Genomic DNA, 72,089 nt, shown 5'->3' with positions numbered 1-72,089 from the left:
CCTTGATATAAATTGTCGCTGCGTTAATTAGGAATTGCTTGCCTGTGGCTGTTAGCAGCACACGTGAGCATTCGATCGGCGGAAAGCATGCGGCACGCGCACCTATAGCTGGCCTATATGGTGACATGTGCCGTGGGAGATGCGCACTCTGTTGTTTGGCACATACGTGCGCCTCGATTTGTTGCAATGGGTGCGCGTGTGCCGCTGTACGTGACTAGGGATTAGCTAAAGAGTGAACACTAAACAACGAAAAGATGCGAATGCACCATCATGTCGATCATGTGCTAGTTAGTTTCATCCCTTTTTAAGTATAAGCTTTTTTAAATATTTCATTAATACGGATGTATATAGATATATTTTAATGAATAGATTCAATCATTTTGTTTCTTATGTAATCCGTAATGAAATCTCTAAAAAGACTTATATTTAGAAACGAAGGGAGTAGAAAATAGTCTCCTCGTAACTCGTATGAAGATTCGACAAGATGTGAATGCACCATCATGTCGATCATGTGCTAGTTAGCTTCATATTCTATTTGTATTCAAATACTTGTAGTTGGAAAGAACTAATAGTCTCCTTATAACTGATATGGAGATTGAAATGCATTCTTTATGATACATCTAGATAAGTTTCCAGGTCCACATGAATTCAGGACGGAATTTTAAGCCAACTTCAATCGTTGGTCTCAAATGAACATCTCTTTTGTACGGATTTTGTTTATTTAAAGCGGTAGAACGGATATCCATGCCCTGTTTGAACAGTCGGTCGGTTGGTGCATCCAATGTGCGGTCCCATTGCATGAAAATAAATCAGCCACACATTTTAATAACAAAAATAAAATTTAATTAAACATTACTAAAATCTAAAAAGTTCACAAAAGTCTCGGGCACTTAATTAAACATCAGCATCGTTGTCCACTGTGAGGTCAACGTACAACAGAGGCGTCTAGAGGTGGGCCGGTGGTGCGTGCGGTGGCTGCATGGTCGGAGGCGCGTGCACCACCTCCTCCCGTGACGGGCAAGGGTCAGGTGACCGTGGCGGCGTGGGCGCCCAAGGCTCGGCACCCACCCAGTCGCCCATTTGAGCCACCGTGGATGACCAAGTCCGTCTCTGGCCGAGCATGCGCGGGTTCCAGCCGCCGGTGGGGGGCTCCTCCACGACCTCTTCCTTGACAACGGTGAGGGGCTCCTCCACGACCATCTCTAGCTCCAGGATGGCGAGGCTCCTCCATGACCTCTTCGTTGACGACGGTGGGGGCCTCCTTCATGACCATCTCCAGCTGTGAGATGGTGACGTCGTCGGTCATGGAGAGGGCAATTATCTCCTCGAGTCCCTGTAACTGGCGCTCGTCGTCGGTGTGGATGGAGTCCTCCATCACGTGTCCCATGAGCTCCGCGGTCATCAGAGTGGGTTGTGGTGGTTGGGATGGAGACAACGAAGGAGTGAGCATGAGGCTGCCAACTAGCCTACACCTGTCGTGGGAATGATCCCGAAAATAATACCATGGGTACGAATGAGGGGCGGAGTCTAGCTAGGGCGACGTGGATACACTCGGATGTACAATTTCGGGCCCCACTCGGGAGTGGTCACAACCCTATGTCTCGAGCCGTGAGGCTGATATTTGCTTATGGGGTGTGTGATAGTAGAGGATGCTGCAACCTTGCTCAGGATCTCGGGGGTGGCTTATATAGAGTGTGCCACAACCGGTCAGGCCTCATTACAAGGGCGAAGTAATGCTAATAACTATGGAAGTTACTAGAAAAGTTAGCTCTAACTCGAGCGTTATTGGTAACACATGTCTTCACTTCACTTCATGTGATAGCTTATATCTATAGCCGTTGCAGTCCCTTCGTTACCCATGCCTTGCCGCAGTCCGAGTGTCGTCGGAGTACATCCGACTCACACAAGACGATCCGAGTGACCTTGTGCGGGCCGAGTGAAGGTATGTTTGCCCGAGTGAGGTCATGACTGCATTGGTGGCTTTTGGGATGCTGATGTCCGTGTAGGGTCTTAGGCCGGCCTAGGGATGCAGGTCCGTAGGACCACCCCTAATGTACAACCCCGTTAGTAGCCCCCAAATAAGTTGAGGTTTTAGTGGCCGAGTGAAATGCACTCTTTGGTTCCCTCGGCGTCTCAGGGACGCCGAGGTTATAGCTTGGGGCTACATCACTCGGGCTCTGAGTAAACCACTCCGGATTCAAGAGCAAAATATTCCGAGTGCTGGAGCATGCAGGCATGCTTACAATTAGTAATAATTGAATACCTTTCGGGAAGATAAATTCAATGATTCGGACGATCGCGAGCTCGGAGCTCTTATTGTCCAACCGACGAGGTAGGGGGGGTCCCACTCGCACTATGGTAAGGGCAATCTGGTTGCCTTCTTGTATTGTCCAAATGCTTGGGGTCCCACGGAAGGACAAATGGGAGGGTATTTGGCTCATCTCATTATGCGTCACGGATACGGAATCCATTTGGGTTAGGAGGAAGGCGGATTCTTCGCAATATTTTGAATTGATGGAGCGCACATGGGTAGCGGAATCAGCGACGACGTGGGTAATGGAGGTAGTGGAGAGACACCTAGATTCCCGCACTTGAAATGTCATTGTCGTGCTACAGGAGCGGTGTCACCGGGATCCTATGGGTCTTCCTCGTGCTGATGAAGTACTCGATGTGGTATCTTCCTATAGCATATAAATTGGCCGAGGCAGCGAGGGGAGGGAACCACGTCGCCAGATCTGATTCATTCTCATCCCCTCTCTCGAACCTTGCGGTTGCGGTTGAGAGCTCCTCGCCACCTCCGACGTACTCCCGCTCCGCCCACTCTACAGCGCAGCATGGAGAAGGGAGTCACAACGAAAGCCGAGCGGGCCAAAAAAGGCTCGGGTGGGTCTTCCTCGAGTTCCTGGGAGCTCCAACTGGGCAGGATTCAGGGAGACTGGTTGTCGTCCTGAGTCTCCAAGGAGCGCATGCTGGAGCTGGAGAGCGAAGGTCTGGTGGTTCCAGGGAGCTGGCGGCTGCCGGATGAAGGCGAGCTGGAACCCGCACCAAGAGGTGACGAATGAGTGCTCCTAGTCACCCATGTGGAAAGAGGTTTTTCTCTACCCCTGCATCCGTTATTCCGTGCGTTCCTTGACTTTTTCGGCGTAGCTTCATCATCACCCCCAATGCTGTATCATACTTAGCTCCTTTCTTATATTTGTGCGAGAACTTCCTCGGGTTCTATGTGCACTAGGGATTGTTCAAGCATTTATTCACGTGTTGAGTGATGACAGCAAAAAAGTCTTCTCAGTCGGGGGGAAAGACGCATGTAGTGCAACTCTGCGGGGGTCTAGGAATACAGCTCAGCGGTAAAACTACTTTTCCTCAGATGTCCTTCCCCGACTCTCTAAAGGGTTGGAACAACTCCTTGTTCTATAGCTAGGATGTTCCACATGATGAGGGTCAGTCGGGCCTGCCACCTTATTCGCTTGAGCAAATTCAGCCGGGTTCCTCACTGGCTGTGTCTAAGGAAGAGAGGACGGATGTAGATATCCTGGTGATAGCACTGGTTGCTCTGTTGCGGAAGAACATCAACAGGATGGACCTTCTGGAAGTCTTTTTCTAGCGGAGGGTCCAACCTCTACAGGCCAGGGCTCACCCCATGTGGATGTATAGCAGTCCGGATGACCCAACCCGCATTCACCCGACGGAGATCGGGGCAGAGAAAATGGAAGAAAAGCTCAAGTCCATAACACCCGTGCGAGACAATCCCAGGGCCACCAGGTTGGTGCCTCCTTTCTCGACGAAGCAGCCGCCGAATGAGGTAAGGCTTCATGCACTTGGACCAAGTGAACTTCTTTGTCGCTTGTCATTTCAGTTTGTAATTCTGATTCCACCACTCAAAAGGCTTTTACAGGGCTCGTCAGTTCCATTCCGGTAGTTGATCGCACCTATCGATGTGGCGAGTGACACCGAGCACCAGGAGGACTCGAAAGGTGAAGAGGATGAAGATGACGATGAGGAGATGGAGCATATTGGTGACGAACACGGGGATGAGGCGGAGTCTTCTCCGTCTGATGAAGTCCCGCCTAAGACTCGCTCCAAGGCACGCCAGGATCCTTGGGTCAGTACTGGGGGCGCTAGGACCCCGAAGGTGGTGATGCCGACTATGTCGGCTATACCGACCTACAGTTCCAAACGAGGCCGGAGTGAGCCGGAGGTGTCACTAGAGAAGGCTACCAAGCAACCATAGACCACGACCTCCAAGCCCTGGAAGGCCGTTCTACCGTGCATCAAGATCGGCATGCCAGTGGCTTCTACGTAAGTTCTTTTGCCGAGTGATTCTTGTTGGGGAACGTCGCATGGGAAACAAAAAATTTCCTACGCGCACGAAGACCTATCATGGTGATGTCCATCTACGAGAGGGGATTTCCGATCTACGTACCCTTGTAGATCGCACAGCAGAAGCGTTAAGAAACGCGGTTGATGTAGTGGAACGTCCTCACGTCCCTTGATCCGCCCCGCGAACCGTCCCGCGATCCGTCCCACGATCTAGTGCCGAACGGACGGCACCTCCGCGTTCAGCACACGTATAGCTCGACGATGATCTCGGCCTTCTTGATCCAGCAAGAGAGACGGAGAGGTAGATGAGTTCTCCGACAGCGTGACGACGCTCCGGAGGTTGGTGGTGATCTAATCTCAGCAGGGCTCCGCCCGAGCTCCGTAGAAACGCGATCTAGAGGTAAAACCGTGGAGGTATGTGGTCGGGCTGCCTTGAAAAAGTTGTCTCAAATCAGCCCTAATAGCTCCATATATATAGGAGGAGGGAGGGGAGGCTTGCCTTGAGGCTCAAGGAGCCCCAAGGGCTGCGCACCAAGGGGAGGTGGAGTCCTTCTCTTCCTTCCCACCTCTTTTTTTTCTTTTCTCTTTGATTTTCTATCTATGGCGCATAGGGCCTTCTTGGGCTGTCCCACCAGCCCACCAATGGCTGGTGCACAACCCCCAAGGCCTATGGGCTTCCTCGGGGTGGGATGCCCCCCGGTGAACATCCCGAACCCATTCGTCATTCCCGGTACATTCCCGGTAACTCCGAAAACCTTCCGGTAATCAAATGAGGTCATCCTATATATCAATCTTCGTTTCCGGACCATTCCAGAAACCCTCGTGACGTCCGTGATCTCATCCGGGACTCCGAACAACATTCGGTAACCAACCATATAACTCAAATACACATAAAACAACGTCGAACCTTAAGTGTGCAGACCCTGCGGGTTTGAGAACTATGTCGACATGACCCGAGTGACTCCTCGGTCAATATCCAACAGCGTGACCTGGATGCCCATATTGGATCCTACATATTCTACGAAGATCTTATCGTTTGAACCTCAGTGCCAAGGATTCATATAACCCCGTATGTCATTTCCTTTGTCCTTCGGTATGTTACTTGCCCGAGATTCGATCGTCAGTATCCGCATACCTATTTCAATCTCGTTTACCGGCAAGTCTCTTTACTCGTTTCGTAATACAAGATCTCGCAACTTACACTAAGTCACGTTGCTTGCAAGGCTTGTGTGTGATGTTGTATTACCGAGTGGGCCCCGAGATACCTCTCCATCACATGGAGTGACAAATCCCAGTCTTGATCCATACTAACTCAACGGACACCTTCAGAGATACCTGTAGAGCATCTTTATAGCCACCCAGTTACGTTGTGACGTTTGATACACACAAAGCATTCCTCCGGTGTCAGTGAGTTATATGATCTCATGGTCATAGGAATAAATACTTGACACGCAGAAAACAGTAGCAACAAAATGACACGATCAACATGCTACGTCTATTAGTTTGGGTCTAGTCCATCACATGATTCTCCCAATGATGTGATCCAGTTATCAAGCAACAATACCTTGCTCATAGCCAGAAGACCCTGACTATCCTTGATCAACTGGCTAGCCAACTAGAGCCTTGCTAGGGACGGTGTTTTGTCTATGTATGCACACATGTATCTAAGTCTTCATTCAATACAATTATAGCATGGATAATAAACGATTATCTTGACACAAGAATTATAATAATAACTTATGTATCATTGCCTCTAGGGCATAATTCTAACAGTCTCCCACTTGCACTAGAGTCAATAATCTAGCCCTCACATCACCATGCGAATTTCATTGTAATAAATCTAACACCCATACAGTTCTGGTGTTGATCATGCTTTGCCCGTGGAAGAGGTTTAGTCAGCGGGTCTGCTACATTCAAATCCGTGTGCACTTTGCATATATTTACGTTCTCCCCTTCGACGTAGTCGCAGATGAGGTTGAAGCGTCATTTGATGTGTCTGGTCTTCTTGTGAAACCGTGGTTCCTTTGCTAAGGCAATGGCACCCGTGTTGTCACAGAACAAGGTTATTGGATTCAGTGCGCTTGGCACCACTCCAAGATCCGTCATGAACTGCTTCATCCAGACACCCTCCTTAGCCGCCTCCGAGGCAGCCATGTACTTCGCTTCACATGTAGAATCATCTACGACGCTTTGCTTGGAACTGCACCAGCTTACCGCACCCCCATTAAGAATAAATACGTATCCGGTTTGTGACTTAGAGTCGTCCGGATCTGTGTCAAAGCTTGCATCGACGTAAAGCTCTTTGTCACCTCCATACACGAGAAACATCTCCTTAGTCCTTTTCAGGTACTTCAGGATATTCTTGACCGCCGTCCAGTGATCCACTCCTGGATTACTCTGGAACCTGCCTGCCATACTTATGGCCAGGCTAACGTCCGGTCTAGTGCACATCATTGCATACATGATAGATCCTATGGCTGAAGCATAGGAGACGGTGCTCATATGCTCTCTATCTTTATCAGTTGCTGGGCACTGAGTCTTACTCAATCTCGTACCTTGTAAAACTGACAACAACCCCTTCTTGGACTGTTCCATTTTGAACCTTTTCAAAACTTTATCAAGGTATGTGCTTTGTGAAAGTCCTATCACGCGTTTTGATCTATCCCTATAGGTCTTAATGCCTAGAATGTAAGCAGCTTCTCTTGGGTCCTTGATAGAGAAACTTTTATTCAAGTAATCTTTTATGCTCTCCAAAAACTCTACGTTGTTTCCAATCAGCAATATGTCATCCACATATAATATTAGAAAGGCCACAGAGCTCCCACTCACTTTCTTGTAAATACAAGATTCTCCAACCACTTGTATAAACCCAAATGCTTTGATCACCTCATCAAAGCGTTTATTCCAACTCCGAGATGCTTGCACCAGTCCATAAATGGATCGCTGGAGCTTGCATACTTCGTTACCATTTTTAGGATCGACAAAACCTTCGGGTTGCATCATATACAACTCTTCCTTAAGGAAACCGTTAAGGAATGTCGTTTTGACATCCATCTGCCAGATTTCATAATCGAAAAATGCAGCTATTGCTAACATGATTCTGATGGACTTAAGCATCGCTACGGGTGAGAATGTGTCATCGTAGTCAACTCCTTGAACTTGTGAAAAACCCTTTGCCACAAGTCGAGCTTTATAAATGGTCACATTACCGTTAGCGTCAGTCTTCTTCTTAAAGATCCATTTGTTCCGAATAGCCTTGCGGCCCTCAGGTAATACTTCCAAAGTCCACACTTTGTTTTCATACATGGATCCTATCTCGGACTTCATGGCCTCCAGCCATTTGTTGGAATCCGGGCCCACCATTGCTTCTTCATAATTCGCAGGCTCATTGTTGTCTAACAACATGACTGATAAGACGGGATTACAATACCACTCTGGAGTAGTACGCGGTCTCGTCGACCTACGAGGTTCGATATGAACTTGATCCGGAGTTTCATGATCATCATCATTAACTTCCTCCTCAACCGGCGTCACAACGACAGGGGTTTCCCCTTGCCCTGCGCCACCATCCAGAGGGATGAGAGGTTCGACAACCACATCAAGTTCTATCTTCCTCCCACTCAATTCTCTCAAGAGAAACTCCTTCTCGAGAAAAGCTCCGTTTTTAGCAACAAACACTTTGCCCTCGGATTTGAGATAGAAGGTGTACCCAACTGTCTCTTTTGGGTAACCTATGAAGATGCACTTTTCCGCTTTGGGTTCCAGCTTTTCAGGCTGAAGCTTTTTGACATAAGCATCACATCCCCAAACTTTAAGAAACGACAACTTTGGTCTTTTGCCATACCACAGTTCGTATGATGTCGTCTCAACAGATTTTGATGGTGTCCTATTTAAAGTGAATGCAACTGTTTCTAATGCATAACCCCAAAACGATAATGGTAGATCGGTAAGAGACATCATAGATCACACCATCTCTAATAAAGTATGATTACGACGTTCGGACACACCATTACGCTGTGGTGTTCCAGGCGGTGTCAACTGTGAAACAATTCCACATTGTCTTAAGTGAGCACCAAACTCGAAACTCAGATATTCACCCCCACGATCAGACCGCAGGAATTTAATCTTCTTGTTACGATGATTTTCAACTCCACTCTGAAATTGCCTGAACTTTTCAAATGTTTGATACTTGTGCTTCATTAAGTAGACATAACCATATCTACTCAAATCATCAGTGAAGGTGAGAAAATAACGATATCCGCCGCGTGCCTCCACGCTCATCGGACCACACACATCGGTATGTATGATTTCCAACAAGTCACTTGCACGCTCCATTGTTCCGGAGAACGGAGTTTTAGTCATCTTGCCCATGAGGCATGGTTCACACGTGTCAAGTGAATCAAAGTCAAGTGACTCCAAAATTCCATCGATATGGAGTTTCTTCATGCGCTTTACACCAATATGACCTAAGCGGCAGTGCCATAAAAACATGGCACTATCATTGTTAACTCTTGCTCTTTTGGTCTCAATGTTATGTATATGTGTTTTATCACTATCAAGATTCAATATGAACAATCCTCTCACATTGGGTGCATGACCATAAAAGATATTACTCATAGAAATAGAACAACCATTATTCTCTGACTTAAATGAGTAACCGTCTCGCAATAAACAAGATCCAGATATAATGTTCATGCTCAACGCAGGCACTAAATAACAATTATTCAAGTTCATAACTAATCCTGATGGTAACTGAAGTGAAACTGTGCTGACGGCGATTGCATCAACCTTGGAACCATTTCCCACGCGCATCGTCACTTCATCTTTCGCCAGCCTTCGCCTATTCCGCAGTTCCTGTTTCGAGTTGCAAATATGAGAAACAGAACCGGTATCGAATACCCAGGCAATACTACGAGAGCTGGTTAAGTACACATCAATAACATGTATATCAAATATACCTGATTTTTCTTTGGCCGCCTTCTTATCAGCCAGATACTTGGGGCAGTTGCGCTTCCAGTGACCCATACCCTTGCAATAGCAGCACTCTATTTCAGGCTTTGGTCCAGCTTTGGGTTTCTTCGTCGGATTGGCAACAGGCTTGCTGCTCTTCTTTGAATTAACCTTCTTCCCTTTGTCGTTTCTCTTGAAACTAGTGGTCTTATTCACCATCAACACTTGATGCTCTTTACGGAGTTCAAACTCTGCGACTTTCAGCATCGCAAACAACTCGCCGGGTGACTTGTTCATCCCTTGCATGTTGTAGTTCAACACAAAACCCTTATAGCTTGGCGGCAGTGATTGAAGAATTCTGTCAGTGATATCCTCTTGCAGGAGTTCAATCCCCAGCTCAGCTAGACGGTTTGAGTACCCAGACATTTTGAGCACATGTTCACTGACAAACGAATTCTCCTCCATCTTGCAAGCATATAATTTATCGGAGGTCTCATACCTCTCGATCCGGGTGTTTTTCTGAAAGATAAACTTCAACTCCTGGAACATCTCATATGCTCCACGACGCTCAAAGTGACGTTGAAGTCCCGGATCTAAGCCATACAAGACTGCACATTGAACTACTGAGTAGTCCTCCTTACGTGTTAACCAAGCGTTCTTAACATCTTGGTCAGCCGTAGCGGGTGGTTCATCTCCTAGCGCAGCATTAATGACATAATCCTTCTTCCCAGCTTGTAGGATCAACTTAAGATTACGAGCCTAGTCTACAAAGTTGCTTCCATCATCTTTCAACTTAGCTTTCTCTAGGAACGTATTAAAATTCAGGGTGACTGTCGCGTGAGCCATGATCTACAACACAAATATATTCAAAGTGGACTTAGACTACGTTCAAGATAATTAGAGTTTAACTTAATCAAATTACTTTCTAAACTCCCACTCAAAAAATACATCTCTTTAGTCATTTGAGTGGTTCATGACCCACTTACACTAGCTCAAGTCCGATCATCACGTGAGTTGAGGATAGTTTCAGTGGTAAGCATCCCTATGCTAATCATATCAACTATATGATTCATGATCGACCTTTCGGTCTCATGTGTTTTGAGGCCATGTCTGCACATGCTAGGCTCGTCAAGCTTAACCCGAGTGTTCCGCGTGTGCAACTGTTTTGCACCCGTTGTATGTGAACGGTGAGTCTATCACACCTGATCATCACGTGGTGTCTCGAAACGACGAACTGTAGCAACGGTGCACAGTCGGGGAGAACACAATTTCTTCTTGAAAATTTTAGTGAGAGATCACCTCATAATGCTACCGTCGTTCTAAGCAAAATAAGGTGCATAAAAGGATTAACATCACATGCAATTCATAAGTGACATGATATGGCCATCATCACGTGCTTCTTGATCTCCATCACCAAAGCACCGGCACGATCTTCTTGTCACCGGCGCCACACCATGATCTCCATCAACGTGTCGCCATCGGGGTTGTCGTGCTACTCATGCTATTACTACTAAAGCTACATCCTAGCAAAATAGTAAACGCATCTGCAAGCACAAACGTTAGTTTAAAGACAACCCTATGGCTCCTGCCGGTTGCCGTACCATCGACGTGCGAGTCGATATTATCTATTACAACATGATCATCTCATACATCCAATATATCACATCACATCGTCGGGCATATCACTTCACAAGCATACCCTGCAAAAACAAGTTAGACGTCCTCTAATTTGTTGTTGCATGTTTTACGTGGTGACCATGGGTATCTAGTAGGATCACATCTTACTTACGCAAACACCACAACGGAGATATATGAATTGCTATTTAACCTCATCCAAGGACCTCCTTGGTCAAATCCGATTCAACTGAAGTTGGAGAAACCGACACTTGCCAGTCATCTTTGAGCAACAGAGTTACTCGTAGCGATGAAACCAGTCTCTCGTAAGCGTACGAGTAATGTCGGTCCAAGCCGCTTTGATCCAGCAATACCGCGTAATCAAGAAAAGACTAAGGAGGGCAGCAAGACGCACATCACCGCCCACAAAAACTTTTGTGTTCTACTCGAGATTACATCTACGCATGAACCTAGCTCATGATGCCACTGTTGGGGAATGTCGCATGGGAAACAAAAATTTTCCTATGCGCACGAAGACCTATCATGGTGATGTCCATCTACGAGAGGGGATTTCTGATCTACGTACCCTTGTAGATCGCACAACAGAGGTTGATGTAGTGGAACGTCCTCACGTCCCTCGATCCGTCCCACGATCTAGTGCCGAACGGACGACACCTCCGCGTTCAACACACGTACAGCTCGACGATGATCTCGGCCTTCTTGATCCAGCAAGAGAGACGGAGAGGTAGATGAGTTCTCTGGCAGCGTGACGGCTCTCCGGATGTTGGTGGTGATCTAATCTCAGCAGGGCTCCGCCCGAGCTCCGCAGAAACGCGATCTAGAGGTAAAACCGTGGAGGTATGTGGTCGGGCTGCCTTGAAAAGGTTGTCTCAAATCAGCCCTAATAGCTCCATATATATAGGAGGAGGGATGGGAGCCTTGCCTTGAGGCTCAAGGAGCCCCAAGGGCTACGCACCAAGGGGAGGAGGAATCCTCCTCCAATCCTAGTCCAACTAGGATTGGAAGGTGGAGTCCTTCTCTTCCTTCCCACCTCTTTTTTTTGTTTTCTCTTTGATTTTATATCTATGGCGCATAGGGCCTTCTTGGGCTGTCCCACCAGCCCACCAAGGGCTGGTGCACAACCCCCAAGGCCTATGGGCTTCCCCGAGGTGGGCTGCCCCCCCGGTGAACATCCGGAACCCATTCGTCATTCCCGGTACATTCCCGGTAACTCCAAAAACCTTCCGGTAATCAAATGAGGTCATCCTATATATCAATCTTCATTTCTGGACCATTCCGGAAACCCTCGTGACGTCCGTGATCTCATCCGGGACTTCGAACAACATTCGGTAACCAACCATATAATCAAATATGCATAAAACAACGTCGAACCTTAAGTGTGCAGACCATGCGGGTTCGAGAACTATGTAGACATGACCCGAGTGACTCCTCGGTCAATATCCAACAGCACGACCTGGATGCCCATATTGGATCCTACATATTCTACGAAGATCTTATCGTTTGAACCTCAGTGCCAAGGATTCATATAATCCCATATGTCATTCCCTTTGTCCTTCGGTATGTTACTTGCCCGAGATTCGATCGTGAATATCCGCATACCTATTTCAATCTCGTTTACCGGCAAGTCTCTTTACTCGTTCCGTAATACAAGATCCCGCAACTTACACTAAGTCACATTGCTTGCAAGGCTTGTGTTGATGTTGTATTACCGAGTGGGCCCCGAGATACCTCTCCGTTACATGGAGTGACAAATCCTAGTCTTGATCCATACTAACTCAACGGACACCTTCGGAGATACCTGTAGAGCATATTTATAGACACCCAGTTACGTTATGACGTTTGATACACACAAAGCATTCCTCCGGTGTCAGTGAGTTATATGATCTCATGGTCATAGGAATAAATACTTGACATGCAGAAAACAGTAGCAACAAAATGACACGATCAACATGCTACGTCTATTAGTTTGGGTCTAGTCCATCACATGATTCTCCCAATGATGTGATCCAATTATCAAGCAACAACACCTTTCTCATAGCCAGAAGACCCTGACTATCCTTGATCAACTGGCTAGCCAACTAGAGGCTTGCTAGGGATGGTGTTTTGTCTATGGATCCACACATGTATCTAAGTCTTCATTCAATACAATTATAGCATGGATAATAAACGAGTATCTTGACACAGGAGTTATAATAATAACTTATTTATCATTGCCTCTAGGGCATAATTCCAACAATTCTTCCTTTGTTTGTCAAGGCATTCCGAGTGATAGCTGGTTTTCTTGTTGTCTTTGTTGCAGGCCTGATACCTCGACCGCTTCTCTGGAGCCGAAGACCTCCGAGAAAGGGCACGTGGATGCCAACGTCACTTCCTCCAAAGGTAACCCTTAGGCTTATTTATCCGCCATTCGAGACTTGAGACTTAGCCACAAAATGACCTTTTGAATGTTTGTGGATGTGTGTAGGGTCACCAAGCGTAATGGAACTCGACCCTGTCAGTCCTGCAGTAGTTGGCGAAGCATCTAAGCAAGCTGCAACTCCGAGCCGAGTGATTGAGCCCTCGACTACCAAGGTTCAGGTTCATGTGGATCGAGAGGCTGCTTCGGCTACATCGTCATTCAAACTTGGTCCGCATGTCACTCCATCGCTTCCTCCCGTGGAGCGCAACCTTTTCCAGCTGCACCATATCCCAGAACATCAAGAAGGGGCATGCAAGGAGGCCCTAGCCCAGCTGGAAATGATGGTTGGGCGACTGAAGGAAGTGCACAATGCTAGTGAAGCCGTGGCGAAGAACATTCAGGTGAGTTCTTTCCGTGCACATATATTTTTTTGTTTATGAACTCGACCCTGAGTGGGTTTGCTCTCAGGCACACTCACTGGGTGTCCGTTTTGAGTGGGGGGCGCTGAGCGCACCCACTAGGTGTATTCCCCGAGGCTGCCATCGAGTAGATCAATCGGCGATAGTCTTAGTTCCTGTGTTGATTCGAGAAAGGTTGATAGGGTACGAGGCCTTTTGTTCCTCCTCTTATCTTTCAAGTGGGGGTGCACTGACTGCACTCTCTCGGTGTAGACCCCGAGGCTACCATTGATTTGATGAGTCGGTGGTAGTCTTAGACTTATCATTTCTGCATTCTGCTTGACTTGTGTTTGTTGATGGAAGACTGCCTACGGGCCCGGGGGGCGTGATGATGCCGTGGAGAGCAAGTTGCAAGCTATGCATCTCAACCTTGATGCAAAAAAGGCCAAGAGCAAGCATCTGGAACAGGAGAAGCGTGTCGCTGAAGGTAAGCCTTTGTTGTTCGACTGTCTCTTGATTCGATTTTCCTCCCCATCCGACTGAGGTTATCTTGTCAGATCGCCTTTCTGAGAGGCTGAAGAATTCCATTTCTTTAGTTACCATGAAGGAGGCCCTCGAAAAGAGGGATGAAGATCTCGCATCGGCCTGGAGAGAGGCCAAACAGAAAATCCAGGTGGCCGAAACCAAGCTCAAGACGGTCGGGAGACTTGAAGAAGAGAACCGGCTTTTGAAGATTGGCATGGAGAAATCTTCTAAGGAGCTCACTGAGCTGAAAAGGCACTAACCGAGTGGGAGACCAGATTCGGGGAGATCGTTGCCAAGAAAGTCGAACTGGAGCAGTTCGTTGAAGACTTCAGCAAGGAAGACTCTAAGAATCTCAAAGGTATGTTATTAAGCCGAATGGTCCTTTGTCGTCGCTTTGTAGTTTCCGAATGATATTTCTCATCCTTTTGTTTTTTGACTGAACCCATCCTTCTCCATCGGTGTCTAAGATGAGACGACACGAATCGAGAAGGAGTTGGACCCTAAAGCAGGGATCCTGAAGGACAGTGCCGCTTTAGCTTTTCTCAAGCTGGAAGCTCGCGTCGACTATGTGCTGGGTTGCTTCAAGTGGCTCCAATCGGCCGTCGGAGAGATAGATCAAGAGACCACCCCTCACGATGAACTTCCTAAGGACGCCAAGACCACCGTGGACCGAGTGAAGGAAATCCCCAAAGAGCTCCAATCTTGGTGGAAATCAGCGGCGTGAGCTAGATCCGACATCGCCCTCTCACTCGTCCGCATCCATTGTAGAGGAGTGGATGAGGAGAAGCTGAAGAATCTTCGGGTTGTCAACAAGAAGTGTGCCAAGTTCGAGGATTTCATAGAGATGTTCATGGGGGCCGCCACTCGGATCGCCGACGGGATCGACCAAGACACCTTCGTGGAAGCGGTGGAGTCTTCAGCCACCGAGTGATGCTCTGAGAAAAACATTAAGTTTCAATTTGCCTCGGGATGTCGAGTGGTTTATGTAACCCCCAAACTTTGAGAGAGCCTTGAGCTCCCTCTTATGCGCACCTTTTGCTTGAACCAGAACTTGATTTTGTTCATCTCCATTTGAAGGATCTTATTTTCTTGATTATCCTTATTCGTGGTCACTTTTACTCGGGCAAACGCTGGTTCGTGACCGAGTTCCCGTGTGAGGAGGCTCTCCTCACTTGGGATTGTTTTTAACTTAGGCGAAAACTGGTCCTCAGCTAAGCCCCCGAGTGTGGAGGTTGTCCTCACTTGGGATTGTTTTTAACTTAGGCGAAATCTGGTTCTCGGCTAAACCCCCAAGTGTGGAGGTTGTCCTCACTCGGGATTTGTTTCTAACTTAGGCGAAAGCTGGTTCGCGGCTAATCCCCCGAGTGTGGAGGTTGTTCTCACTCAGGATTTGTTTTTAACTTGGGCAAAAGCTGGTTCGCGGCTAAGTCCCCAAGTATGGAGGTTGTCCTCACTCGGGATTTGTTTTTAACTTTGGCAAAAGCTGGTTCATGGCTAAGCCCCTGAGTGTGGAGGTTGTCCTCACTCGGGATTTTTTTTAACTTAGGCGAAAGCTGGTTTGCAGCTAAGCCCCCGACTGTGGAGGTTATCCTCACTCGGGATTTGTTTTTAACTTAGGTGAAAGCTGGTTCGTGGCTAAGTCTCAGAGTGTGGAGGTTGTCCTCACTCGGGATTTGTTTTAACTTAGGCGAAAGCTGATTCGTGGCTAAGTCCCCAAGCATGGAGGTTGTCCACGCTCGGGGCAGGTTTTTTCCCTTAGGTGAAAACAGGTTCGCAACTAAGGAATGTTCATCTTGGTGACCGAATGAAGAACTTGCTTCCATACGGAACCGTTTTACCTTAGGCGAAGGCTAGTTTGCGACTAATTCCCTGAGCGTGGAGGTTGTCCACACTCGGGACAGGTTTTTTCCCTTAGGCAAAAACAGGTTCGCAACTAAGGAATGATTGTTCTGTTCATCTTGGTGACCGAATGAAGAACTTGCTTCCATTCGGGACTATTTTAACTTAGGTGAAGGCTGGTTCGCGTCTAAGTCCCTGAGCATGGAGGCTGTCCACACCCGGGGCAGCTTTTTTTCCCTTAAGAGAAAATAGGTTCACTACCAAGATGAGAGGATAGTTCTTGCGAACTTGATGATGGTCCTGTCCATCTTGGTGCCCGGACAAACATCATACCCTCTTTCGGGACCGTTTTAACTTAGGCGAAGGCTGGTTCACGACTAAGTCCCTGAGCGTGGAGGTTGTCCACTCTTGGGGCAAGCTTTTTCCCTTGGGTGAAAACAGGTTCTCAGCTAAGTAATGAGTGTTCTGTTCATCTTGGCGACCGAATGAATAAATTGCTTTCATTTGGAACGATTATAACTTAGGCGAAGGCTGGTTCGTGACTAAGTCCCCGAGCATGGAGGCTATCCACACTTGGGGCAAGTTTTTTTCCCTTCGGACAAAATAGGTTTGCTACCAAGATGAGAGGATAGTTCTTGCGAACTTGATGATGGTCATTTCCATCTTGGTGCCCGAACGAAGATCGTGCCCTCATTTGGGACCGTTTTAACTTAGGCGAAGGCTAGTTCACGGCTAAGTCCCTGAGTGTGGAGGCTGTCCTCACTCGGGGAAGGTTTTACCTTAGGAGAAAATGGTTCGCAACTAAGGATGTTCACCCACTTGGTGTGTGTTTCACTGGAGTGAAATGTCTGACCATAGTTGAAGAAAGAAAGTACTTTATTCCTCTAACCATTTGAATTCATTAGAGGAATGAGAAGACACGTTCTAAGTATAGAACTCGCCGAGCATGTCCGCATTCTAGGTTTTGGGATCTTCCACTCCATTCTCGAGGTTGTATAATCGATAAGCTCCGTTGTGCAGGACTTTGGAGATGGCGTATGGCCCTTTCCACGGAGGTGCCGGCTTATGGGGTTTTTCTTAGTCCAGTCAGAGGACCAAGTCCCCTTCTTGAAACGCTCGGCCCATGACTTGCTTGTCATGGTAGCGCCTGAGGTCTTGCTGGTACAGTGTGGACCGAATGAGGGATAGCTCTCTCACCTCTTCCAAGAGATCCAAACTCTCTTGTCATGCTGCTTCAGCTTCACCTTCATTGTACTACTCCACTCGAGGGGAGTTGTGACACAAGTCACTCAGCAGAACAACTTTAGACCCATACACCATAAATAAAGGAGTACGCTTGGTTGAACGATTCAGTTGTTCGCATACCCCACAAGACAGATGGCAACTCTTCTACCCATGCATCAGTGGCGTACTTAAGATCTCTCATCACTCAGGGCTTTAGTCCCTGTAGTATCATGCCATTCGCTCATTCTGCATGCCCATTCGAGTGCGGGCGAACCATGGAGGCGTAATTGACCTCAGTGTCCTCATAGTGACAGAACTCGTGGAACTTGTCCGAGTCAAAATTGGACCCGGTGTCGGTGATGATATCATGAGGGACTCTGAATCTGAAGATAATCTGCCGGATGAAGCTGACAGTAGCCAATCCATGCTTTTGATGGGCTTTGCTTGGACCCACTTTGTGAACTTATCCACCACAATTAGCAGGTGGGTGAATCCAGTCGTCCTGGTCCGTAAAGGGCAAACCATGCCGAGACCCCACATGGAAAATGACCAAGTGAGCATAATAGTTTTCAGCGCGAACGCACGCTTGTGCAACTAATTTTTTATAGAACTAGCATCCTACGCATAGGTCGACCAGGTCTCTTGATGCCTCATTGGCACGGGGCCAATAAAAGACCGCTCGGAAGGCCTTGGCCACTAGCATCCGAGAGGATGCGTGGTGTCCACAGGTTCCTGACTGAACCTCGTGCAAATGCACTTTTGACTGACTCCTATAACACTTATCTTGTATAGTTTGCCTCCAAGGACTTCGAAAGCTTTAGACCGTCAAACGATTCAGTGGGCTTCCTCTTCATCTTCAGCGAGCTGTTGCCGGAGTAAGTAAGCCAGATAAGGCTGAGTCCATTCAGGCGTGATGACCAGCATCTCGTTGATGAGGACAACCATGACCGGGACATCGATTTTAGTCGGATTTGACAGACTAATTTCTTGTGGAGGTTATTCCGTAAAAGGATCTTCCTTGACTGAGGGGGCATGCAAGTGTCTGAGGAACACGCCTTTCGGAACGATTTTTCAAGTGGAACCGATCTTCGCCAAGTCATCAGCCGCTTGATTCTTGGCTCGGGGCACGTGGTGCAGTTCCAACCCTTCGAAGTTCTTTTCTAGCTTTCTAACCGCGTTGTAGTAGACTGTCATGGCTGGGCTTCGAATGTCCCATTCCTTCACCTGATTGGCGACGAGGTCCGAGTCGTCGTAGACCATCAAACGTTGCACGCCGAGTGAGATGGCCATGCGGAGTCCGTACAGGAGGGCTTCATACTCGGCCTCATTGTTAGATGAGTCGATGTGGATTTGGAGCACATAGTTTAGATGGTCTCCCCTAGGGAAAATGAGAATCACTCCAGCCCCTAAACCGTGAAGCATCTTGGACCCGTCGAAGAACATGGTCCAATGCTCGGGAACTCCAGGAGCCGGCTGCTCTTGGTCTATCCATTCGGCTAGGAAGTCAATTAGTGTCTCGGACTTGATCTATTTTTTGGCTTCAAACTTGATCTCCAACGGAAGGAGCTCAATAGCCCATTTAGCCACTCGGCTAGTGCCAACACTGTTGTGCAGGATTTCTGCCAAGGGAGCGTCACTGATGACAGTGATCGAGTGATCTTGGAAGTAATGGACTACCTTTTCACGATCAGATAGATACCATAAACCAGCTTCTGGTAGTGCGGATAACTGTTCTTGGAGGGAGTCAGTACCTCTCAGATGTAATAGATGTGTCGTTGTACCTTGTATGCTTTGCTCGCTTCTTCGTGCACCACGATGAGAACGGTGCTAACCACTTGGCTACTGACAACAATGTACACGAGTAAGGTCTCCTGGCTACTCGTGGTAGCTAACACCGGATGGGTGGATAGCAAAGCCTTGAGTTGGTCGAAAGCAACTTGCGCTTTGTTGGTCCACTCGAATCTATCAGCTTTCTACATCAATCGGTAAAGAGGCACGACCTTCTCGTCGAGTCTTGAAATGAAACGGCTCAGGGCCGCAAGGCAACCCTTAAGCCTCTATGCGTCATGGATGCGCTCTGGGCGTCTTATTTGGACGATGGCACCAATTTTATTGGGATTGGCATCAATGCCTCGTTCAGAAAAGAGGAAATGGAGTAACTTACCAGCTGACACCACAGAAGTGCACTTGGCTGGATTAAGCTTGATCCCGAAGCACCGGAGATTCCGAAGGTTTCAACGATGTCGGCCAGGTGGTTGGAACCTTTCCTGGCCATGACCACGATGTCATCCATGTACGCTTCGATGTTCCGACTGATCCGTTCCTTCAAACACTTCTGGATCATGCGCTGAAAAGTAGCTCCAGCATTTTTGAGACCGAATGGCATGGTGATGTAGCAAAAACACCCGAATGGGGTGATGAAGTCCATTTTTATTTCATCTGGTCCATACATTCGGATCTAGTGGTACCAGGAGTACGCATCCAAGAACGACTCACGTTCACATCCAGCAGTTGAATCTACAATCTGATCTATGCGAGGTAAAGGGAAATGATCCTTTGGGCAGGCCCGATTAAGGTGCTTGAAGTCAATACACATTCGGAGTGAATTGTTCTTCTTAGACACCATGACCACGTTCGTCAACCACTCAGAGTGGTACGCCTCGCGGATGAACTCGCCAGCTAGGAGCTGAGCAACCTCCTCGACGATTGCCTTGCACTTCTCCGCGGAGGAGCGGTGCAAGTGTTCCTTTACGGGCTTGACTTTTGAGTGCACTCGGAGGAGGTGCTCAGCCAGTTCCCTAGGAACACCCGACATGTTAGAAGGCTTCCATGTGAAGATGTTCGAGTTATCACGGAGGAACTCGATGGGCTCGACTTGCTATTTTTCATCGAGTGAAGTGGAAATGTTTGTCCCGGAGGCACTCGGGTCGATAGGGTGGACGTGAACCTGCTTGGTATCACGGTCCAACTGAAAGGGGGACTCAGTAGCCAGTCGTTTGGACCTAAGCAAGTCGGCAGAGTCCACCACCTTCTCGTACCCTTCACGCTCGGCTGCAAGGAATTTCTCGTTGGCGATCCGAGAGCCCTCCTATAAGCATTCCTCGGCGATCTTACAATTGTCGATCACTGTAATCAGACCTTTCGGCCCTGGTATCTTAAGTTTAAGATACACATAACATGAACGGGCCATGAAATGCATGTAGGTAGGCCTACCCAGGATGGCATGATAGGCACTTCACAAGTCGACCACCTCAAACGTCAGTCTTTCCTTCCTGTGATTCTTCTCACAGCCAAATACGACATTCAAGGTGATCTAATCGAGTGATTCGGCCATCTTTTCGGGGATGACATCGTGAAATTGCATGTTACTATTGCTCAACTGGGACAACAGAATGTCCATGGCCCTGAGCGTGTTGACGTACATGATATTGAGGCCACTACCGCCATCCATGAGGACCCTCCATAGTCGAACCCCATTGACAGCTGGATCGACGACCAATGCCTGCCTCCTAGGGGTTGCAATGTTGGCCCGATGGTCCGACTGGTCGAACGTGATGGGCGTCTTCACCCAATCGAGGTACTTCATGACAGCCGGAGCTGCCATGTTTACCTCCCGATTGATGACTTTCAGACTGCTCTTACTCTCGATGTCGGTGAAAGTCATGAGGACTTTCTTGATGTTCATGTACCCAGGGGTAGCCTCTTAATCGTCCTCATCACTTTTATTCCCAGAGAGTTCTCCATCAATCTGCTGCCAGAGCAGGCGACAATCTCGAGCCGTGTTCTTGGCTGGGATGATTTCCCCTTCCTCATCCTTGCTGGCGTGGAATGGACACAGTTGGTCCATAATGTGGCTCTTGGGCTCGGTCTTCTTCTTGCGTGCCCAATCTTTCTTCTTCTTCTTGGGCTTGCTTTGGCTTTGCCCCGGGACATATGCTACTTCGGCTTTGCCCGACAGTCCGCCCTTTCGCTTATGATTTTTCTCGGTGTTGCCCGACTGAGGAGCTTCATTGGCTCGGCCTTTGCCACTGCCTAGGCGGTCTACTTCTTCGCCATTCGCGTACCAATTAGCGATTTCCAGCGCTCGACTGAAGGACAGATCCCCCGATAGGCCAAACTTTAGAATGAGCTCCCGGTACCGAGTGCCTGCTTTGAAGGCGCACATGACCTGATGCTCGGTAACGTTCTTCACCATCTTATGCAACGTGGTCCACTGCTGGATGTACTCTCAGAGGGTCTCGTTGCTCTTCTGGACACAATGTTGTAGCTCTCTCAAGCCACCTGGGAGATTGTAGGTGCCCTCGAACGTTTTGACAAAGACTCGACCAGATCTCCCGAGCTGTTGATACTGCTGGATGGGAGATAATTGAGCCATGCCCTTGCTGATCCCTCTAGCATGAGGGGCAGATGCTTCATCGCGACGAAGTCGTCGCCATCGCCTATCTGGACAGCCACTCGGTAATCCTTGATCCAGGTCTCTGGCTTGGACTTACCGTTGAACTTGTCGATCCCCGCGGCCAATCGGTAATTGGAGGGGATCTCCGCTTCATGGATGTGCCGGCCGAAGCACTCGAGGCTAGATTCTCCATGGCCTGCTCCCGATCGGTCAACCACGTTCTGCGTGATTATGGACCTTGCGTTTAATTGAGGGGCCCGGTAGCGGTTGTCTCCATAACCCGTGTGCCGATTGGGGCTTTGCCTGCGGTCATGGGGTCGGTGTCCGAGTGAACCATTCCTCGGAGGAGGCGTTCTGCTATGAACCCGATGATCTTGTTGCCGATCCCCGTGCGGGTCTCTCAGAAGAGAAGGATATCTTTGATCTCTTCCGGGTGCATGAGGGCTGTGGGCCAACTTCACTGTGTCCGCCTGGACGGACCTGTTATGGATACGGTGCCGCGGTTGCGACACCATGGAGTTTTGGTGCATGGTAGTCTTCAGGAGACCCTGGATATGTCGATTGCCTTTCCTGACCGCGGGACTCACTTGGCTGAATGGAATCAACGATCCGAGTAGCGGCGGCCAGGTTCAGCAAAGGTGTTCACATCACCTCAATGTGGTGCGGGCGATCGTTCAGAAACAACTGCCAGCGATTGTGACTAGAACTGGGCTGGTCCCTCGGTGCCGAGCGTCGAGTGACTGCTGGAGCAACTCGAGACGTTCGCGCTCGGCCAGATTGGCGTAACACACGTTTTCCAACGTTATATCCTACGGGGGCATTCCCGGTCATGGTGTTACGAAGAGCTTGTTCGCTCCTCCGCTGAAGTACTTCCCGTTGCTGCTCCATGAGCGGTTGTGGAACGTGATGGGTGCCGTCACCATGATGACGCTCTCCATCATCATGCCCGAGAGAGTTCTCCTTGGCGAATCCAGAGGAATGTCCCCTGGTCACGTCGTCCATCAAGACCTCCGTGGCACCTCCACTTCTTTCAGAGTCGGAATCGCCGAGTGACTCGTCGCTCGACGACGGGAAGATGTTGATGGTGGGCTCATCGGAATTGAGCATAGCCACATGTCCTGAAGTGTCCTGGTGGGCCATTACATGCTTGATCCATCGCTACACTCGCGAATGCCCATAGTGCTTGCGACACATTGCAACGGGACATGGGGGCACCGAGTGGTACAACACCGATGGCTACCGGGTCAGGACTTCGTGGGCAACTTTGCTGAAATACGATGTACCTCAAGCAGGTAGGGCGTCGGTGTCCAGCGGCACGTCCTGCAGCCATGCCGAGTCGTCGACAACAAAGCTGAGGGAGCTGAAGAGGATATCTCCGTCGGGTGTCCTCATGATGACGAAAAAGGCAAAACTCCAACTGTGCCGGATTTGCTAAACGTGCAACCCCATGGTGGGCGCCAACTTTCGTGGGAATGATCCTGACAATAATACCAAGGGTACGGATGAGGGGCAGAGCATAGCTAGGGAATAGTGGATACACTCGGATGTACGAGTTCGGGCCCCACTCGGGAGTGGTAACAACCCTACGTCTCGAGCCCTGGGCTGATATTTGCTTATGGGGTGTGTGATAGTACATGATGATGAACCCTTGGTCAAGAGCTTGGGGGTGGCTTATATAGAGTGGGCCACGATCGACCGGGCCTCATTACAAGGGATAATTGATGCTAATAACTATGGAAGTTACTAGAAGCGACAGCTCTAACTTGAGCGTTAGAGGTAGCACACGTCTTCACTACTCTTCATGTGATAGTTTAAGTCTGTAGCCGTTGCAGACCCTTCGTTACCAACGCCTTGCTGCAATCCGAGTGTCAGGGTACATCCGACTGACACGAGACGATCTGAGTGACGTTCCGCGGGCCGAGTGAAGGTATGGTCGCCTGAGTGAGGTCATGACAATATCGGTGCTTTTAGGACGCTGATATCTATGTAGGGTCTTAGGCAGGTCTAGGGATGCAGGTCCATAGGACTACCCCTAATGTACAAGCGCGTCAACCTCGGCGTGGCTGGGGAGGGCTAGGAGCACGCGCGTCAGATTGAGCTCTGTGGACTGCCGACAAAATACGACTGTCGCCACAGGTAATGCTCATGGCGGAACCTACTATCCATGGCATACCTATTATCTTCGACGAGGTCCGGTGGCAGGTGGGCTAGGCAACAGTGGATCTCCACTGTGACAGCCCGAGACCGACGCTCTAGAAGATTGCCCTTTTATTCCCTTGTCACCATGTGTTTTATTTAGTTTGTTGCATTCATCATGTCATCATGCCATCACGTCGTTTTTTTGCAACCCAAATGCATAAATGGTACGGATCCTTGGTCCATTTAAATCAAGGGAATTCACATGGTGATTTATCTATATAACATATCCTCCCAATATCATTAGGGGGCTATAATGAAATATTATAATCATAACACACTTGCAATTTAACTCCATTCTTTTCTATCTTAATTCTTGCCTTCAACTTTGCCCATAATTCTTTTGCTTAAGGTCCAGCCACCCTCTTAAATTCCCCATCCATAGTTCATTTAAAAGGAAGTTTGAACTCAAGCATAACGAATTTAATTCATTATGTTTGGTATTATTTTACTTCCTTCAGAAATGTTCATCTTGTTCCCATAAATCATATTTATTATGTAGGGTGACCCTCCTAAATTTCTTCCCTTTTGAAATTGGTTTGGTTAGGTTTTAAATTCAGGCAAGCATGAGTTTAAATCAAACTTGTTTAAATTTGTTTCCTGTAAAAATCTCCAAACCGATTTTATAAAATTGAGTATATATTTATGGGTCCTCAAAAATATTTCTCCAACTCTATTTCTCTGTCTACCTCTCGTTTTCTTTTTCTCCAAATCTGTTCATTGAATTAATGGCTAGGAATATATAACAGAGCAGGTCCACTCTAGCCTGGTTGATCTCAGCCCATTAAGCCCACCACCCTTTCTTCTTCCTACGTCACCTCCTTGTACGAACCCATGGAGAACCGTCTGATCTCTTTGGCTCCGTTCTGATTGTTGCGGTACCGCCCCTTCCTCCTCTTAGCCACCCCTAGGGCGCCCGTGCAACCCTAGCTTCATCCCTTTCCTCCTATCCGCCGCCATCTCCCTCTCCCCTCCATTTTCCCCCTTCTCCTCGATCTTCTTCTCCGTCAGGTAGGTAGGCGTGAGGTTCAGAGAAGAGTCGGAGGTTCAGAGCCTCCCCCCTCGCGTCGTGGTGGGTACTGGTCGTGATGGTCTGGCCAGGTGCTCGAGGGCGTCTGCGCCGTTCCATTCCCGCCCTAGGGTGGCCAGAGCACCTTGAACGCCTCGGCCTCTACCTCGTCTCCGCTCGCGCCGGCAGCCGCTCCACTGCGACTCGAGCTCGCGTAGATCGGTCTCCTTGCCCAAATCTCCTCTCCAATCCCTTCGGTGAGCCCTCCCCTTCCCCGTGCGTGTATGCCTGTGCGTAGTCCTTGACGGTAGTCAGTGTAGATGCCTTGCATCACAGGTTAGGAGCGAGCCCTGCTCGAGCTCGACGCCTCCGCCGTGCCCAGCTCCTTAGAGCCTCGTAGTCCCGGGATTGGAACCCCCTAGGGTTGCCGCACCCCCGTCGGTAGTACCTCACCGCTCGCCGGCGTCGAACCCTCCTCCTCTGTAGTTCCAGTCTGGAGGTAGAAGAAGGACGCCCGTGTTCTTAGTTTATTCTAAGCCGATCCTATTTCAGTTAAGAATCCCCCACCTAGTCCGACTGGTTTGAGCGCCGCGCAGAGACCTCATCCGATAGTATTTATTTCTCTCTTTTCGATCCGGAGCATTGAAGTTATCTCTGTAGTTCTTCTTTCAAGTCTTTTCAATTATTTCGAGGTTCTCAACCTCATCTTGTTCTCTTCATACTGGTGCAATATCTCTCTTTCTTGCAATCTTTTATAACGATGGTTTCTTTGAGTGGCCCCATAACCCACAAGTTCTTTCCCAGGATCATTCCTGGCTCTTTTAATATTTTCCCGGAGATCATTAATTCATTTCAACTATGACGTAAGTATGAATTTCATCAGTCATATCCCTTCTTCAAGTTCTATTTGAATTAATTCTCATATTTGGCTCAACCTTGCATTCTTCTTTATTCCGGAGTGTCTCAGTTATTCATGGTGTTGTTTCTCGTCATCATTCTCAGCTTGCAATTTGAAGGAGTGTTTCTCTCAAAATCTTGGTTCATTCTCTAGAAGATTCATCATTTCAGCCTGGTGCCATCATCTTAATTGTTCCAATCATGTGTATCCCTTTCTTGCTATCCGGTGCATTTGTGAGTTGTTTTCATTCTCGATCCTCCGAAGGCCATCATTTCAGAAGATTCTTCGTTCTTAGCTTTCAGCTTTCATCCTCAATTCTTCTCAATTGTTGTCTCTTCGTTCGTTTGTCGTTTATCCGGTGCCTTGTTCTAGTTTTCTGTTTGGTGGCTCATGATCTCTTCATTCTCTTGTATCTCCATTAATTCGTGGTGTTCCCATTTATTTGTGAATTCTTACCGGTGCATCCTTCAATCATGCCTCAAGTGATGCTTATCTCTCTCCTCAATCAGTTCTAGAGGAATAAGTGCTACGCTAAATCCATGCTTGTCATCAATTTAATTTGCTGAAGGATGAGCATAACATAATTCTTATTCTTGTTCATAGTTATTTGAATTCTTCTTCCGGAGTGGCTCATGACATCAATTCCTTTTCTCAGGCGTTCTTATCTTCTTTTATCGGAGTTCCAAGTTTTCTCAAGTATCTCTTGTGAGGCTCCATCTAAATCTTGGCAAGGTCATAATCTTATTCTTTTCTACCTTCATATCTTTGCATCGTTCATTTGTATACGGAGGCCCTTCCTGGTGGTTCATCAAGGTTTCAATTCATTCTCAAGTGTTCTTCAAGATTCTTATTGGAGAACCTCAAGTTTTCTTCTCTTGCATCTCCAAGTGCATTTGTTCTTCCTTTATCCTTTGAGGTGGTATTATAGCATTCTTGTTAGTGTAGGAGCCTCGAAGAGTTTTCCTTTCAAGAATAAGATAATTAAACCCACCAATTCTATGATCATGAGATATTGTCAACCCATGATTTCTTCATTGAGCTATTTTGGTTTGGATTTCACCTAAAGCTTTTCCTATGGATTATGCTATCATGGTGCTTGTCATTAATCCCAGTTCTCAATGTACCCTCTTGGTGTAAGAAGTTTCGATATCTTTGCTTTCATCTATCCTTGTTTCTTTTAGTGGTTGGTTGTCACCTCATAAGTGTTGATATTATTTTCATCAACCCACTACTATCTTGCTCTTCGTTGTTGGTTTTCCAACTACTACGTCAATTCTCTGTCCGGAGGCTCTTCAATTATATTGTGATGATAGTTGGCATTCTTTATTCATTCTCTTCTTCCGCTTGAGCTAGTTCATATTGTCTTGTTCCGGAGGCATTGTGATGTTGCTCTTTTGGGTCTATTATGTTGTTCTATCAAGATCATGGTGTTCCCTTGTTCTATTTACTTGTTTGTTGTGAATATTGTCTAATTCTCTCTTCGTATCGAGTTTTTTGTCCCATTTTCCTACCGAAGTGCTGCCGAAATTTTCCGTGAATTCTTGCTTGTTTCACATATCATTCCTCATCTCTTTGCAACTTTCAAGGATTGTTGGTTTCACTCGTTTGTCAAAGAAGCGACTAAGTTTCACCTCGTGTCTTTCTCATCTCATTCTTGGATCTCGGGGCGAGATCCTCTTGTAGTGTAGGAGAGTTGTGACAGCCCGAGACCGACGCTCCAGAAGATTCCCCTTTTATTCCCTTGTCACCATGTGTTTTATTTTGTTTGTTGCATTCATCATGTCATCATGCCATCACGTCGTTTTTTTTGCAACCCAAATGCATAAATGGTACGGATCCTTGGTCCATTTAAAACAAGGGAATTCACATGGTGATTTCTCCATATAACATATCCTCCCAATATCATTAGGGGGCTATAATGAAATATTATAATCATAACATACTTGCAATTTAACTCCATTCTTTTCTATCTTAATTCTTGCCTTCAACTTTGCCCATAATTCTTTTGCTTAAGGTCCAGCCACCCTATTAAATTCCCCATCCATAGTTCATTTAAAAGGGAGTTTGAACTCAAGCATAACGAATTTAATTCATTATGTTTGGTATTTTTTTTAGTTCCTTCAGAAATGTTCATCTTGTTATCATAAATCATATTTATTATGTAGGGTGACCCTCCTAAATTTCTTCCCTTTTGAAATTGGTTTGGTTAGGTTTTAAATTCAGGCAAGCATGAGTTTAAATCAAATTTGTTTAAATTTGTTTCCTGTAAAAATCTCCAAACCGATTTTATAAAATAGAGTGTATTTTTATGGGTCCTCAAAAATATTTTTCCAACTCTATTTCTCTCTCTACCTCTCATTTGCTTTTTCTCCAAATCTGTTCATTGAATTAATGGCTAGGAATATATCTCAGCCCATTAATCCCACCATCCCTTCTTCTTCCTACGTCACCTCCTTGTACGAACCCATGGAGAACCGTCTGATCTCTTTGGCTCCGTTCTGATTGTTGCCGTACCGCCCCTTCCTCCTCTTAGCCACCCCCTAGGGCGCCCGTGCAACCCTAGCTTCCTCCCTTTCCTCCTCTCCGCCGCCATCTCCCTCTTCCCTCCATTTTCCCCCTTCTCCTCGATCTTCTTCTTCGTCAGGTAGGTAGGCGTGAGGTTCAGAGAAGAGTCGGAGGTTTAGAGCCTCCCCCCTTGCGTCGTGGTGGGGACTGGTCGTGATGGTCTGGCCAGGTGCTCGAGGGCGTCTGCATCGTTCCATTCCCGCCCTAGGGTGGCCAGAGCACCTTCAACGCCTCGACCTCTACCTCGTCTCCGCCCGCGCCGGCAGCCGCTCCCATGCGACTCGACCTCGTGTAGATCGGCCTCCTTGCCCGATCTCCTCTCCGATCCCTTCGGTGAGCCCTCCCCGTCCCCGTGCATGTATGCCTGTGCGTAGTCCTCGCCGGTTGTCAGTGTAGATGCCTCGCATCACAGGTTAGGAGCGAGCCCTGCTCGAGCTCGACGCCTCCGCCGTGCCCAGCTCCTTAGAGCCTCGTAGCCCCGGGAATGGAACCCCCTAGGGTTCCCGCACCCCCGTCGGTAGTAACTCGCCGCCATTGTTGCCTCACCGTTCGCCGGCTTCGAACCCTCCTCCTCTGTAGTTCCAGTCTGGAGGTAGAAGAAGGGCGCCCGTGTTCTTAGTTTATTCTGAGCCGATCCTGTTTCAGTTCAGAATCCCCCACCTAGTCCGACTGGTTTGAGCGCCGCGTAGATACTGTGAGGTCTCGGGTTCGAGACCCAGCGCCCCCCCTTTTTTTTAATCTCTGCGATTTTTATTCTCCTGTGCTAGCTAGCAGAGTCTGGATATGTGCATTTCTTCCTCGGTTCTAGCAGTAGCACCTCACCATCGTAGTGGCAACCGAGCCACTGCAGCGCCAGCAGGTCGAGGGTTGGAGCCCTCGCGCGCCCCTTTTTATTTGAGTTTTATTTAAAAGCTGTTGCGTTGCCTGCATAGGTAATATAGGTAGGTTACTCCCCCTGTTAGGGCATTGAACCGAGCCTAGCTCAGTGGTGATTGCCCTGTTGTGTTGCAAGTAGGTAGTGGGTTCGAGTCCCCCTACTCCCATGTTATTTTTTCCTTGTGTTTTAGTTGCTTGCTGTAGTGTGCCACTGTCAATGGGTCCAGAGCCCACATGCCATACTAGGGGCCCTGTTGTGTATGACCAGTGGGACCCCCTGAGGTTTAACTGAATTTTGTTTGTTTAGTTTTGTGTTGTATATCCAAATCTGGAATATTCCAGAAGAGGAATATGCCAAGTCTGGCATATCAAGAACAGCCCCTGTTCTTGTTATTAGCGGAGTTTGATCTTGTGTAGTTTTTCCTTTGATGTTACTTGTGTTTTCTGCATGCATATATAGCAGTGTAATATATGGATTTGGGGTAGAAGAACCCAGTAAATCCAATGGAGGTAGTAGTTTCCAGTTTTGGGCAGTCCTGCTGAAGTGTCAACTCATGATGAGGTGGCACTTGTTTACCGATGTAGGATGGTTTAAGTGCATCATTAGGGGTTGGGCATCCATGCATCATATTGGGTAGTGCATCTGGTTGTGCATGTGCTGTGGTGAATATTTTGAGTTGATTCTTGTTTCCATTTGCTTCGTCTCGTTAGAGTTCCGCAAGCATGTCGGAAAAGTGAGGATCCGTTCGACTACGTCGGTTCGTCTGCTTCACGGAGTCATTCTTCTCACAAGCGGGATCTCAGGCAAGATGACCATTTCCCTAGATACCATTACTATCATTTCCATGCTAGTTTATCGCTTCTACCGATTATGTCTCGTTGCCTACCACATGTTATATATGAGCCTCTCCACAATGCCATGAAACCTTCAACCTGTTCGACCTAGCAAACCACTGATTGGCTATGTTACCGCTTGCTTATCCATGTTGTTAGCGTTGCTAGTTGCAAGTGCAGTTGCTTCCATGTGATAACATGGGTTCCTTGTTATATCACCCTATTTAAATGCTATTTAATTTAATGCACCTATATACTTGGTAAAAGGTGGAAGGCTTGGCCTTTCTAGCCTGGTGTTTTGTTCCACCTTTGCCCCCTTAGTTTCGGCTACCGTTGTTATGTTCCATAATTGAGCGCTCCTAACACGATCGGGGTTGTTATGGGGACCCCCTTGATAATTCGTTTTAGATAAAAGCTGGTCTGGCAAGGCCCAACATTGGTACTACATTTGACCAACATAATAACTTTGTTAATACTGATAGCATAGGGCGTCATGAACCTGAGGAGTAATTTCACATAATACACGGGGGGGGGGGAGTGCTGTTGGTGCTGGTCCAAAACTAGAGCCGTTTGCGGGGCCAACCCGGGGCAACTCGGGAGATTTCTATCAGGCCACCGTACGCTGTTCTTATCCGCCGTGTCCTGAGAACGAGATACGCGGCTCCTATCGGGATCGTCGACACGTCGGGTGGCCTTGCTGGATTAGTTTTACCTTTGACGAGATACCTTGTGCATCGGGATTCCGGTGATGCTTTGTGTAATCCCAGAGTTGAGGTTTTCCACTAGGGAATCCGACGAGATTGCGAGCTTCGTGATTGAGGATTTCTATGCGGCTTGTGGTACTTTGTGATGGACTAGTTGGAGCACCCCTGCAGGGTTAAATCTTTTGGAAAGCCGTGCCCGCGGTTATGTGGCAACGTGGAAACTTTGTTTAACACTGGTTCTAGATAACTTGAAGATAACTTAATTAAAATATACCAACTGTGTGCGTAACCGTGACTGCCTCTTTCGTGAGTTCCTTCTCCGATCGAGGACACGGCGGGGTTATGTCTGACGTAGGTAGGTGTTCATGATCATTCATTTGATCATCAATAGACACGCCCGTTATGCGTAGATCTTCCCCCTCTTATTTCTTGTACTCCTAAGTTTAGCCACCAAATATATGCTTAGCCGCTGCTGTAACCTCACCACTTAACCATGCCTCACCTAGTAAGCTTTGCTAGTCTTGATACCTTTGGAAATGAGATTGCCGAGTCCCTTGTGGCTCACAGAGTACTAAAACACCAGTTGCAGGTACATGTAAAGGTTACTCGACGCGAGCGCGTTGATTTTTCATTTGGAGTTGCTTCTTCTTCTTCTTCTTCTTCTTCCTCATCGATCTAGGATGGGTTCCAGGCCGGCAGCCTAGGATAGCAAGGATGGACGTCCTTCTTCTTTTCTCGTTTGTTTTCGTCCGTAATCGGACCCTGCTCTTCTTCATGATGTTTATGTACTGTACTGTTGTGACTCTGATGTAGCTTGTGGCGAGTGTAAGCCAATTATATATATATCTCTTCTTTACAGTACATGTACTTGTAACGATATCCATTCTTGCGACACGACGAGATGCGCTTCTATCCCTGACGAGGCCCTCGAGCCAAATTGAAGATAGGGTCGCATCTTGGGCGTGACATCCACGTGGCGAGCATGGCCACTCATCGGGATCGATGGAATCGACATGCAGTCCGCCAAGAGTGTGCTAGTTATTGGGGAGCTGCATGTCCCTTCATGACAACGTTATGCCAGTCTCCCAATGGGGTTGCATATCTCCGCCTTCACGTATGGCCGCATGCGAGGAGCGGCCTCCAACGGCGTGATGCGGAAGAATTGAGGTGGGGGTGATGGAGGAGCGGCTGCAGCGACCGGAGGACAACCCCACCTCGCGGTCGCGCTTCCCCTTGTGGTCGGTGATCCAATGCTACCTCATTTTGCTGGCAACGAGGTGAAAGAGAGGAGGCATCCGGAACTATGGTTTCGCATGTCGGGCTTCAAGGAGGTAGGAGGGCTCGGAAGTGGAAGTTGTGGAGTGTGGACTACCCGGTCCATGGCTTCCTCATTTTGAAGGACGACGATGGGAGTGACTCGGGGATGATAGGCGGGGCCACCCGCGCGTGCGCTACAAATGCGGGTGATGGGAAGTAGGCGCGCAGCTTCCACATGGGCCAGAGGCAAATACGGAGTGGGCATATGGGCATCCGATCGGTGTGATGCAAACCAGGCGCATGTTTACGCTAGAAGTGTTGGAATTATGCCCTAGAGGCAATGATAAATAAGTTATTATTATAATTCATGTATCAAGATAATCGTTTATTATCCAGGCTATAGTTGTACTGAATGAAGACTTAGATACATGTGTGGATACATAGAGAAAGCACTGTCCCTAGCAAGCCTCTAGTTGGCTAGCCAGTTGATCAAGGATAGTCAGGGTCTTCTGACTATGTACAAGGTGTTGTCGCTTGATAACTGGATCACGTCATTGGGAGAATCATGTGATGGACTAGACCCAAACTAATAGACGTAGCAGGTTGATCGTGTCATTTTGTTGCTACTTTTCTACGTGTCAAGTATTTATTCCTATGACCATGAGATCATATAACTCACTGACACCGGAGGAATGCTTTGTGTGTATCAAACGTCGCAACGTAACTGGGTGACTATACAGATGCTCTACAGGTATCTCCGAAGGTGTTCGTTGAGTTAGTATGGACCAAGACTGGGATTTGTCACTCCGTGTGCCGGAGAGGTATCTCGGGGCCCACTCGGTAATACAACATCACACACAAGCCTTGCAAGCAATGTGACTTAGTGTAAGTTGCGGGATCTTGTATTACAGAACGAGTAAAGTGACTTGCCGGTAAACGAGATTGAAATAGGTATGCGGATACTGACGATCGAATCTCGGGCAAGTAACATACCGAAGGACAAAGGGAATGACACACGGGATTATATGAATCCTTGGCACTGAGGTTCAAACGATAAGATCTTTGTAGAATATGTAGGATCCAATATGGGCATCCAGGCCCCCCTATTGGATATTGACCAAGGAGTCCCTCGGGTCATGTCTACATAGTTCTCGAACCCGCAGGGTCTGCACACTTAAGGTTCGACGTTGTTTTATGCGTATTTGAGTTATATGGTTGGTTACGAATGTTGTTCGGAGTCCCGGATGAGATCACGGACGCCATGAGGGTTTCCGGAATGGTCCGGAGACAAAGATTGATATATAGGATGATCTCATTTGATTACCGGAAGGTTTTCGGAATTACCGGGAATGTACCGGGAATGACGAATGGGTTCCGGATGTTCACCGGGGGGGGGGGGGGCAGCCCACCCCGGGGAAGCCCATAGGCTTGAGGGGTGCCGCACCAGCCCTTAGTGGGCTGGTGGGCAAGACCAAGAAGGCCCCTGCGCAGGAGATAAGAAAATCAAAGAGAAAAGAAAAAAAGGGGAAGTGGGAAGGAAGGGAAGGACTCCACCTTCCAATCCTAGTTGGACTAGGATTGGAGGAGGAATCCTCCTCCCCCCTTGGCCGACTCCCTTGGGGCTCCTTGAGCCTCAAGGCAAGGCCCCTCCCCTCCCACCTATATATACGGAGGTTTTAGGGTTGATTTGAGACAACTTTGCCACGACAGCCCGACCACATACCTCCACGGTTTTTCCTGTAGATCGCGTTTCTGCGGAGCTTGGGCAGAGCCCTGCTGAGATTAGATCACCACCAACCTCCGGAGCGCCGTCACGCTGCCGGAGAACTCATGTACCTCTTTGTCTCTCTTGCTAGATCAAGAGGGCCGAGATCATCGTCGAGCTGTACGTGTGCTGAACGCGGAGGTGCCGTCCGTTCGGCACTAGATCGGAGCGGATCGTGGGACGGATCGCGGGACGGTTCGTGGGACGGTTCGCGGGGCGGATCGAGGGACGTGAGGACGTTCCACTACATCAACCGCGTTTATTAATGCTTGTGCTGTGCGATCTAAAAGGGTACGTAGATCTGAAATCCCCCTCGTAGATGGACATCACCATGATAGGTCTTCGTGCGCGTAGGAAATTTTTTGTTTTCCATGAGACGTTCCCCAACAGTGGCTTCATGAGCTAGGTTCATGCGTAGATGTCATCTCGAGTAGAACACAAAAGTTTTTGTGGGCAGTGATGTGTGATTTGCTGCCCTCCTTCGTCGTTTCTTGATTCAGCGGTATTGTTGGATCGAAACGGCTCGTACCGAAATTACTCGTACGCTTACGAGAGACTGGTTTCATCGCTACGAGCAACTCCGTTGCTCAAAGATGACTGGCGAGTGTCGGTTTCTCCAACTTTAGTTGAATCGCATTTGACTGAGGATGTCCTTGGATGAGGTTAAATAGCAATTCATATATATCCGTTGTGGTGTTTGCGTAAGTAAGATGCGATCCTACTAGATACCCATGGTCACCACGTAAAACATGCAACAACAATTAGAGGACGTCTAACTTGTTTTTGCAGGGTATGCTTGTGATATGATATGGCCAACGATGTGATGTGATATATTGGGTGTATGAGATGATCATGTTGTAATAGTTAATATCGACTTGCACGTCGATGGTACGGCAACCGGCAGGAGCCATAGGGTTGTCTTTAAACTAACGTTTGTGCTTGCAGATGCGTTTACTATATTGCTAGGATGTAGCTTTAGTAGTAATAACATGAGTAGCACGATAACCCCGATGGCAACACATTGATGGAGATCATGGTGTGGCGCCGGTGACAGAAGATCTTGCCGGTGCTTTGGTGATAGAGATCAAGAAGCATGTGATGATGGCCATATCATGTCACTTATGAATTGCATGTGATGTTAATCCTTTTATGCACCTTATTTTGCTTAGAACAACGGTAGCATTATGAGGTGATCTCTCACTACAATTTCAAGACGAAATTGTGTTCTCCCCGACTGTGCACCATTGCTACAGTTCGTCATTTTGAGACACCACGTGATGATCGGGTGTGATAGACTCAACGTTCACATACCACGGGTGCAAAACAGTTGCACACGCGGAACACTCGGGTTAAGCTTGACGAGCCTAGCATGTGCAAATATGGCCTCGGAACACATGAGACCAAAAGGTCGATCATGAGTCATATAGTTCATATGATTAGCATAGGGTTGCTTACCACTGAAACTATCCTCAACTCACGTGATGATCGGACTTGAGCTAGTGGAATTGGATCATGAACCACTCAAATGACTAGAGAGATGTACTTTTTGAGTGGGAGTTTAGCAAGTAATTTGATTAAGTTAAACTCTAATTATCTTGAACATAGTCTAAGTCCACTTTGAATATATTTGTGTTGTTGATCATGGCTCACGCGAGAGTCACCCTGAATTTTAATACGTTCCTAGATAAAGCTAAGTTGAAAGATGATGGAAGCAACTTTGTAGACTGGGCTCGTAATCTTAAGTTGCTCCTGCAAGCCGAGAAGAAGGATTATGTCCTTAAGGCTGCGCTAGGAGATGAACCACCCGCTACGGCTGACCAAGATGTTAAGAACCCTTGGTTAACACATAAGGAGGAGTACTCAATAGTTCAATGTGCAGTCTTGTATGGCTTAGAGCCGGGACTTCAACGTCGCTTTGAGCGTCATGGAGCATACAAGATGTTCCAAGAGTTGAAGTTTATCTTTCAGAAGAATGCCCGGATCGAGAGGTATGAGACCTCCGATAAATTCTATGCTTGCAAGATGGAGGAGAATTCGTCTGTCAGTGAACACGTGCTCAAAAAGAGGAAGTGGGAAGGAAGGGAAGGACTCCACCTTCCAATCCTAGTTGGACTAGGATTGGAGGAGGAATCCTCCTCCCCCCCTTCGGCCGACCCCCTTGGGGCTCCTTGAGCCTCAAGGCAAGGCCCCTCCCCTCCCACCTATATATACGGAGGTTTTAGGGCTGATTTGAGACAACTTTGCCATGGCAGCCCGACCACATACCTCCACGGTTTTTCCTCTAGATTGCGTTTCTGCGGAGCTCGGGCGGAGCCTTGCTGAGATTAGATCACCACCAACCTCCGGAGCGCCGTCACGCTGCCGGAGAACTCATCTACCTCTCCGTCTCTCTTGCTGGATCAAGAAGGCCGAGATCATCGTCGAGCTGTACGAGTGCTGAACGCGGAGGTGCCGTCCGTTCGGCACTAGATCGGAGCGGATCGTGGGACGGATCGCGGGACAGTTCGTGGGACGGTTCGCGGGGCGGATCGAGGGACGTGAGGACGTTCCACTACATCAAGCGTGTTTATTAACGCTTCTGCTGTGCGATCTACAAGGGTACGTAGATCGGAAATCCCCCTCGTAGATGGACATCACCATGATAGGTCTTCCTGCGCGTAGGAAATTTTTTGTTTCCCATGCGACGTTCCCCAACAAGAAGTGTGGCTGACTGGACGTGAAATAGACAAACAAATACGATTGTGACTATGCGTTGGACCATGGCGTCTACCCGGTTGGGACAAAACGGACAAATCAGGACTGGATGGGGTCCTCCGTTGGAGTTGGCCTCACATTCAACACTGGTAGTGTGCTATGTAATTTTGTTCTAAAGTTCATCGAAGGTGACGACATGCCGGATATTGTCAACTCAATAGTGCTTGTTCTTATTCCAGAGGTAGAAGCCCCTTAAGATCTATCACAATTCCGATCTATTTTAGTTTGCATTATTATTTATAATTAATATCGCTTCAAAAATGTTGGCACTTCGCTTAAGGCCCATGCTAGATAGGATTATTTCATAGGAACAATCTCCCTTTGTTTTGATGAGGCTAATTACACATGGCGTACTAAATGAGTATGAGTGCGTTCACTACCTTAAGAGGAAGAAGGGAAAAGTGGGCGCTACTGCAATGATGCTTTACATGGCTAAGTCTTATGATGTGTTGAATGGTCTTATCTTCAAGCTATTTTGTCCAAGTTGGGATTTGCAGAGGCGTGGGTCAATCGGGTTATGAAGTGTGTTGAAATGCTTAGTTTCCCTATAAGAGGTAATGGTTAGTTTTCTGAAACCTTCAGACCAACACGAGGGATAAGTCAAGGAGACCTCTTATCTCCTTATTTAGTTCTTTTATGCGCTGAAGAATTAAGCTGTTCATTGATGTTCTCATGACCGACTTACTTAGCTAAAGGTGTGCGAGTGGGCGTTCATGCGCCATGGATTTCTCACTTGATATTTGCCTATGACTGAATCGTCTTGACCCGGGCTACGGTTAAAGGGGCAAATAGATTACACTCGATGCTGGAGAGATGCAAATTGGGTTCCGGATAAATGGTTAACAAGGGTAAATCAGCGGTATTTTCTATTGTGAATTGTATAGATGAAATGAAGTTGGTTGTTCATGAAGGTACTAAAATTGCAACAAAAGGTTTATGGGGAAATATTTAGGGCTCCCAACTTCCCTAGGAGGAGCGAGGGATGATCAATTTGAATAACATTGTTACAAGAATTAAAAAACTACTAAATGGATGGGCTCTGAAGGTTATGAGCACTGCTGCTAGTGAAGTTTTTGTGAACGCGATTTGTCACGCAATTCCGGCATACTCAATGATTTTCTTTCAACTTTCAAAGAATATGTGTAAGAAACTGACTAGCATTGTAGCTCGTTTTTATTAGGAGGTAATGATAACAAGAGAGAGATTCACTGGAGGAAATGGAGAGATATTGCTATCCCTAAACCTGAAGGAGTACTAGGGTTTAGAGATTTCCAAGTCTTTAATCAAGTTATGTTGGTAAAGCAGGTTTGGAGACTAATTATCAACAAAAAATATCATATTACAACACACAATCGTTCATGAATGCTAGGAAGAAAAACGTTGCCTCACATGTGCGGAGGGCAATTCCGTTTGAGAGAGATGCTTTGGATGTTGGTTTAAACAGTATGGTAGGTGGAGACTCGACTATCAATCCACGTACTGATCCATGGATCCCTTGAAATTCAAATATGAGGTCTATCTTTAAGCCTCCAACTCGTGTGGTTAATAGAGTGGAGGAGATGATACATGAAACAACTGGAGCGTGGGGGTATCGATAAGTGAAAGTGCGTTATATCGACTATAGGGGAATGAATAGGCGATTTTTACAAATTCATCACTGAGGAAATTCCTAGTGAGGAAAGTCCTTAGTCATGAACCGAGTGCAACGGAATAAGTACGCAAACATATGTGCAAACGCGACTCTAGCTTAGTCCTCAGAGTGAGGCAAGACATTTAGGTTGCACAGTTCACGTGACCAGGATAAGCTGGTGATGAATAAGTTAAGTGAAGAATTTCACATGAGGGTTTCAGAGAAAAGCTTCAGTCAAATTTTTCACATAGTATAGATCAAAGTCATCAACATGCAATTGAGGAAATGAAAGAGTTGAAGAAATAGAACCAGTTTCTCGATGAAGACAATGGTTTGATGACCCAGTTCCAACTGTTGTGACAATTGTACATTTGGTTTTAAGTGGCTTGGTATTGAAACCAAAGGACACACAGTCCCGGGACACACAGTCCCTACCGTATTCTCCTTGAGCTAAGGACACACAGTCCTCGTCCAACACTCGTGGTAGTTCTTCAGAGCAAACTTCCAAACCCTCACAAACTCGGTCACCCAGCGATCCACAATTGACTGCTGGATGCTCTAGACCATTGACGCCTAACCGTGTGGAGGGTGCACAGTCCTCAAAGGTAACAAGCGTCGGTTCCACACATGAACAATCTCTTTAGTGATGCTCAATCACTTTGGGTTTTGGTTTTGGTTTGCGTGTTTGGGGTTTTTCATCACTTGATGATTTTCGCTCAAAGTCCTCGAGGATTGGGTTGCTCAAAATGACAAGTGTCAGTTTCTCTCGGAGCAGCCAACCAACTAGTGGTTGTAGGGGGTGGCTATTTATAGCCGGGGAGCATCCCGACATGATTTGACATTAATGCCCCCAATGATATGACCGTCGAGTGGATAAGATTGGGGACATGTGGCGCGCGACACGGCAACGGTTGGATCTTTCAACTGTGAAAGTCCTCATGTCTCTCATGTTCCTCACTGATAGGCAGTTTGCACTGGCGAAATCCTAACTCCTCAGTTAGTGCAATTTCTTCAGTGACCAGAAGAACTTCATCTCTATCACTTAAGACTTTGACTAATTTGTGAGAGATTTTCAAAGGCTTCACTCGATGGATTTGGTATTGTAGGCTTTGAGTTGAGCATCATGAGGAAATCTTTTACAGTACGGTGTTCCTATAGACTCAAGAAACAAGAAAATGAAACATAAAGAGTAAATCTTCAAGCTTCAAAGTCTTCACAGTATTTTCTTCGGGACACTCCAAATTCCTCATGTTCAAGGTCTTCACGAGGAATAGCAATTTCGTCGCTATCAAGGTCTTCAAGGAATGACCAAAGTCTTCACCCGAAGACATACATATTTAGTGGTCGATATTCTTTGAATAATTCAAACTCCTAAGTGACTTATAGGGCATGTGTACACTCACAAACAAATTAGTCTCTTAACCTATAAGTCCCAGCAAAATCAGTAACGGGCACTAGATGCACTTACAATCTCCCCCTTTTTGGTGGTTGAGCATAAATAGGTTAAGTTTTCAACGAGGATAAAAATAGGAAGTGTAAGTACAGGGTTTGAGGAATTTGAACACAAGATATAGAGAAACTCCCCCTGAAGATGTGCATACTTGAGGAATTTGCTTTTTACCGCAGATGCACATTGAGGATTTATACTGTCGAGATCTCCCCCTATATCTTATAATTCATGCATGCATTTATCATATAGTATGAAGAATTTGAAATGCATGATGAAAAATGGTGTCTGACAAATTTTGGCATGCATGCATTAATCAACTTGAGAAATAAGCATGCGAGGAAAAATGTTCAAGTGTCATACCACCACCGGGCTTATGTTACAACTCATTACAACAAAAACTTCAGAAGAACGAGAGTTTGTAACCTAATAAAGTTTATAGTAGCCCATAAAGTAGACCCGCTTGAAGACTAACTTAGATTTCTCCCCCTTTGTCATCAAGTGACGAGAAGGGACAAAAACTAAGGACTAACGCCCCTGAAGAATATCACTTCTTTGTTGGAGGAGGAGTGTCAGCATTCTTCGGGTCATTCTGCCAGGTTGGGCCTGTTGCAGTGTTAGTAGGTTCTTCATCTTCATGAGCAGAGCGGAATGAGAAAAATGAACTGTCACCAAGTCAGGAACTGGGATCTTCTTCAATTTATTCTTGGGTGGCCATGGCCAGTCGAAGTCTTGAGTGAACTCCATTTCCTTTAGTTCCTCAGGAGTCTTGAGGTGAGACATTATGGCCCAAGTGTGATCGAATACTTCATGAATATAATAGTGGTTTTTGTTCAAAACATTCTGAGTCGCATTGAGGGTTTGCACAATGGAGACAAACTGACGCTTAACCCACTTATGGTTTCGATTAACTTTCTAATGAAGACCGAGGAGAAGCTCTCGGTTAGTGTAAGTGCATCTAGTGACCCTTAGTGATTTTGGTGGTTTGAAGACTTACATGTTAAGAGACTCATATGTTTGTAAGTGTACACATGCTCTATAAGTTGCTGAGGAGTTTGAGTTATTCGATGAATATCGACCCCTAAAAATGCATGTCTTCGGGTGAAGACTATGGTCATTCCTTGAAGACTTTGATTGTGAAGAAATTGCAAAGGAATTGATAGTCCTCATGAAGATATTAATGATGAGGAATTCAGTGTGCCCCGAAGGAAATACTATGAAGACTTTGAAGATTGAAGATTTACTCTTTCTGTTTCATTTTCTTCATACTTGAGTCATAGGAACACCGTACTATTAAAGGGGGTCGAGGTAAAACTATGGAACACATTTCCTCATGATGCTCAACCAAAACCTACAACTACCAAATCCTCAAAGTGAGGAACATGAGAGACATGAGGACTTTCACAGTTCAAAGTTCCGACCGTTGCCGCCCCACGCGCCACCTGTCCCAGATCGTATCCACCCAACGGTTATATTATTAAAGGGAATTTATGTCAAATCATGTTGGGATGCTCCGATGTTATAAATAGCCACCCCCACAACCACTACTTGGTTGGATGATCCAAGAAACTAACGCTTGTCATTTAGAGCAACCCAAATTCATGAGTGTCTTTCAGCGAAAATCATCAAGTGAGAAGATACCCCAAACACCCAAACCCAAACCAAAACCCAAGTGATTGAGCATCACTGAAGAAGTTATTCCTGTGTGGAACCGATGCTTGTTACCTTTGAGGATTGTGCATCCTCCAAACGGCTAAGCGTCATGGTCTAGAGAATCCAACAGTCAATTGTGGCTCGCTGGGTGACCGAGTTTGTGAGGGTTTGGAAGTCTGCCCAGAAGACTTACCATGAGTGTTGAGCAAGGACTCTGTGTCCTTAGCTCAATGAGAATACGGAAGGAACAGTGTGTCCCGGAACAGTGTGTCCTTTGGTTTCAATACCAAGCCACTCCAAACTAGACGTACAACTGTCACAACAGTTGGAACTGGGTTATCAACAAGTGTCTTCATCGAGCTACTGGTTCTATTTCCTCAACACTCCCATTTCATCAATTGCATGTTGAAGACTTTCATCTGTACTGTTTGAATAATTTGACTAAAGACTTTCTTTGAATTCCTAACCTCAAATTCTTCACCTGAGTTATTCTTCACGTGCTTATCCTGTACTTGTGACCTGCACAAATCGATTATCTGAAAACATGCTGAGTACTTTGGTGTAGACGTTGTTGCACTTCTGACTTAGTACTATTTGTGCTGCACTCAGTTCATGACTAAGGACTTCCTTCACTAGGAATTTCCCTAGTGATGAAATTGTAAAAATTGCCTATTCACCCCCTCTAGTCGATATAACACACTTTCAATTGGTGTCATAGCAAGGTAGTCCCTTGTTTTGTGTGATTTTGGTTTAACCGCGTGGAGTTTTAGTTATGTCGACCATAGGTATGATCAAGGTTACTGTAGGATGTCCTACCTTCGGAGGAAAGGACTTCCCCTATTGGAAGACCAAGATGCAAATGCATCTTCAAGCAATTGACAACGATCTTTGGTAATATTGTGGAAAATGGTATTCTCTTCATCACTGCTACTATCTCTGCCGCTCATGTGAATAAGTTCAAGAAACTTGACTCTCAAGCGAAGAATATCATCTGTGGCCACCTGAGGAAAGGTCAGTATGGCAGAGTTAGTGCTTTGGGCACAACTAAGCTTATCTCGGATAGGCTGTCCAAAGTCAACGAGGGAGTCTCAACACAGCATGAGTCTCGTGTTGATGTTCTTCGCAATCTCTTCAATCGTTTCAAGAGGCTTGACAATGAAAGCTGCCAAGATACCTTTGATCGCCTCAATGACATCTCAAATGAATTGCATGCTCTGGGAGGTAGAGACATCACTAACCATGAAATTGTCAAGAAACTGCTACGATCTCTTGATCCATCATTTGACACACCAGTTCTGATTATCCAGGAACAAAGAGACTACAAGATGCTTGATCCTGCTGATATACTTGAGAGACTCAATACTCATGAATTCCAACAAGAAGAAAAGAGTGATCTGTATGGACCAAGCTATTCTAGACCTCGTGCGCTGAAGGCTAGTGTTGTTTCCTCATCCGAAGAAGTAGAATGTGATTGCATTCTTGGTGACCCTGAAGAACTTGGACAGGAACTTGCAATGCTCGTCAGGAAATTCTAGAAGTTCACAAAGCATGGCCAATTTTGAAAATCTTCAAGAATAGATATGAGGAAATCAGAATCTTCATCTGAGGACTACAAGAAAAGAACCTGCCATAAATGCAAGAAATCTGGTCACTACATTGCTGACTATCCTTGTTGGGTGAAAGAATCAAGAAAGAAGAAATACAAGGATGAAAGTTCTGATGACTCGAATAAGAAGAAGAAGTCTACAAAATCCTCATCTTCAAAGTCCTCATCACACAAGAATACCAGTTTCAGAAAGGCTAGGGCACTCATTGGCAAGGAAATGGATTTTGAAGAGGAATCTGAGGAATGTGATGAAGAGGAAGGTACTGAAGTGGAGTCATAATCTGGTGTGGCAAGTCTTGCACTTGCTACCACATTCGTTAGCAAGTCAATCTTCAACCTTGACGAAAATGACAACGCCAACTACACTGATGATTATGCTGATGACTTCGCTCCAACCTCTTTCTTCATGGAAAATGGTTCAACGGTACCAAACCACATACCCTCCTATGATTCTAGTGATTGTGAACCTGATGATTATCAAAAACCTAGTTACTATAAACTTGCCAACATTGCCGCTGAGCAATAAAGTGCTATCGAAAAGCTTGAGAAACTGCTAGACAAAAGGGATGATGTGTTGAATGATGAAATGAATCGTATTCAAGTCCTCACTGAAGATGTTCAAAGTCTTCAGTCAAGATTTGATAGTCTTCAAGATTGCTATGGCACACACTTGGCTGATCATGGGAAACTTTCCTATGAATGTCTTCAAAGGAAGCTTGATCTTGAGAAGTTAAGAATGTCTCATGATGATCTTCGAATGGAAAATGATTCATTGCTTGCTCAACAGATCAGTACCGCTTAGGTAGAATTCATTCCACCATGTCTAAAATGCATCGAGCGTGAAACTGCTAATTCTTTACCAGAATCATCAAATGCTTCTATCGCTAGAAATTCTTCAACTATTCGTGTGGTATCAAATTCTTCACTTGAGGAAACCACAAATGCTACTAACGAAATGCAGGTTTGAAGGAATAGTATGTGACAGGCATATACAAAAGTCTCAAATTGAATGTTAACGGATCATACTGGAAACCTGAGCACTACCCCAAAACCTCATGGGTTGCTCGTAAAGGCCCTCCCATTGATCCATCCACTCTAACAGGGTTTGCATGTGAAATGTCCTACTCCTTTGATGAGTCATTTGACTCCAACTACAAACTGTTCAAAAATCAATCTGGTGAAGTATTTGCTCGATATGTTGGAACTAACTGCAGGAATGGAGCTCCCCGGAGGAAAATCTGGGTTCCCAAAATCTGCTTGGAAAATCTTCAGGTGTATGTCCTCATGACACCACGAGTGAAGAAACAGAACCCGAGATCAAATTCTTCGGGTAGACCAAAGTCTTCACGAGGATCAAATTCCTGAAATGGTCAAAATTATGCTCCTACTCGCACCAATGCTTCTGATATGCAGGGATACTGCAAGGGACATGAATATGAGCATTATTCCTCAAATCATTATGTTCATAAGTCCCCAAAGAATTTCTGTGTCTATTCATTTGAGTACTCTAACCCCCCTTACTGTGTAAAGAAGTGCATTAGCTTCAATGCCTCCATTCTCATATGGTGCTCGCAGGATGATGAACTCTTAGCCACCCCTTCATATGTGGGCGGTAAAGAAATCAAACTAACCAGTTCTGCAGGTCAGGTCTCCAGATAAAAGTCATCATCTCAAGAATTTGTTGGAGACCTGAGGAAATTGGTTGATTGGATGCAAGCTAAAACATGATGAAATTATCTAACATTTCCCATGTCCTCAAATTTACTGTTTTGATGAGATTCTTGTCTGATGAAATTGATATCATATTCTTCAAGAACCATATGAGATGGTAAGCTGTACCAATTCATGTGCAGGATGACAAACCCAAGAATACAGAGTGGATTCTTGACGGTGGTTGCACAAATCACATGACTGGTGATAAAATCTTATTGATGAATATAGCACTAACTCCATCACCACTGAAGAAATCACTTACGTCGAGAAAGGTACAAGCAAGGTATTGGGACTTGGTAAAGTGGCTACCTCTAAGGATCGGCACATGGACAAAGTCATGCTTGTCGAATCCCTTGGGTTTAACCTCATGCCAGTCTCAATGCTTTATGATCTTGATATGATTGTAATATTTGGAAAATATAGATGTGTATTCATCATGGAATCTGACAAATCTAAAGTCTTCGAAGGCTTTAGGAGAGGAGACTTGTACATTGTTGATTTTTCCACAGGTCCTCAACCAGCCACATGTTTACTAGCAAAAACCTTAGAAGGCTGGCTATGGCATCGACGACTTGGTCATGCAGGCATGATGAATTTGCACACACTGGCGAAGAAGAAGCATGCCATTGGCATCGAATCTGTCAAATTACTCAAGGACCATCTCTGTGGTGCTTGTGAGTCTGAAAAATGACCAGATCCAAACATCCCTCGAAGACTATCATGACTACTACTTGTCCATTTGAATTGCTTCACATGGATCTGTTTGGACCTACTCATTATGCTACTCTAACCAATGCAACATCTTTATATGGCTTTGTCATCATTGATGACTATTCTTGTTATACTTGGCTAGACATCTTTTCTTACAATGAAGTGCAGGAAGTCTTCAAATGATTTTCCTCAAGGGCCACAACAAACTTCGACGTCAAGATCAAGCACATCAGGAGTGATAATGGGACATAACTCAAAAATACTCGTCTTGATGATTATCTTGATGAACTTGGTATTACTCATGAATTGTGTGCTCCTTATACTCCTCAACAGAATGGTGTCGTTGAACACAAGGATATGACTCTGGTTGAAATGGCATGGACTATGCTTGAAGAATATCAGACTCCTAGTTGCTTTTGGCCTGAAGCAGTCAACACTGCTTGCCTCATCATCAACAGGGTATATCTTCACAAATTCTTGAAGAAAACCTCATATGAACTTCTCACTGACAAGAAACCCAATGTAAGTTATTTCAAAGTCTTCGGTGCAAAATGTTGTATTAGAGATCCTCACCATAGCTCAAAGTTTGCATCTAAAGCACATGAGGGTTTTATGCTTGGTTACTGAAAGGACTCGCACACCTACAAAGTCTTCAACACCTATCACAACAAGGTTGTTGAAACTATAGATGTGCGGTTTGATGAAACTAATTGCTCGCAAAGACAACTACTGCCTCCTGTGCCAGATAAATTGACTCCTGAAGAAGCTATTAAGCACAAGGCTACTGAAGATATCATTCCTACTGAGGAACAAGCCCTTGTTGAAGAAATCATCCCAACACTGATGAAACTCAAGCAGATGCACCTGAGGAAAATGCTACAAATCAAATTCCTCATCCCAACCAAAGTCTTCAACGAGCTCATCCAAGGATTGCAAATGAAGTGGAACTTGACAAAATCATCGATGACATCAATGCGCCAGGTCCTCTCACACGCTCAAAAGCTTCACATTTAGTTAACTTTTGTGGGCATTCCTCTTTTGTGTCTATCACAGAACCCTCAAAAGTTGCTGAAGCCTTCATGGAACCTGAGTGGATTCAAGCCATGCAAGATGAACTTCTTCAGTTCAAGCTAAATGACGTATGGGAACTCGTCAAAAGACCAGATCCTCGCAAACACAATATCATCGGCACCAAGTGGATCTACCGAAACAAACAAGATGAGGATGGTCAAGTTGTGAGAACAAGGCACGGCTTGTAGCCCAAGGCTACACACAGGTTGAAGGAATTGAATTTGATGAAACTTTTACACCTGTTGCTAGACTTGAAGCTATTCGAATATTGCTTGCTTATGCTAACCATCACAATATTACTCTATATCAGATGGATGTGAAAAGTGCATTCCTCAATGGTAACCTTTAGGAAGAAGTATATGTTTCCTAGCCCCCAGGTTTTGAAGACCCGAAGCATCAGGACAAAGTATTCACACTCAAAAAGGCACTCTATGGCCTTAAGCAAGCACCTCGGGCGTGGTATGATACATTGAAGGAATTCCTCATGAAGAAAGGCTTCAAACCCGGTTCACTTGATCATACTCTTTTAACAAAATCCTATGACAATGAACTATTCGTGTGCCAAATATATGTCGATGACATTATTTTTGGTTGTACTCACAAACGTTATAGTGATGAATTTGCGTGCATGATGGGTGAAGAATATAAAATGTCCATGATGCGGGAGCTGAAATTCTTCTTAGGTCTGCAAATTCATCAACAACGCAATGGCATCTTCACATCTCAAGAGAAATAATGCAAGTATGTCGTGAGGAAATTCTGCATGCATGAATGCAAAGGTGTCAAGATTCCTATGCCTACCAACGACCACCTCTGCATTGTCGAACATGGTATAGATTTCGATCGGCAGGTATATCTTTCTATGATTGGCTACTTAGTGTACCTATGTGCATCTATGCCAGACATTATGCTTAGTGTTTGCATGTGTGCACGTTTTCAAGCAAAACCGAAGGAATCACACCATAAGGTTGTGAACCATATTCTTTGATATCTAGTTCACACACCAACACTAGGATTATGGTACCCCAAGGGATCAAATCTTCACCTCGTTGGATATTCCGATTCTGATTATGCTGGTGACCGTGTGGATCGCAAGTCAACGTCATGCACATGTCATTTCTCGGATGATCCTTAGTGTACTGGTCCTTAAAGAAGTAGAACTGCGTATCACTCTCCACTGCTGAAGCTGAATACATTGTTGTTGGATCTTGCTATGCTCAACTGCTATGAATGAAGCAAGCCCTCAGAGATTACGGCATCAACATGAAGAATGTGCCGCTCTACTGCGACAATGAGAGTGCAATCAAGATCGCCTACAACACTCGAAGACCAAGCACATCTAGATTCGTCATCATTTGCTTCGTGATCATGTACTCAAGGGAAATATCATCATTGACTATGTGAAGTGTGATGACCAGCTACCAGATATCTTCACAAATCCCTTGGACGAGAGAAGTTTTTGCAAGTGGCGGTGTGAGCTAAATATCCTAGAAGCTTCAAATGTTGTGTAAACATACACACATCCTAACACTTATGCAAAATTGATGACTTAGATCTGCAACACACGCAGTAACGGTTTTCTTCTATCAATGAAGAATATCACACTAAGTGTGAAGAAATTAATGAAGAATTTGGTTCTCAGGGCCCTACGACAATTGTACGCAGCTCTTGAAATCATGATTCTTATACGGTGGGTCACGCCACCACCAAACTTTCAAATTCTTCAATTTGAGACTTTTCATAAATTCTTCAACATCTTCGAAGTCTTCAAAATTTTCAAATTCTTCAAAACTTTATGTGATGATCTTCATTGAATATATATTATATAATGAGTTTTCAATGTCCTCAACAATATTCACTTATTGCTAGGTCTTTAATTTGGTATTTCTTCTAAGTGATTGTGATCGAACCCATCTCCCCACTATGCTAAGCTCATCCTAGTCCATTCTCAAATCTTCATATGCGTTGTTTTTGACACTTGTTAAAAGTCCTCACTGAGTCCTTGTCACCTGATGATTTTGCAACAAGATCCTCAAAATTCAATTATTTTTTACCGTTACCACTGTAACTGCACCCACTACTCATGATAGGACAATCACGATCTCCACCGCTTCGATCATGGGTAGCACGTGTCATGCGGAGACGAAAGGGCAAGGGCAATTTCATCCGAAGTTTTTGGTTCACACCGTTTTTCACCTGAGCTATAAATAGCCCGTACCCCCTTCAGTCAGAAATTCTTCTCTCCCTGTCGACTCCCCCGCTCGAGCTCAAAACCTAGCGCCGCCGCTAGCATCCTCGTCGACGTTGAGGAACAACTTCACTGCTTTGACCTCGCCGTCGTCGGACTCACGCCAACTGCGGATCATCTTCCGCCGCTGCCACCGTAGCAGTCTTCAGTCGCCAAGTTAGGGCACTGAAGATCTGAATCGAAGAACTTCTGCTCTTTCTTCCCCATTTCATTGTGTTCTTCATTCAGGGTAATTAAAATCCTATTTTACTGTCCCTGTTGATCCATTTATTCTCTTTAGATTCGTGAAATCAGTTTTTCCTGAGAAAACCTTTCAGTTGTGCATACCCATCTCTAGAACACTTGATGAATTTCACCATGACCATAAATTCTTCACGAGATTCCTCAATTGTGTAAATTTTCGAATCCGCACAACTCCGGAACCCAAGATCAGAATGCTTAGTCAAATTTATCAACACACTCGTCAAATTCCTCAACTTAAGTCATTTTTCAATTTCCTCAAATCTGAGAACGCATATGACCTCTCCAAACTCTTCGCACCTATACTCTGTTCACAGGTACAACATGTCATCTGATGAATCACTAGGTTCTCGTCAACTTAAATCATTTGCAGCATTTCTTGAAGAAACATTACCTCTGCTCTCATATTCCTCAAGAATACAAATTCCTTAGCAAAAACCTCAGCTGAAGAAAATGGAGGAAGACAAAAAGCAGAAGGGTGGCAAGAAACTTGAACAGAACACTGCTTTTGAAATTGCAAAGGATATATATGCTCAGTACTACACACGTGATGAAGAAATTCATGGGAAAGAGACCACTGCAAAACGCAAGATCAGGCTTCAAAAGATTGAACGCGGATGGGCAAAAGAGTGGAAAGAATACCGGTATGTCACTTCAAAGTATGCCAAGAAGTTTGTCATCAAACCTCCTTGCAAAAGATTGCCACAAGGTGAACAACAAACTACACATCCCTCCAGTGTAGCCACAATTGAAGACTATCCTGATGAAAAAGAGAATTATTTATCCAAACTGAAGAAAATGGCAAATGTTGATGTAACAAAGTTCAATGAGGATTCTACTACTGCAACTGCTGCTGCTAAGGCTTCTACTACAGAACAACCTCAGAAGTAGGTTCTGATGAAGAAACCAGGTCTCAAGTCAAAACCCTCAACATCATTGTCAAAAAAGCAAACTCCTCAGAAAGAAGCAACAACGGCTGTCAAGTCCTCAATTGCAGCAAAGTCTTCACCTCCTCTGAAGTCACAGCTCAGGCAACATCAAACAAGAAATCCAAATTCCTTAGTACCATCTACCTCACGCTCAGCTCTCAAATCTTCACCTGACATACTGAAGAAAAATATGACTGGTGGAAGACGAACAAGGGTGAGCCCGAGAAATGTTGTCAATATCCCTTCTACATCAAAAGGAAGTGTGGAATATGATGATGGTACTCTTCAAGCCATCATCAGGAACAAATAAGAAAGGATTGCACAAGCTACTCGCAACAGCATTCCCCTCACACTGGATCTGAAAGTGGTGCTAAACTTCATCGACCTTTGGTATGAGGATCAAAACACACCAATTGATGATTTGAAACTTCCACCTGGACTCAGTCACATGGTTACTTCATTCATCAATGAAGCAAAGTGGAAGGATTAGCAAGCCAAACAAGCTCGGGCTGCAAAGGTTAAAAAGGAGAAGTACTTGAAGAAAAACATCTGTAACCTGACACCTGAGAAACTTGTTTCTACTCAGGCAGAGCTAAAAACCCTCACTGACAAATACACAAGTCTTCATGCAGACTGAAAGGGTGTCAAAGTGAGGTTTGTCAAGGCCGCAACTAGAGCAATTGATGAATGCAACAGCAGGGTTGCAGTCCCAAAGCAACCAACAAATCCTCAGCCCAGCTATACTGTAAAACTAGTTGATCCTGATGAAGATGAAGAACCAGCTGCTGATGAAATTACACATAATATTCCTGCTGAAGAATGTGCCAGGCCTGACACTGCTCATGCAATGCGTGATGAAAATGCTCCTTCACCAATGTCTTCAAAGGTGAAGAAAGCGACTCTTCCGTCTGCATCACACACGGAGAAAACAAAAGCAGTTGAGAAGAAAGTAAAGAAGAGAAAGGCATCAACACCTTCAAAGTCTTCAAAGGCAAAACGCTTGAAGACTCTGCCTACTACATCATCAGCTCGAGTGGATGCGACTCTCCTCACTGTTGCACCATCATACATGATTGTACCATTTGGTGAAGAGCACATCATTCCAGAACAGGATGAGGAAATGGATGACAATCACGCTGCTGCATCCACACCAATAGATGAGTAAAATCAAGCTGATCAAATTACTCAAGTCTCAACACCTCCTCCTCAAAACCCAGAAATGAGTGCTGAAGAAAAGGAGGCTCATGAAGACATTGGCAGCAACACACCTATTATCCATGATGAGTTTTGGGAAAAGGCTCACCCAAACTCGCTAATGACCACTCAAATTCCTCAAACTCATGCATCTCCTTCAGCTACAAAAATTCTAACTCGCCCTGAAGAACAAAGCTCACATGTGAAATTAGCAACAGACCAAGAATCAGCTGCATCAGCTGAAGAAACTGAAAAGGAAACTGTTGTACCAGAAACTGTGTTTGCATCTGCACAACAATTTCCTCAAACTAAAGAACAAGCCCCTCATGAAAATGCCTCATCACACGATAAAGATACCACTGCAAAAACTGCAATTGTGCTTGCAAATCCTGAAACTGCAATTGTGGTGGCCAAATATCCTGAACATGATGAAATTCAACATCAAAATCTTCAGCCAAAGCCTCATCAGCCCTACTCAAAGAGGCCAAAGTTTCTGAAGGCAGACATCTACGATGACATCATTTCTTCAGTGGAGAAAATCCTTACGATAAGATCTGTATGAGGCACAGAAAGTTCTGTACCAAAACTCAACTTAATTACTATGTTGCTATGCTTTGTGGGAAAAGGAAGAAGATGTTGTTGGAATCATGAAGAACATCCTCTTCAACGTCATTCATGGCATCAAAATGAACCTTCACGATTTCTTCTTGAGGACTTTGGCTGACAATGCTTTGTCACCTTTCGAGCTGAAGATTTATGTGCCTTGGATCATCAGATTCATCACGAACAGTTCCGCCATCAACTACCAAGCTGACTATCAGAATCACCTCGATTATCTGCCGCCTCTCAAAGTCATCGAGAAATCTTTTGAACCAGTTGAGGGCAAAGGAAAGTCAGTGATTGATGAAGGAATCGGCCACTGGATGGTCAATTTCGCAAAGCTTCCTGCTACTCCTCATATGATGATACTGCCACTCAAGAATCTGATGGCAGAGCAAAACTGTGACAGCCCGAGACCAACGTTCCAGAAGATTCCCCCTTTATTTCCGTTTCCGTCGTGTTCTTATTTGTTATTTTGTGGCCTCGTCATGTAGTTTGCATCATCGCATCATGCATGGCATCATGTCAACTGTGTTCTGTCGATGTTGTTTGTTGCTCCGTGTTGTTGCTTGTGAGTGCTTGAGCGTGTGGTTGTTCGTTGGCGTGATGAGAGTGGGTGCAACAGAGCCGCTTCAAACCCTGTTGCCCGTGGACCTAAGACCCTTCTCTCCTCTCTAATCTATTTTTGTGGTTTTGCTAAAGATTTCAGATTTAACCCCTTCAAAATAAATTCGTCTTCTTTCAAAAATAATTTTATTAAATGTGGGGGCAACCCCTTGGGTTTCCTTTATTTTTTCCGTTTGTTTATTTTCTAAAACAGTCTCATTTCTTTTCTCCTTTAAAGAGCCTTTATTTTAGTCTTTAAATAAAAGGGGTTTGATTTTTATTCTTTTGTAAGAAAGGGGTTTATTTATTTCTTCAAAGGTTTTAGTTTTTATTCGTTTAAAAATGCCAATCTATTTTTAAAGTTGGGTATATTTTTTGAAAAGGAGTAAAAGGCATTTTCTTCATTTTGTTAAAAACCTTTTTTTTCTTTATGTTTTTTCTGATTTTTTTTGAAAGAAAAATGGTTGCAAGAGAGAGGAGGAGGCCCACTTGGGCCAAGGCCTAGCAGACCCCTGCCCTAGCGCCCTCCAGCCTCGCCCGATCCCCTCCTTGTCTCCCCAGCGCCGCATCCTCCCCTCTGTCTCATCCCAGCCCCACGTAGCCCCTGCTTCCCACGCCGATCGTGCCGCCAGTAGCTCCCTTCCGCGCGCCGCCGGCTTGCGCCGCCGCCGAGCAGCCCCTCCGTTCTCATCCTGCGCGTCCGCCGCCAAGTTCCCGAGGGGAGACGCCATGGCCTCGCCTCCAGGCCGCCCCGTCGTGCTCGCCTCATCATGGCCCCTGCCGGAGCCCGAGCTCGCGTGGCCGCCGTCTCCTGCACCCGATCCATGCCGTTGTTCCCGGCGCCATGCTCGCCATGGCCTCGCCCTCACCCGGACCTCGCCGGCCGCCGCCTCCAGCTCCCGGCCAGCCCAAGGCCTTGCCGGCGTCGCCCCGCTCCTGTGCCTCGGCCCCGCAGCAGCTCCCTTCCTTAGCCCTTCAACCTGATGCGCCGCCCGCCGAGGTTCCCCGTGTGCTGCTGCTGTTTGCCGGTGCTGCCTTTGCATAGCTGCAGTTGCTTGTTGCTGTTGCCGCTACCTGCGCCGTGCTAGGTGTTGCATGTTGCTGTAGCTGCTAGACTGCTAGATGCTGTTGCTGCCTTGCTTGCCTGATGCTATGCCGCCGCTAATCGCTTTAGCTTGCCATTGCATTTTGCTGTTACTGTTCGTGTTGCTTGTGCCGTAGCCCTTGCATGCTTGCTGTCGTGCTTGCTTGCGTTTAGTTGGTGTAGATGCTTTCGTCGCTGCCGTAGTTGCTTTCCGCTAGCTAGTAGTTGCCAGTTAGTAGTAGGTTGCTTGCTGCTAGGCTGCTACTGCTAGGTGCCCTAGCTTGCTATTAGTTGCTGCCGCTTGTAGCCGTGGCCTCCGCTTGCATTTCCTCATGTTGCCGCCTGCGTCGCCACGTGCACCATTCCCTCCTTCATAGAACCGACAAATTCGCCGAGCACCACGACGTCCTCGACAACCCCGGAAACGAGTTCGACTTCCTCGACGTCGCCGAAGACCCGTGTTCGACTATCGAGGTGAAGACCGTAACCGACGCCGAAGACCGTGTACCGACGACAAGAGAACGACTACCGTCAACGAGACCCGAGTACCACGACTACCACTACGACCACGACGACTGTTGTTCTCCTTCACCGAACCGAACCCCTCCGTTTGCAAGCTTCGAAGGTATATCGATGAGACATGGCCGTGAACCATGTACATGTGTTGTATGAGATGTATGTATGTTTGCACCGTATGTTGCCCGTTGCACGTTGTTCCTCTTATGTTGTGCCCCACACATGGGAACCCGATAAACGGGATCACCCCATTCTTTATTTAGCGTTCCCACACACGCTTCCTATATGTTGGCACGATATCTCGACGAGCTATCAGGATAGGAACGTTGCCGTGGTTTGGTTCCGTCTTGCCGCCATGGTTCCCTCTCCCTCGCCGTGGCGACATGTGTTTCTTTCTCTTCTTGCCGTGGTGTTGATGATCTTGCATGCATGACGCATTCATGGCATAATATTTCTTGTGTTGCATGCCTCTTGTGCGGTAGCTCCGATCTATGTTTCACGTCTTACCCGACTAGGATGTCATGTAGAATCACCGCTTCACCCCTTGCCATGTTAAACAACATTTAATATTGCCGTGTAATTTAACGGGAGTGAACTAATAAGTAAACGTGGAGTTCCGTCGATATGAACCCGTTGCATATCGATCTTCACTTAATTTGTAGTGTTTGCGTGAGGTGAATTGCCATGCCATGCCTTGCATTTTAACATGTTCATGCATCATAGTAGGTTATGCATCATGTTGTGCATCGTGTGGTGAATATTTGTGTTGATGTTTGTTTTCAGTTTGCTCCGTCTCGATAGAGTTCCGCAAGCGTGTCGGAATGTGAGGACCCGTTCGACTACGTTGGTTCATCGACTTCTCGGAGTTGTTCTTCTTCCAAGCGAGATCTCAGGCAAGATGACCATTTCCCCAGATACCATTACTATCATTGCCATACTAGTTTTACCGTTTCTACCATTTATGTCTCGTAGCCTACCAGTTGTTAAATATTAGCCTCTCAACAATGCCATGATAACCTTCAACCTGTTCGACCTAGCAAACCACTGGTTGGCTATGTTACTGCTTGCTCAACCATGTTGTTAGCGTTGCTAGTTGCACGTGTAGTTTCTTCCATGTGATTACATGGGTTCCTTGTCATATCACCATATTAATTGCTATTTAATTTAACGCACCTATATACATGGTAAAAGGTGGCAGGCTCAACCTTTCTAGCCTGGTGTTTTGTTCCACCTTTGCCCCCTTAGTTTCGGCTACCGGTGTTATGTTCCATAAATGAGCGCTCCTAACACGACTGGGGTTGTTATGGGGACCCCCTTGATAATTTGTTTTAGATTAAAGCTGGTCTGGCAAGGCCCAACATTGGTACTACTTTTGCCCAACATAATAATTCTGTTAATACTGAAAGCATAGGGCTTCATGAACCCGAGGAGTAATTCTACATAATAAACGGAGGGCCAGTTGATAGAGCATAATATATCTCCATATGTGGTTTTGGTAATTGATGACAATCCCTATGGACTAATGGTTGCCTTAAGTTATATTTATAGGATTTGTCCATATGCACTTCTTGAAGTCCATCTGTTGGGTTCAAGGAGTTTATATGTTGACCAAGATGTTATTCAAGGTATTATCCAAAGAATGGTCATAGAAACACTAGGTTGATCAAGATCTCAGACTAAGAGCAAATCAAGATGATCAACACACAAAGCGTATAAGATGTACCGAGAGGGATCAAGTGATCCCATGGTATGGTAAGCATTGTCCATTACGTGTTTGTGTACTAACCCATGGTCTTTGTGAGACTCCTATGTGGGGGTTAGGTGTGCTTCCACTGGGCTTGCGTCAAAAGGAAGATCTCATACAACCCATGAAGGATGACGTCAAGTGGTGATCGTCATCAAGATTGTGGTGTGCAAGTTCAAGCGGATCAACACGAATATATCATTGAAACTATTGTCAATGATCATGTGCTGACAAGGACAACCTCATGTGCTAACAAGGACAAGATCAAGATAAGCATTCCTGAGCACTACATGCTTGATTCTTGTGGATGTTCACATGGTGGACAGGACAAGATCAAGATAAGCATTCTTGACAACTGCATGCTTGATTCTTGTGGATGTTCACATGGTGGACAAATGAAGATGAATACATAAGCTAGGCTTTCTGCATTGTGTATGGGAAAGCTACTTGAAGACTTCATCATGTCTTGCTTTCAACTTGAGCCAAGAAGGAACAACAACATCAAGCTCAAGTGAAAGGGCTAACTCAAAGGTATCAGTTCCTTTGACGTTAGTTGTGCGGAGTGATGATCAGCAAATAAAAGTATACACTCAAGTATGGATCATCAGTACTCTTTTATGATTCTTGAGTCCTTAGGGATCCCGCACTATTAAGAGGGGATCACAAGTTTTGCGATGAACTTGCTCAAACTACATCTTCACTTTCTGTTCAGACCACATCTCCACTGCTCTACTGTTATCTGAAAACAGAACCAGTGCCTCGGACATCCGGCCTCCTACGGACGTCCGAGGACCGGATGACCGACAAGTTCGGAAATCCAGAATCCTATACCAGAGAAATCAGAGCCATATAACTCGGACTTCCGGCTCCGTCCGGACGTCCGAGGCCCGGATGTCCGGCCAAGTTCGGGAAATCCGGAAGCCTGCACCAGTAGTTTGTAAGGCTTATATCTCGGAAATCCGGCTCCCTCCGGACGACCGAGGGCCGGACGCCCGGCCAAGCTCCGGAAATCCGGAGGTCAACACCAGTAGTTTGTGTGCACTATATCTCGGAAATCCGGCTACCTCCGGACGTCCGAGCACCGGACGTCCGACACCCATCAGAAATCCGGAAGCCACCAGCAGTAGAAACTGTGTTGTATAACACGGACTTCCGGGCCACTCCGTACGTCCGTATGCTGATGAATTCAAACATGTTCACGCACATCTACAGGCCTCGGACGACCGACCCCTGTCGGACGTCCAGCCGCTGATAAACTCAGATGAGAATTCGCATGCTTCATCACTTTCGGGCCATGGGCCCAAATACTTTACGAATTGTTCTTGAAGGGATTGCCGACAAAAAGGATGATGCATCTTCATCTACTAATGAAATGTATCTTGATTGCAAGGTTTTTCTTGCCATTCATCGAACCATAAGTCCTGAAGTGTTTAAGTCTATCTCGACTTGCAAGTTAGCTCATGAAGTTTGGACTAAACTTGAAGATATATATGGTGGGTCCAATCTTGATGAAGACGGTATTATGATGAAGGAGTTGGTGCATGAGCTCTTCACTCTTTTCGATCCTAAAGAGTCCACCACTACTTCCATATCCGATTGCTTGCACACCTCATCATCTTCAATCTCACAAGGTAATGACATGGTGAGTGAAGAAATATATGTTGATGAAAATGGCATAGCCTCTATGGACACGAGCATATCTAGCACCACACATAGTGTAAATTATTGTGCTGATAGGTCATGCATTTCACCTAAAGATTCCTTGACAAATGTCTGTGGTGATATGCCTGCTTCCTCGTGTCCTCTTGATCAAAATATCTTGTTTCTCCCTAGTTGCTCTATGACTAACCATTTAGGGGAAATCAAGAAATATGAATTACTTTTGACTAATGAAGAATCTGATTCACCAAAAGAATCATCATCAACTCCTCCTGTTCACATGTGCCTCATGGCAAGAGTAATAATGAGGTATCATCTTCCCTGTGCAATAACGATGATATTTGCGATGAGGATGATGATGATGACTTTACTGAAAATATCTATGTGATCAGTAAAATTCTTCATAAAGCTAAAAATAACTCTCTTCAAAGGTTCCAAGATATTCTTGCTTACTTTGAAAATTGTAATGATTCACTTAATCATGAACAAGCTAAAAGTGAACAACTTGAACTTGAACTTGAGAAGAGTCATCAGGCATGCAGAGACTTAAGATCTTCAAAAGGAGAGATTGAAGTTGCTCATGATAAACTTAAAAAGGATTTTGAGGTCCTTCTCCTTGAATGCAATAGTGTCAAGGGAGAGCTCATCAAAACCTCTAAGATCTATGAGGAGCTTCAATCTACTCATGAGAAGTCTCTATTTGCTACTTACTCCTCTCATATTGTTGATGATACTTGTACATCTAACTCTATCTCTTTTGAAGTATCAACATTGAAGGAGAATGCTGAGCTACGTGCTCAACTTGATTTACTAACTAGCAATTATGGGAAGTTGGAAGAAAACCATGTAATGCTCACAAGCTCTCATGTCGATCTTCTAACATCCCATAATGTGCAAAAGTTAGCTCATGAGGCTATCATCACCAAGGTAACATCAAGAGAGCCTCATGTGGACAATGGCACTACTTCTGGTCAAAGTACTATATTTCCATGTGCTAGTCCTTGTAATTCGTCTACTCATAATGTTGCTACCTCGTGTGATGAATTACTTTCCTTTCCTTGTTGCTCTAACATTGAAGCTTACACTTCCTCTAGTACTTGCATTGATACTAACCGTGCAGAGGAAATCAAAGAGCTCAAGGCCCAAGTCACTTCTTTGAAGAAAGACTTGGAACAGTGTCATGAAGGGATGCCCACACTCAACAATGTCCTGTGTGAGCAAACATCTCCGAATGACAAAAATGAGTTTGGAGTAAACTCAAACAAGAACAAGAGGGGCCTAGAACAAGTCAAGAATTCGGCCAAAATCATTTGCTTCAAGTGCAAAGTTAAAGGGCACCATGTTAGATCTTGCCCTCTGAAGACGAAGTCTCAAAGTCACACGCAACAAGGGAAGTGGCCACAAAATTAATCACATATTCAACTACAAGTTGAAGGAAGGCCTCTTCCCAATAAGACCCAAACCAACACTCCCCGAGGTGGAAATCAACTGGGAAGAAAGAAAAGGGTAGATGTTGCTACTTATGTCGTGAGAAGGGTCACGTCACTCGTCTTGCACAAGAGGTAACTTATCCAACCCAATCACTATTGATGATATCTATTCCCTTGGGAAGGATAAGGTTGGCAATGTGTTTGCCAAGTTTGTTGGTACTCAAAATGGTGTCAAGAAAAGAACCATTTGGGTTGCCAAGCCTATTGTGATTAACTTCTTAGGACCCAACGTAGTTGGGGACCAACAAGCTCAAATTTGATCAATAGGTGACTATGGAGGACATTAGAGACTTGGATACATAATTAAGAATTAAGGGGTCTTCATCATTCATATTATCTCAAGCCAAGTCATTTGGATTATCGAGTTTCTATCTTATATCCAATGTGCCTCCTTACGGTAACTTATACTTAAACTGTTTACATTGTTAGGTGCTTGCCCCCTTTTGCATGTTGTGGTTTTGTACCATGCATGCGTTTGTATATGTTGTGCTTCCAACTTGCTTATCTTGAGTAATCATGTATGTGTATGTTGGTTTGCACATCATGTACATGTGAGTCTTGTATTGAGCCTATTTGCATCTTGTCTGTATTTTTGTTGGCTCTTGTGAGAGATTAATGGACTATCCCATTGTGGGGGAGTGATGTGCTTTGCACACCTCACAATCCTATAAATGTGTATACATGGGGAATACCACTTAGTTTTGATGCTTCAAGATTATCTAGTGTCTATGTGGTATGTCTTACTCATGAGAAATTCAAATTCTATATGGTCCATTAATTATCTCTTGTTGGTTTTAATTTGCCACTTGTTAATGTTGGTTTATCACATTATGGGGGAGTAATATGCTATGTGCATATTACAAACCTAGAAAATGTGTACATTTGACGTATTGCCACTTAGTGTTGATATTGTAAATTATCTTGTTCCTAGGTGGCATGATTAGCTCTACAAGTGACATTTGCTTGCGTTTTATGGGTAAAGATGATCTTGGATATATTTGTGATCTACCAATGAGTATCATTTCAAAAATACTTCTTGTCCTTGACAATTGGTATTCCCATCATATGATTGGAATTGATAATCATCTTTACATTGGATTTTGTGTTTCGTTTGTCTTTCTTGCCTCTTATGAGTCTATTTTTAACATGTCTAGTGTGGTTATAGATATAGAGAAAGTGATGATCCCATCGTGTGCGTTTTGTATTCAAATGCAAATTCTATATAATGCATGTCCCTTGGGGGAGCTATCCTGTTCCTTTTAAAAACACTCTCTTTATTCGCCCATCATAAAATCATTTGATCCCCATCAAGTGTGAGTTGATGGGAGGCAAGTCTTGCTCTTTATGATGATTTGTGCCATCATGAAAATTTGTAGAGGGCTTTGTTTGTTTGGAACCTAGCTCTCTCTTGGAAACTAGATACCTCGTGTTTGTTTTCCTTCAATTGGTTTCTTGTTGCCTTCTATTTCGCATGTGTCAATGGATATCTCATTCCTTGATGTATCTTTTAATTGATATCTTTCAAGTGATAGTTCTTTTGCTTTAGGATATTATTATCACTTGATACCTTGTCTTTTGATGACTTATCAACTTTGTGTTGAGTTGATTCTTGAGTGTCTTGAGCATGCATATCTAGCTACTATATACAACTTATTTTGCTTGCTTTCCTCTTTTGACCCAATATATAAGGGAAACTCCACCCTGTCATAAATTGGCTAAGGTGTGCATGAAATTCAAATTCATATCTATATGCACATATGTGTGTGGAGTTTGTCCTATGTATTGCTGGTTTTCTAACTCTTTGGTCCCAATGAGTTTAGGCACCATTTTGTTTGTTTTGTTGTTCCAGGAACAACTGGAGATGCATTGGATGCTCGGCTCACCTATAAGAAGATGTTGAGACCATGTGATTATTGGAGCCAAGTTAGGATGATCAAAGAACAATTATCTACTACATCAATCCAATGTTGTCCCGGTAACAAGTATCCACTTCATGCATTCTTTTCTTGCAAAGGACCCAACCTGTTTTTTTCTTTTCCAGGTTGCATCATGGCATGAATCTCTTGATTTGTTCTCGTAATACTTGTTTGCTTTCTCAAAGCATCCGAACGATGATGTCTTACTGCTAGTTGGGATGTCTTTGATGTTCGTATGTTGGAAGTTCATATTATACAATAAGAAAATATTAGGCCATGTGCTATGCTTCCAAGCAAAAGATCTCATTGATATATTTATGACTTCTCTTTTTGGATATCTAGTGTTGTTCCTTCTTGTAATCATTTCGTGTGTACATCCTTCTTTGTGGATATATATATCATCATGATTGTCTTCTACTTAGAATCTTGGTCACATGAGAGAAGTTACATCTCTAATTGATATCCTCTTTTCTTTCACGTCCACCGTTGCATTTCCTTTTTCGGTTTTGGTGGCAACGTGAAAGGATTTGTTTTGAGTGCGTATCTTCTCTTCCTACATCTTGGTGCACTCTTTGGCCGTGAAGATTATTTTTCCTCATACTTGTCTTGATGAGGGTTTTGCCATTTTCAATTAGTATCCCTCCTCTTGACAAGATTCTTACTTCCTATCTTCACAATGGGTTGTCACAAGCGTTGGTTCCTATTGTGTTTATTAGTAAGCTTGTGAACCCATTTTTTAGTATGTGTGTGTGGGAATGATATGTCTTGCACTTTTTATCTCATATTCATCAAGACTATGTTGATGAGCAATGCTCATCCTTATCTTAAGTCTTCTCAAGTGCTTTGCCATGACTCACACACATTACTTTGGTTGAGCTTATTCCTAAGTTGCTTCCTTTACATGTTTCTCAACCATTAGCTTTGTGCAATTGATATGCCTATTGTCTCATCTATCTTCTTGCACTCGTTGTGTGTTTTTGTTAATTCTGGGGGAGCAACGATCCTATTTTGTGCACCTGTGTCAAATACAAAAATCTCATATTAATGCACAAATCATGGGGAGCTTCTCTAGTTTTTGATAAAGCACTATGTTGCCTTTATCATAATATCTTTTATTCATGTGGTTCGAAGGACCATATGATTGTTTGTTCCATCTGGGATCTTTTGATTGCTTGCCTCTATCTTTGTATGTCTTTGTGGCATACGATTCTTTTTGCAATCTTTGGGTCCTTAATATAGTTTATTTTCCTCCAACTACTTATCATTGTATTTGTGTATTTTTTCTGCACTCATTTGCTGAGAAGTACACACTTTTTGAAGGACCACCTACTATATTTGCTTTCTAAACTTTTCGTCCATTTTGGTCCATTTTGGCAATCGATGCCAATGGGGGAGAAGTTTAGAGAGTTTACTTTGGATATGTTTAGAGGGTTTAGCTTTTATTGCGTAAGCATTTACATCTTGCTCACATGCACTATTACCTTGTATGTGTGCGCTTGGTTATGCTTATTTCCTTATATAAACTCTCTTGAAGTGGTTGTCTTCAATTACCAAAATGGGGGAGATTGATAGGGCATAATATATCTCCATATGTGGTTTTTGTAATTGATGACAATCCCTATGGACTAATGGTTGCCTTAAGTTATATTTATAGGATTTGTCCATAGGCACTTCTTGAAGTCCATTTGTTGGGTTCAAGGAGTTTATATGTTGACCAAGATGTTATTCAAGGTATTATCCAAAGAATGGTCATAGAAACACTAGGTTGATCAAGATCTCAGACTAAGAGCAAATCAAGATGATCAACGCACAAAGCGTATAAGATGTACCGAGAGGGATCAAGTGATCCCATGGTATGGTAAGCATTGTCCATTACGTGTTTGTGTACTAACCCATGGTCTTTGTGAGACTCCTATGTGGGGGTTAGGTGTGCTTCCACTGGGCTTGCGTAAAAAGGAAGATCTCATACAACCCATGAAGGATGACGTCAAGTGGTGATCGTCATCAAGATTGTGGTGTGCAAGTTCAAGCGGATCAGCACGAATATATCATTGAAACTATTGTCAATGATCATGTGCTGACAGGGACAACCTCATGTGCTAACAAGGACAAGATCAAGATAAGCATTCCTGAGCACTACATGCTTGATTCTTGTGGATGTTCACATGGTGGACAGGACAAGATCAAGATAAGCATTCTTGACAACTTCATGCTTGATTCTTGTGGATGTTCACATGGTGGACAAATGAAGATGAATACATAAGCTAGGATTTCCGCATTGTGTATGGGAAAGCTACTTGAAGACTTCATCATGTCTTGCTTTCAACTTGAGCCAAGAAGGAACAACAACATCAAGCTCAAGTGAAAGGGATAACTCAAAGGTATCAGTTCCTTTGACGTTAGTTGTGCGGAGTGATGATCAGCAAATAAAAGTATACACTCAAGTATGGATCATCGGTACTCTTTTATGATTCTTGAGTCCTTAGGGATCCCGCACTATTAAGAGGGGATCACAGGTTTTGCGATGAACTTGCTCAAACTACATCTTCACTTTCTGTTCAGACCACATCTCCACTGCTCTACTGTTATCTGAAAACAGAACTAGTGCCTCGGACATCCGGCCTCCTACGGACGTCCGAGGACCGGACGACCGACAAGTTTGGAAATCCGGAATCCTATACCAGAGAAATCAGAGCCATATAACTCGGACTTCCGGCTCCGTCCGGACGTCCGAGGCCCGGATGTCCGGCCAAGTCCTGGAAATCCGGAAGCCTGCACCAGTAGTTTGTAAGGCTTATATCTCAGAAATCCGGCTCCCTCCGGACGACCGAGGGCCGGACGTCCGGCCAAGCTCCGGAAATCCGGAGGTCAACACCAGTAGTTTGTGTGCACTATATCTCGGAAATCCGGCTACCTCCGGACGTCCGAGCGCCGGACGTCCGACACCCATCGGAAATCCGGAAGCCACCACTAGTAGAAATTGTGTTGTATAACACGGACTTCGTGGCCACTCCGGACGTCCGTATGCTGATGAATTCAAACATGTTCACGCACATCTACAGGCCTCGGACGACCGACCCCTGTCGGACGTCCGGCCGCTGATAAACTCAGATGAGTTGCAGTCATGCCTACAGGTCTCGGATGTCCGGCCTTTGTCGGACTTCCGGTCCCTCGCGGACGCCCGGAATTCCGACAACTGTCGGACATCCGGACCCTGTGTGACTTAAAGTACCCCAACGGCTCTTTTTCTCTCCACACTATAAATACCCCCCTCCCACTTCGTGAGAGGGTAGCCCAACACAGCCTTATCCTCATAAGAACACACTTCCACCTCACACACATTTGCTCACTTCAAATCTTAGATCCCAAGAGCATTTGTGAGCCCCTTTGAGAGTTGTTCCAATCAAAAGATAGATCTTCTCCCTCTCCTTCTCTCAACCCAAGCTATTTGTGATTTGAGCAAGTTTTGAGCATTCCCCGTGATCTTGTTACTCTTGGAGGTTGGAGACTCCTAGGCGGTAGGAGTTCTTCGGAGAGGAATCAATTCGTGTGATTTCCCCCGGAAAAGTTTGTGAGGGTTTGGAAGCCACCTCAAAGGCTTACCACTAGTGGTTGAGAAATGCCTTCGTGGTGTTATCTCAAAGGGAGAATAGGGTGAGCCTTCGTGGCGTTGGTGTGCCTTTGTGGTAACATCCACCTCTCTAACGGTGACTAGCTTCCGTCCAAGGAAGTGAACATCGGGATACATCTTCGTCTCAGTGACCTTGGTTATCCTTAACCCTAACTCCTTACTTGTGGTTTACTTGTGTTATTTGAGCATACATACATTGCATATTGCTTGTGCTCATTATATTGTGTTGGCCATTTCTTGTACAAGATTAATCATTCAAGCATACCCTCTATATCCACACGTACATACTTGCAGCCCTTGATATATCGTGTGATATAGTGTGATCTAGTATCTTGTGTTATTTACCTACTTGTCGTGTGATATAGCTCAAGTAAGTTTGTGTAACTTACTTGTGCTTGTTAGTAACTGCATTGTGACCATCTTAGTAGATCGTGTTGTTGATACACGTTGCAGTGCCTAGTGCATTTAGGATTTGAGCTTGACAAGTACCCTCTTAGTTTATTTCCGCATCAGGTTCAAGCCAAATCTGAAGAAGTTTTTAAATAGCCTATTCACCCCCCCTCTAGGCGTCATTGAGGTCTTTTCACCAGTGCTAATGGTGCTGGTCCAAAACAGAGCACCGTGCGGGGCCAACCCGGCGCAACTCGGGTGATGTCTATCAGGCCACCGTACGCTTCGCTTATCTGTCGTGTCCTGAGAACGAGATACCTGGCTCCTATCGGGATTGTCGACACGCTGGGCGGCCTTGCTGGATTAGTTTTACCTTTGACGAGATATCTTGTGCATCGGGATTCCAGTGATGCTTTGGGTAATCTCAGAGTTGAGGTTTTCCACTAAGGAATCCGACGAGATCGCGAGTGTCGTGATTGAGGATTTCTATGCGGCTTGTGGTAATTTGTGATGGACTAGTTCGAGCACCCCTCCAGGGTTAAATCTTTCGGAAAGCCGTGCCCGCAGTTATGTGGCAACGTGGAGACTTTGTTTAACACTGGTTCGAGATAACTTAAAATTAACTTAATTAAAATATGCCAACTGTGTGTGTAACCGTGACTGTCTCTTTCGTGAGTTCCTTCTCCGATCGAGGACACGGTGGGGTTATGTCTGACGTAGGTAGGTGTTCAGGATCATTCATTTGATCGTCAGTAGATCACGTCCGTTATGCGTAGATCTTCCCCCTCTTATTTCTTGTACTCGTAAGTTTAGCCACCTCATATATGCTTAGCCACTGCTGCAACCTCACCACTTAACCATAGCTCACCCATTAAGCTTTGCTAGTCTTGATACCATTGGAAATGAGATTGCTGAGTCCCCTGTGGCTCACGGATTACTACAACAACCAGTTGCAGGTACATGTAAAGCTTACTTGACGCTAGCACGTTGATTGTTCATTTGGAGTTGCTTCTTCTTCTTCTTCTTCTTCATCGATCTAGGATGGGTTCGAGGCCGGCAGCCTGGGATAGCAAGGATGGACGTCGTTCTTCTTTTCTCGTTTGTTTTTGTCCGTAGTCGGACCCTGCTCTTACTCTTGATGATTATGTAATGTACTGATGTGACCCTAATGTAGCTTGTGGCGAGTGTAAGCCAATTCTATATATATATATATCTTCTTTTCAGTACATGTACTTGTAACGATATCCATTCTTGCGACACGATGAGATGCGCTTCTATCCCTAACGAGGCCTTCGTGCCAAATTGAGGATAGGGTCGCATCTTGGGCGTGACAAGTTGGTATCAGAGCAGTACCGACCTAGGAGCCCCCTTGATTGATCGAACTTGGCCGAGTCGAGTCTAGTGAAAAACTACTTTGAGTCTAGTTATATATCAGAGAGTAGGATTATTTTTTCTCCTCTTCTATGCTCTGGTGAGGAATCTTCACGTAATAATTTATTCTACTCCTCTTCTCACTCAAAAATTTTTAGGATCACATGGATATTTTTGGGATCTATATGATGCCGATGTGACGGAGTTCTGTCTTGGTGCCTCCTGTCTGACTTGATTTTCTTCCGGGTTGTTGAGCTCCAGGGGATTCTTGAGCACATCGTTATCATTCAGATTTCTTAGTATCTCAGAATGAAGGATATTCATAATTGCTTCAATACTAGTAGTGGCGAGATAACCCCGATGTCCCCAGTACTGGTGCAGATTGTTCGGGAGTACTGTCATACTTTGTATCGTTGTGATCACGAGGGTCTGTTGTAGATGAAGGTCCGAGATTCTGGTTGTGTGTTGACGGATGTGATACAAGTGACGGGTTAGTATAGGAGTTGTGTGATATTACTCCTTGTATCCGTGTACCAGATTGCATGACCAGATATTTCAGGAATTCTTAGGTGGGAATTCAAGTAGTTTCTTATAGGACAATCTTCCATCAAAAGCATGATGTTAGGTTGGGGTTCGACATCTCGTGGATCCGTTTATTGACGGTCGACTTACAGCGGTACACGTTGTGTCTTAAAGAGTCCTTGTAGCTTGCTACGACTCATGGACACTTCGTATGTTGGGTACACTTCCTTGCACTTGATGGCTACTGTAAGGATCGAGCCCGTGTGATCCTGTCCACGAAAATATCGGACGAAATATTTCTCATGAGTTTGTTCTGGCTTGTTTCATAAGCCTCACCCTTTGTTTTGTTGGAATATGGTAATTCAAGTTGCTTCGATGTCAAGTGGTGATTTCAGATCTTTCCTAATATGTGTTCTCATATTTTTATGTGAGAATGCAAATTCTTTTGTTCGTTCAATGTCTTATCAATTCTTTTCAACCGGAGTCATCGTATCAATTCCATTCAACCGGTGTACTTCTCTTCAGTGAATTCAATCCTCTCTAATTTTGCAGATCATTCTCTCAATTCTTTTCGGAGTTCATCTCATCTAGCCCAAGTTGTCTTTGTTTTTCCCCACCCTCCCGCCCTTTTTCTTCAGTGATTCATTTTTCATCCAAATGTCTTTTAATTGTTGTTTCCACAATCTTTTCTTTTCTGTTTTAACCGGTGATTCATTGTGAAGATTCTCAGGAGCTTCGTGTTCATCCTTATTCAATCTTGTTATCTTTTCCAGTGAATTCAATTCAGTTATCCATGTCATCGTATCCTTTTCATCCTTGCAATTCTTTCCCATGTTGGGAATTCTTTTCGGACTATCTTGTTATTAATTCCTCTCTCTTTCTATCCGGAGTGTTAAAGATATTTCAGCAGTTCTGGTTTTCAATCCTTCAGTTATTTCGAGGTGCTAACCTCATCTAGTTCTCTTATACCGGTGCAATATCTCTCGTTCTAGCAATCTTTTCAACGGTGGTTTCTTCGAGTGGGCCCATAACCCACAGGTTTTTCCCAGGATCTTTTAGCTCTTGTAATCTTTTCTGGAGATATCTAATTCTTTTCAACTATGACGTAAGTATGAATTTCATCAGTCATATCCCTTCTTCAAGATCTATTGGAGTTATTTCTCATTTTGGCTCAACCTTTCATTCTTCATTATTCCGGAGTGTCTCAGTAATTCTTGGTGTTGTTTATCGTCATCATTCTCAGTTTGCTATCCCAAGGAGTGTTTCTCTCAAATCTTGCTCCATTCTTGTGAAGATTGTCATCTCAGCTTCGTGTTATCCTCTCATTTGTTCCAATCATGAGAATCCATTTCTCGCTATTCGGTGCTTTTCTGAGTTGTTTTCATTCTCGATCCTCCGAAGGCCATCATTTCAGAAGACTTCTTCGTTCTCAGCTTGCAGCTTTCGTTCTCTAATTCTTCTCCATTGTTGTCTCTTCATTCGTCTCTCGTTTATTCTGGTGCCTTGTTTTGGTTTTCTCTCAGGTGGCTCATCATCTGTTCATTCTCATGTATCTCCATTCATTCATGGTTGCCTCGTTCATTTTAATTCTTACCGGTGCTTCCTTCAATTGTGCTTCAAGTGGTGCTTATCTCTCTGTCTCTTCAAGATTCTTTCAAGAATAATAAGTTGTATGCTAGATCCGTTGCTTGTCATCAATTTAATTTGATGAAGGATAAGCATAACATAATTCTTATTCTTGTTCATAGTAATCTGAATTCTTCTTTCGGAGGGCTCATGATATCAATTCTTTTCTCAAGTGCCTATCTTTCTTTGCCGGAGTTCCAAGTTCTTTTAAGTATCTCTTTGTGAGGCTTCATCTAAATTTTGGCAAGGTCATAATCGTATTCTTTTCTACCTTCATGTCGTGGCATCGTTCGTTTGTATATGGAGGTCCTTCATGGTGGTTCATCAAGGTTTCAATCCATTCTCAAGTGTTCTTCAAGATTCTTGTTGGAGAACCTCAAGTATCCTTTCTCTTGCATTCATATGTGCAATTGTTCTTCCTTTATCCTTTGAGGTGGTATTATAGCATTCTTGTTAGTGTAGGAGCCTCGAAGAGATTTCCTTTCAAGAATGAGATAATTAAACCCACCGATTCTATGATCATGAGATAATTGCAACCCATGATTTCTTCGTTGAGCTATCTTGGTTTCGATTTCACCTAAAGCTTTTCCTATGGATTGTTGCTATCATGGTGATTGTCATTAATCCAAGTTCTCAATGTATCCTCTTGGTGTAAGTAATTGTCCATATCTTGTTTCTCCCAATCAATCCTTATTTCTGTTGGTAGTTGGTTGTCACTTCATTAATTTGAAAAGGTTTCCATAAGCCCACTACTATCTTGTTCTTTCTTTGTTCTTTTCCAACAACTACGTTCATTTCTTCTCGCAAGGGTGCTTGTCAAGTTCATTTGCGATATAGTTGTCATTCTCTCTTCATTCTCTTCTTCCGTATGAGCTAGTTCCTATTCTATTGATTCCGGAGGCATTGTGTTGTTGCTCTTTTGGGTCAATCTTGTTGTTCTATCAAGATCATGGTGTTCCCTTGTTCTATTTAGTTGTTTGTTATGTATATTGTCGAATTCTCTCTTCTTATCGAATTTTTTGTCCCATTTTCCTACCGAAGTGCTGCCGAAATTTTCCGTGAATTCTTACTTCTTTCTCATGTCATTCCTCATCTCTTTGCAACCTTCAAGGATCGTTGTTTTCACCCGTTTGTCAAAGAAGCGACTAAGTTTTTACCTCATGTTCTTTCTCACCCTCTCCCCCCTTTCATTCTCGGATCTCGGGGCGAGATCCTCTTGTAGTGTAGGAGAGTTGTGATGGCCCGAGACCGACGTTCCATAAGATTCCCCCTTTATTTCTGTTTCCGTCGTGTGCTTATTTGTTATTTTGTGGCCTCGTCATGTAGTTTGCATCATCGCATCATGCATGGCATCATGTCAACTGTGTTTTGTCGGTGTTGCTTGTTGCTCCGTGTTGTTGCTTGTGAGTGTGGCGTTGTTTGTTGGCGTGATGAGAGTGGGTGCAACAGAGCCGCTTCAAACCCTGTTGCTCGTGGACCTAAGACCCTTCTCTCCTCTCTAATCTATTTTTGTGGTTTTGCTAAAGATTTCAGATTTAACCCCTTCAAAGTAAATTCGTATTCTTTTAAAAATATTTTTATTAAATGTGGAGGCAACCCCTTGGGTTTCCTGTATTTTTTCCCTTCGTTTATTTTCTAAACAGTCTCATTTCTTTTCTCCTTTAAAGAGCCTTTATTTTAGTCTTTAAATAAAAGGGGTTTGATTTTTATTCTTTTGTAAGAAAGGGGTTTATTTATTTCTTCAATGGTTTTAGTTTTTATTCGTTTAAAAATGCCAATCTAATTTTAAAGTTGGGTATATTTTTTTAAAATGAGTATAAGGCATTTTCTTCATTTTGTTAAAAACCTTTTTTTTTCTTTATGTTTGTTTTCTGATTTTTTTTGAAAGCAAAAGGGTTGCAAGAGAGAGGAGGAGGCCCACTTGGGCCAAGGGCCATCAGACCCCTGCCCTAGCGCCCTCCAGCCTCGCCCAATGCCCTCCTTGTCTCCCCAGCACCGCATCCTCCCCTCTGTCTCGTCCCAGCCCCGCATAGCCCCTGCTTCCCGCGCCCGCCGCGCCGCCAGCAGCTCCCTTCCGCGCGCCGCCGGCTTGCGCCGCCGCCGAGCAGCCCCTCCGTCCTCGTCCTGCGCGTCCGCCACCAAGTTCCCGAGGGGAGACGCCATGGCCTCACCTCCAGGCCGCCATGTCGTGCTCGCCTCGTCGTGGCCCCTGCCGGAGCCCGAGCTCGCGTGCCCGCCGTCTCATGCACCGGATCCCTGCCGCTGTTCCCGGAGCCGTGCTCGCCATGGCCTCGCCCTCGCCCGGACCTCCCCGGCCGCCGCGTCCAGCTCCCGGCCGGCCCGAGGCCTCGCCGACGCCGCCCCGCCGTTGTGCCTCGGCCCCGCAGCAGCTCCCCTCCTCAGCCATTCGACCCGGTGCGCCACTCGACGAGGTTCCCCGTATGCTACTGTTGTCGCCGTGTGCTGCTGATGTTTGCCGTTGCTTCCTTTGCATAGCTGCAGCTGCTTGTTGCTGTTGCCGCTGCATGCGCGCCATGCTGGGTGTTGCATGTTGATGTAGCTGCTAGACTGCTAGATGTTGTTGCTGCCTTGCTTGCCTGATGCTATGCCGCCGCTAATCGTTGTAGCTTGCCATTGCTGTTGTTGTTCGTGTTGCTTGTGCCGTAGACCTTGCGTGCTTGCTGCCATGCTTGCTTGCGTTTAGTTGCTGTAGATGTTGCCGTCGCTGCCGTAGTTGCTTTCCGCTAGCTAGTAGCTGCCAGTTAGTAGTAGGTTGCTTGCTGCTAGGCTGCTAGTGCTAGGTGTCGTAGCTTGCTATTAGTTGCTGCCGCTTGTAGCCGTGGCCTCCACTCGCATTTGCTCGTGCTGCCGCCTGCGTCGCAGCGTGCACCATTCCCTCCTTCGTGGAACTGACAAATTCGCCGGGCACCACGACGTCCTCGACAACCCCGGAAACGAGTTCGACTTCCTCGATGTCGCCGAAGACCCGTGTTCGACTACCGAGGTGAAGACCATAACCGACGCCGAAGACCGTGTACCGACGAAAAGAGAATGACTACCATCGACGAGACTCGAGTACCACGACTACCACTACGACCACGACGACCGTTGTTCTCCTTCACCGAACCGAACCCCTCCGTTTGCACGCTTCGAAGGTATACCGATGAGACGTGGCCGTGAACCGTGTACATGTGTTGTATGAGATGTATGTATGTTTGCACCGTATGTTGCCCGTTGCACGTTGTTCCTCTTATGTTGTGCCCCACACATGGGAACCTGATAAACGGGATCACCCCATTCTTTTTTTAGCGTTCCCGCACACGCTTCCTATACGTTGGCACGATATTTCGACGAGCTATCGGGATAGGAACGTTGCCGTGGCTTCGTTTCCGTCGTGCCGCCATGGTTCCCTCTCGCTCGCCATGGAGACATGTGTTTCTTTCTCTTCTTGCCATGGTGCTGATGATCTTGCATGCATGACGCATTCATGGCATAATATTTCTTGTGTGGCATGCCTCTTGTGCGGTAGCTCCGATCTATGTTTCGCGTGTTACCCGACTAGGATGTCATGTAGAATCACCGCTTCACCCCTTGCCATGTTAAACAACATTTAATATTACCATGTCATTTAACGGGAGTGAACTAATAAGTAAACGTGGAGTTTCGTCGATATGCAACCCATTGCATATCGAGCTTCACTTAATTTGTAGTGTTTGCGTGAGGTGAATTGCCATGCCATGCCTTGCATTTTAACATGTTCATGCATCATAGTAGGTTATGCATCATGTTGTGCATCGTGTGGTGAATATTTGTGTTGATGTTTGTTTCCGGTTTGCTCCGTCTCGATAGAGTTCCGCAAGCGTGTCGGAATGTGAGGACCCCTTCGACTACGTTGGTTCATCGACTTCTCGGAGTTCTTCTTCTTCGAAGCGGGATCTCAGGCAAGATG

The sequence above is a fragment of the Hordeum vulgare genome, chromosome 5H, assembly GCF_904849725.1.
Source record: "Hordeum vulgare subsp. vulgare chromosome 5H, MorexV3_pseudomolecules_assembly, whole genome shotgun sequence".
Lineage (NCBI taxonomy): Eukaryota > Viridiplantae > Streptophyta > Magnoliopsida > Poales > Poaceae > Hordeum > Hordeum vulgare.
This window is presented reverse-complemented; position numbering follows the sequence as displayed.